Raw genomic sequence first — 72,089 nt, forward strand, 5'->3', positions numbered from 1 at the left:
CCTCTTAAACATAGATGAAAAAATCCTTAAAAGTAATTAGCAAAATAAATATAACAATATATGAAAAAGTAATGCAGCCCAACAAATTGGAGGGTTATTTCAGGAATACGAGGAGGCTTGACATTTGAAAATTGATTAATGTAAATTCTCTAAATTCAAAGAAAAAAAAGTCTTATAATCCTGATAGATTAGATGCAGCAAGATTATTCAACAAAATTCAATACCCATCCATGAGAAGATCTGTTTGTGAGCTAGAAATAGCATTTACTTAAGTTGAGAATCCATATTTCAAAAATCCTACAGATTTCGTGGGGAAATATTGTACTTTTTCTCCTGAAATCAGTAATAAGACCAGATTTATGCTAACACAACTTTTATTAAAAATTGTATCAGAGGTTCTAGCCAATGCAATGAAGAAAAAATAAGTCATAATTATGGGAAAGACAGTACAATATTTAGTCAACAAGATATGTTAAAAATCAAATGAACAAAAAAAAACCCTGTTTGAATTAATAATTAAGCAAGGATATTATCTACAAAGTCAATGTGCAGTACCAACTTCAAGTCTATGAACTGGCAACAAACTTGTAAGAAATAAAATTTTAAAGGATACCACTTATATCAGCATTAAAAAGCCTCAAATACTCAGGAACAAATTTGAAGAAATATGTACAATGTATCTACACTGGAAACAAAACACTATTGAGATAAATTGAATGAGACCTGAATAAATGGAGTTATATGCTGCTCATGGGTCAGAAGCCTCAATATAGGAAAAAATGTCAGTTCTTCACAAACTATCTCTAGATTCAAAGCCATCCCATTTAAAATCTCAGCAGGTGCACATGTGTGTGCATGCAAATTGACAAGCTGATATACACCAAAATTTGGAAATGCTAAGGGTCAGGAATAATAAAAATAAAGCTGGAAGAAATGCTGTAGGATATTAAGGCTATTATGAACCTCTCATAATTAAGACAGTGTTGTATTAGGGCACAGATAGACTAATGGAACAGAATAGAAAGGGTAGAAATAGACTTGCACACACTAGCTCCCAATATGTCACAAATATGACACATCAGTAGGGAGGAAAGAATGAATTCACCAACAAATGGTCATGGGTTAATTGGACAGCTAAATGAAGACACATGTAACTTCACTTATCAACATACACAAATACTGACCCAGGTAGGTAGGAAATCTAAATATAAGAGATATGACGATAAAGTTTTAGAAGTAAACATCGGAGTGGGTTAAGAATCCGATTGTAGTGGCTCTGGTCACTGCAGGGGTGCGGCTTCAATCCCCAGCCAGGCACAGTGGGTTAAAGGATCCAGCATTTCTGCAGCTGTGGCTTAGGTCCACAGCTGCAGCTCTGATTCAGTCCCTGGCTCGGGAATTTCCATATGCCATTGGTGCAGCCATTAAAAAGAAAAAAAAAGGAGTTCCCATCGTGGCTCAGCGGTAATGAACCTGACTAGTATCCATGAGAACATGGGTTCAATCCCTGGCCTTGCTCAGTGGGTTAAGGATCCAGCATTGCCGTGAGCTGTGGTGTAGGTTACAGATGCGGTTCGGATCAGCATTGCTGTGGCTGTGGCTGTGGCGTAGGCCAGCGACTGAAGATCTGATTAGACCCCTAACCTGGGAACTTCCATATGTGGCAGCTGCAGCCCTAAAAAGACAAGAAGGAAAATGGAGGAAAAAAAAAAAAGTAAACATAGGAGACTCTCCATACAATGAAAGATTTCTTAAATAGTTCACAAAAATAAAAATCACAAATCAAAAGAAACCACCAATTGCTCATCAATAAATTGTGCTATAATTAAATTTATCAAAAACCACTTCTGAGATGGAAAAGTCAAAGCACAGTAATATACATCTACTAAATAAAGGATGAATATCAAGAACATATAAAGAATTCCTACAAGTCAGTGGGGAAGAAAAGACAGATTTGAATAGGCATTTACGAATGAAAATATCCAAATTTCTAATAAACATATGAAAAGGAACTCCCCTTATTCACCAAAAACATAGAAATTGAAATCATTATGAGATCTATGTAACCACCAGAATAGCTAAAATAGAAAAGATGGAAAGAAAAAAATGAAATCTCGGGCAACACCAGCATTCCAAAGGAGCCAGAGAAAATGATACAGTAAAGAAGATTGACGAGCACTCTGAGAAATAAAAAAGAAATCTAGGAAAGAAAATAGTCAAAGATAGAAGTTCCCATTGTGGCTCAGGGGCAATGAATCCATGAGGATGCGGGTCAATTCCTGGCCTCACCCAGCGGTTTAAGGATCTGGCACTGCCGTGAGCTGTGGTGTAGATCGCAGATGCAGCTCGGATCCTGCGTGGCTGCGGCTTTGGTGTAGGCTAGCAGCTGTAGCTTTGATTTGACCCCTAGCCTGGGAATTTCCATATGTTGAATATGTGGCCCTAAAATGAAAAAAAAAAAAAAAAAGATAAACATTTTTAAAAGTCCTATGGAAGTGGAGCCCTGGGAATTTGCTAGTAGCCAAATAGGAATTATGTTTGGAAGACAATTTCCTAGTAATTATTTTCCATATCTTCACAATGGAGATGAGGAAACAAGTCTCCGAAGAGTTACATTGGTGTGGTACATGAGAGCATGGCAGGTTGCAAGGATCTGAAAGATTTTGAAATCTATTGACCACCTGATCAACTCACCTCTCTACACATCTATTTATTCAACTATACAAAACAGCATTTTGGTGGAAGATTAAATAAGACCATTCTACCAGGCACCCATCAAAAAGCTGTCATATATGCCCTTACAGGTTTGTTTTTTAATTCCTTCTAGATAAGTTTGAGGGCAGACATCACTTCTACTTTATCTCCTGTTGCATCGCCAGCATTTATCACACTGCCTGATAAGCACAGGCCCTCGATAACTATTTCTTGAGCAAATAAAGGTAATGTTGATATTGGAGCTGATTACTCAGAGTTGAACTGATGTTTCTCTCATTCTAGCTACTTTGTTGAAGTTATATTTGTTCTTACAGCCCATATGGACAGAGGAGCATCTGCTCCACCAGTCTAAAGAGGTTGTAGCAAAGTGGAAGTCCATCTTCTCATCTCCTAAGGCCCTGTGAGTGGCCTCATAAAAATGTAGTTTCATATATTAGCCGCCCCTCTATTCAGACCACACTGTTACCCTTCTTGCATCTGTTTGCAATCACTCAGGCCACTATTCCTTGTGAGCAAACAGAGGCTGACTGAACAAAAGGCTATGCAGTGGTATGTGGTATAAATTCAACTCCTGCTTTTCATTCAACTTAAGCAGAACCCAGCCCTTGAAACAATGCAATTTCCTGATGTTCTATCAGACTTTGAGGAGGCTGTTTTGAACTGCCTGATCATTGCTGCCTCTCCCCCGTGCAGCCCCTTGAAAACAAAACAAGTGTCTCAGTTCCAGATGGCTTGTGTGAGTTTCTTTCTTTCTTTCTTTTTTCTTTTTTTTTTTTTGCTTTATATGTATATATATATATATATATATATATAGTGAGTGAAGGCCAACGGGAGTTCTCCAACTGGACAAATCTCGTTTCAGATCTCAACCTCATTCACCTGTCATCAGCTCCATTCTCACCATGAAGGAAAGCTGAAAGAATGTCTGAACAAGACGCGTTCTGGCTCAGAAAGCCACAGACTCTCAGAGTTAGAAGGGGCATCCAAGTTTATCTAGGGTAGCCCCCTTTCCCTATAGAGTAAAACTTAAAACAAGGGAGGTGGGGCACTTGCCCATCATCTTTTGAGGCTGAACGAAATTTAGCATCTCTTTTGATCTAAGGCCTCTTCCTTTCATTTAACATGATGTGGATTTTAGGAGAAATATAATCCACTTGCTGCTGACTGAGTTATATTCACTGCATCCAAAAATCATTTTGTTCAAGCCCATCAGTATCCAAGGCACCCTCGGAGCCTCTTTGCAGGCATTTGGTATTTTTGCCATGGCAAAGGGAAAACCCTTTGAAATAGGGCTTTCGGTGTGTGTGTGTCTATGAGCCAAGAAAAAAAAAAGAACAGAAGGGAGAAAATAAGAAATAGCAGCTAAGTATTTTTTTTTCTAAATTGAATCTAAATTTTCCTGCTTGCATTGCCCCCTGATAAAGCCTGGCATGAGACAATGTGCCTTCCAGCCCAGTGTGGGGGCAGGAGAGCCCTAATCTTTGGAATGCCCACTCCCAGACACACCTGATCAGGTACAGACAACTGTCCGTTTGATTACTGAAAGCTGTCAATGTCACCACACCCTCTAGTGGAATCCTGTCCTTACCCACAGTCACACAGTCGCTTCTTCCCTCGGAGCTCATTTCTCCATCAAAACAAACACTGAGCGGGCTCTGGAGATTAGAAATTTCCTCTGTTTCTCTTTCTGGAACTTCGAAACAATCAACCAGCTGAACTGTATTTGTTCTGTTGAAAACAGAAATGATGGACAGCCCCTCACAAGAATACACAGAATCTGAAACAGAGATTAACTCTGTGAATTTTATAAGATACAGTGAAAGCAATTTAGAAGGGCTGGTCACCTGGTCATGTGGGCATAGGAAGGGACGTGTATTAAGAAAAAAAAATGAATCAGGCACCAAGGGGCACTATGGTGACACCAACACCATGCCATCTGCCCCTTTCCACTGCTGAACTACCTGATCCTGTATTGCTCAGTATGAATGTTGTCGACTGTCACCAACCCATCTAGAAATGCCTGGGATTGAGAGACCCATTTGCCATGTAGTGTATGGCCTGAAGACAAAGTGACTGGATTTCTCCGTTTCCACCGCACACTCCATAGGCACTCACCTATTTGGGCTTCTTCTCCTCTCTAAGCCCTTTAAGTCCTCCTGATGTCACGGGATACACAGCGAAGTGGGGGGAGGGGAGGAGAGAAGTAGGTGATGTGATGGGTGCCCAATATCTGCTAGGGTGGCACTTCTTGAAGGTGGTTCTGTTCAGAAAGGGAACTATGGTTCTCAGACATAAGTGGAAGAATAAGGACTGCAGCCCAGTGAGAGAGCCCACAGGTGAGGGTTTACATCACCACGGCTTTATCTCCAAGGGGATGATATCATCAGAAGAGAGTTGGCTCTAATGTGGCTTCAGCCTCCAGCTTCAAATGAGGACACCGGAAATGCCAGGCACTTGATAAAGAAGAGGGGCTACAGTTCCACAGAGGCAGTGGCAAAGGATACTCCATCTCTCATTTTTATACTTATAGACTGCCAAATGGTCCCTAGTCAAGCAGTTTTCTCAATCTGGGCACTACTGACATTTGGGGCCAGATAATTCTATGTTGTGGGGGGCGGTCCTGTGCATTGTGGGAATATCCTTGCCCTCTATCCAACAGATGTCAGTATCCAAACCCCTCACCACCGTGACAATCAAAAAATGTCTCCAAACATTACCAGATGTACCCTGGTGAGTAACACTGCCTGGTAGAGAACGAGCAGCCTAAAGAAATCACAAGGATCCACAAATGACTTGCAGTCTGAACCAAAAGTTGCAGTCTGCACCTTCAGACTCAAATCAGTCCTGGCCCCTTCCTATCATTGCTAGAAGTTCACCCAGAGTTCAGGCACATTCATGTCAGAGCATCCTCTGGGCTCCTCCTTCCAAGAAGGAAACAAACAGAGATGGGGAGACATGAACAAGAGAGGAAGCAAAGTATTTAAAAGTAAGTAGAGGCTGGGGGTAGGGAGAAAACACTGTTCCTTTCTCTCTCTCTCTCTCTCTCTCTCTCTCTCTCTCTCTCTCTCTCTCTCTCTCTCTCTCAAATAAAGCTCCTGGACTTTCTCAAGTCAGCCTCTGTCTGCATCTGGTTTTCATTTGCACGCCCCCTCAACCGTGAGCCTAGCTTCTTCTCATAGATAATTTGACTTGATTACTTTCTGAAAGGGCAGGCAGAGCTGGGGTAGCCCTGTGCTCATTTACTTGTCACTCCCAACATTGCCTTAATTTGCACAGAGCTGCACCTCCCCCTCCAGGAATAACTGTGAGATGGGATCAAACTTCCCTGGGGAAGAGCTGCTGGGCGGTCCTCTCTGCCCAGCTAGGCAGGCGGGGCCTTGCCTTAGAGTGTGGACACCATTTGACCAAAAAAAAAAAAAAAAAAAAAAAAGGAATAATAGTTCCATGAAAGGCTGAAGCAAGCAGCAAATTCCCCACAGGGAAGGATTTGGGCATTTCGCCTTGATTATCACCCACCACCAGCTGGAATATAAACTAAAACTCAAGGATAGTTAAAAATCAAATTGGCAATTTTGTGAGCATGAGAACCTTGAGTTGTACTCGTTTGTTCTCTCTCCAATATCTGGCACAGCACAGAGCACATTGAAACATTTGATGAATATTTGTTAATTTATTGTCATAATGGGTAGAACCTATTCTAACAAGACTACATTATGAGTGGTGTTATGTTTTCCCCAAAGATGATTGTATTCATTTTGAGATGATTCATAGTTTCTTGTATTGCAGTAAAATATTACAAGGACCAGGTAGTTTGAAAATACTAAAAGTTTTGTGGTCATTTCACGGTATAATTCTCTTTATTTCAATTCTGCTTTGCCCCAAATGCTCACCTCAAGATTTTGCATTTCTGCACAGCTTTCTGAAATCTGGTTGTCAGTGAGCGGCCCTTTTTTAAATTGCTAGGGAATTTTGTTTTCTACAACAGAGATTGAAGCCTAGCAATATATATTTTTTGGCCAGTAGATTAGTATATGTTTTTACTTTTATTTTTACTGTATGTGAATGTCTGTGTCAAAGCCTGTCCTCTCCAGTTCTTTTCATGGCCACAGATCTCTAAAGCCTTTGGCTAATGCTTCATTCACATGCTTATATTTCCTGTGCAGCTCACATTTAAAATATCCTGGTTAGGTGCCAAATATATAATACTTTGGATATGTAAATCTACATTCAATTGCCATTTCTGTTGTTAAAAATAGTCCTATTTCAAGTTCAACCTGTAATATAGTGTCCCTTCCTTCTTCAAGACTAAGAATGGATTCTACCAACTCTTTGCTTCATACCTAGGGAGTGGTTTAATTCAGGCTAGACAATAGGTGCTTACTAGTTATTGCTGGGTTAGGGTTTCAACATCTTGTAGCTTTAAAAAGATTTTGGTTGATTGAGATTTCATATTTGGGAATTGGTGTGAAGAATAGAGAAGAGGAGCCAAAAACTTGGGATTTGGGATCAGAAGTCCTTTGATTTGAAGACCAGCTCAAACACTGTGTGTCCTTGAGTAAGTGTTTGGTCTCTCCAGGCTTTGGTTTCTTCATCGATAAAGTTCAAACAATAATCACAATGTTGATCTCATAGAGTTTGTGGGGATAGTGTTGTGTGTAAAGAGCTTAATGCAAAGCCTTGCATATAATAAGCACTTGTTTGTGCCAGCTGTCATTACCATCACCATAAATATATATTACTCTAACTAGTTGATTAAGAAATAAGAAGACCAAAGCAAACATATAATGGAAGCAAAAATTCTGTCTCCTAAAAAACCCAAAGGGACTAGCAAAGAATAAGAAATATCTTATGTATATGTGATAAATGAATGTGTATTTTTATCTTTGCATCTATCTATGTGTGTGTGTGTGTGTGTGTGTGTGTGTGTTTTCTGTTGACAACAAATCTCATGGGAGTAGTTTCTTGCTTTCGAATTTTAGTTTTATGTGTTACCTCAATTGACAACTGAAAAGAACCACTAAGTATTGTAGGGAGAAGAAACTCATGGTTGAGAAACAGCCAGCCTTTGTCATATTCTGTTGGCTCAAGTTTGTGAAAATTAAGTATAGGAATGAAGCTTTCTTTTTTCTCTTCTGGCAAATGGAAAGGCCAAAGCTCAGAACTGTTGAAATGACAACCCAATTAATCAGGATCCATACTTCAAACTAGGTGTTGAACCTGCCTGTGACTGAGAAATTTTTAAATGACCTCTTTGTCCTCAGTAGCGCCAAACTGAAATTCTTGTGGGATCGCTTGCTTCTTGGCACCTGGTATCTGAACAGCAAGAATGTGAGCAAAATGTTCTTTTGAAAAAGAGGCCAAATGGTGTATGTGTTTCCTCTGAGAGAAAATGTAAAAGATGTAATTTTACAGAAACAAATGACACCATATGTTTCTGGCAGGTATCTCTCCAGAAACAAGTGCATCCAAGTAGACTAATAAATGTGGACTCTAGCCCTTGTAATCGAAGCAGAACAGAGAAGTTGTGATATTTGTAGATTCTTAGAATGGGGAACAGTGAGAAATCTTAGAATCCTATTTAAATCTCTTTCTCTTCCACTCCCCCCCATTTTTTTTTAACCAGATAATAAATAAGAACAAAAAGGTAAAACTAGATGTCTAAGACAACATAGGCAGATATAATTAGACTAAGAACCGTGATTTCTTACCTTCCAGCCCGAGATCCCTGTGCCTTCTGGAGCCTCCCACAGCAGATACATGTGAGTCTCCTGCCTCCATTTATATCAACATAGAGCTACATTCTGCTTGTTACTTCCCAATATTTTATCTAAATTATTCCTGAGTCTATTACTTTGAAATAAATTGAGCAAGTAGCACTGGCATTTATGCATACGGAAGCAGAGACTCAGAAATTTTCAGGGGCTTGGTCTAAAATTGCAAAAAGCTATGCCTCTTACCTGGGGCTCCTAACTCCAAATCTCTTTTGTTCTAGGATGTGATGAAGTTATTTCAAAAGATACAAGACAGAAAACAGAGCTGTTAAATCATTTTTCCGAAGTTACACAGCCATTTCAGATTAAATAGCTTTTCCCTTGGAACATGAGAGACTGATAATCAAGGTCTTTTATTACCATTTAGAGAAAATGTCAACATTGATAACCTGTAACTTGAACACCAAAGAAGGCAAAATATGCCTGGCCTGCTAATGACTTGTTGAGTGAATACTTTTTGTCACTTAGTACGTACTTGAGAACCTTGCCGGACACCTTAGGTATACTCAAAATTGACCCTATTTGAACTCTATGAGTTGAAGAACACTAATCCAAATTTTCAGATGAGGAATTAAAGCTTTGAGAGAACAGTAAAATGCCCATGCCCACGTCATATTGCTAAAGAACTAACACAGAGCATGATGCAAGAGATTTGGGATCTTGCAACCCTTTACGGTTGTGCACTGATGGCTTGACTCCAGTCCTGGCCTGGGTGCGAGGCAAAAGAGATTCAAGAAAAGCAGAATTAAAACCCAGATCCGTCTTCCTCTAAAGCCCATGCCATTTCTACTACTGCCAATTCCTCCATAGTAAAGATCCCTCCTGAGCGAAGCTTTTTCTCTGACTTGGAACTACAAGGCCTGTTTTTTTCCAACCCTTTGACGATCTGTACAAGTGATATATATTCATAAAATAATTGTCATGACCCTCTTGAAGACACATTGCCTTATTACTGCTACACTCTTGACTTCATTTATTTAACCTCTCTCTAAACTGCATCATTTGCCTTATTTCCCACATGAGTATTACAGTGTCAGAGTGAGCAGAGGTTACTTACTTCTACTAAAAACAACACAATCCTCCATAGGAGAGTGAATTGTATCATCACAGCCCAATTTAAAAAGTAACTTTCCTAAGACATGCCTTCTTTAAAACCAAGAAAGTAGCCTCCATCGTGAATGCTTTCAACTGCAAAAAGAAGTTTCTAATCCCAAAGAGATAACCCAGGAGAAATGTAGCTTCCCTGAGGCTCTGATTAGCCTATTTGCTTTGTTTATGCTTTGCAATGGGCACAAGCATCGCTGGATTGAGTCAGTGACTGCCTTGCTTTAATTCTGTGATGCTCTCTGACTCATGTCTGGTGATTTACCACCTTCTTTCTTTGACTTCCTCCAGGACAGTAGCCCCTCGTCTGCTTTTTCAGTTGATTCTTTTGATAATTCTTGAGTGCCTGATGGAACATAGGGTGTCCTGCTGCTTGCTTGGCAAAGTCGTCTTGGTAGCTCTGCCATAGCGTCTCATGACTATGCTTTGCAGCATATTTGACTGCTCCCTCCTACATCTCTAGAAACATGAGCAGAGAATCATTCCAAATGGATACAGGGGGAAATTTCCCCAAGGGTGTACTTTGGATGTGAGTTCCTTCGCCATTGTCTTCTTGGTCAGTGTTTGAGAAATGCTGCATACACTCCACTTCGTGTCTCAGAGATCAGCACGGCATAATAGCCTATGAAACCGTATGAGAAATTCTGCAGTAGAGAAATCTGTTTGATTTTATTCAACCCAACTTATTTTATCATGTAACTATGTTTAAACTAAGTTTATCATGGAACTATTTTGTTTTTTAACTTATTTTATCATGAAACTATGTTTGCCAGTGAATACTAATTAACATCTTCACCACTGGTTGCTTATGGAACATACTTTCCCCCGAAAATGCCAGATGAGGCAATTCCTTATTTTACTGAAGAGCTGTCCTTTTCCCCAAATTTCACTGACTAAATTGGAGATGGCCTCAGAGGCTATCAAGCCCCAAATTTATCCCACATTCTTACACTCTCTTTGTTGGTGCTATCTCTAATGCTAGCAATAAAATGACATTCAGGTCTTGGTTCAAATATTTAAATCCACAGAGAGATCTTGCCTGATAACTCTGGATTAAGTCACTATTGGGGGGAAAATGGCTGGAAGGATGTAATAACATACACTGAATTGGGAACAGATACTACTTTGGATTTTAAGATTGAGTAGGATTTATATTTTCTTTATTCTTTTCTATGTTTTCAGAATTTTCTATAATTACTTTTATAATAGGAGAAAAAAAAAAGGTTCAGAGGAAAAGAAGTTTCCAGAAAACACTTGCTGATCTCTTTGAAGTACTCATTTTTAACTTCTCTAGTGTCTCCATATAGCTTGCTTATTCCCTTTCAAAGCCAATCCATAAACTTTATGGGTTTCATTGCTTTTTAAAATTGTATTTGCTTTTTATTCCATATAGAAAAATCTGCAGATGTTTTAACTTTGTACACTTACTCATGCCATCTGGTGTTCTAAGACTTCACCCAAATGGTGTCTCCTGACCCATGGAATTATTATCCTATAACAAAGCCACCACTACCCTCAACATGTCTTGCCTCAACTAAAAGCATGGCCTGCTTTCTCAGGTCTCATTTGCTGTAAATGCCTGCTCCTCATCTGCTGAAAACACAATTCTGTAATTTGACTTCAGGTGGAGCTTTAAAAATTCAATTCATTGCAACATATTTGTTTAAGTGGAATATCCCTCTACCAAGTTCAGGATTAAAATAGAATGTTCCAGACCATTCACCACATAATGAAGCAACCACATGACCCTATTCGTAAGAGGTCCAAAAGTTCAAATATATCAAGGTATAAGACCCCTAAGCCCACCCACCCCCATTATGTGCTCAGAGTTCCTATAACACTTACAGATGTCTTAGCTGGGCAATAAATTAGATTCAATACACTTTTTATGATCTCTCTGCACAGCAGATGACTGGCTGGTGAGCAGACAGTGGTCATGATAACATTAGCAGCATCTTCATATCCTCTACCAGACACGTGCTACCTCATTGCCATCCCACAATACTGAGTCTTCACTTAATGAGGTACCCCACTCAGTGAAGGTGCTTTTGCTGAATGGTTAGGCTCTGAACCTAGAAGTCCAATTTCCACACCTTCAGAAAGCTCTCAGAATGGGCTAGAGCCCTTCAGGATGAACTTTCCCTCAAACCACTATTCCCCAAATTGGGGAGATCGGTGGAGTCAGATAATCATAGCTCAGCAGAGCAGCAGCCCAGAGACAGAAGTCCACCTCTGGAGCCATCACCACAATAGGAGAACTTAAACTCTTATTAGTGGATTGTTAGAGATTCAGTACGATCTTGAGAGTTAAAAATGCTAGGGGCTGGGGCTCCACTCTTAGGAGAATTGCCACACTTTGATGTGTTTTACTTCCAGCTACCCTATCAGGTTGTTAGGGTGAGGAACTGAGAAACATTCCTACATGCTTCCTTTAAGAAGAGAAACGTAATCATTTTGAAATAAGCCTGGGCATTCTGTTTTCTTTCTTTTTTCTTTTTTCTTTTTTTGCTATTTCTTTGGGCCACTCCCGCGGCATATGGGGGTTCCCAGGCTAGGGGTCGAATCGGAGCTGTAGCCACCAGCCTACACCAGAACCACAGCAACGCGGGATCCAAGCCGCGTCTGCAACCTACACCACAGCTCACGGCAACACCAGATCCTTAACCCACTGAGCAAGGGCAGGGACCGAACCCGCAACCTCATGGTTCCTATTGAATTCGTTAACCACTGCGCCACAACGGGAACTCCGGGCATTCTGTTTTCTTTAACAAAAGCCTGCCTTCTGCTTTATCAGAGCCTAATCACCTTGTGCTTTATAAGACCCTCACAAACCTAGAAAAAGGGAAATATGTAATGTAAGCCAGCTCTATCATTCCACATGGGGGCATAAGAAACACCCGGCTGCATTCCTCCCCAGATTTCCTATGTCACAGAAGGAGGAGAGGGACTGAGAAACACTGTGAGTATCACAATAGGGCCACAGCCTCATTAAAAGACTGGGACCTAATCATAGGACTATAGGAAATTTCCCATCCCCACATTTATTACCACAGTAATAGGGTTCCCATACAGTCACAGGTATTTTAAGTAAAAGAAGTACAAGTCTTAAAACATAATTAAGAAAAAGTTCCTAGGAAAGTCCAAAAATGCAAGAGAAAAAATAAATAAATAAATAAAACAAGGACAACATAGAAAATTTTGGCCTCTGACACCTCTAACTACACCTACGGTCTAACTCGTAGCCACAAAAACATAAAACCTCTGGAGCTCCCGTTGTGGCTCAGCAGTAACAAACCTAACTAATCTCCATGAGGATGTGGGTTTGATCCTTGGTCTCACTCAGTGGGTTAAGGATCTGGCGTTGCTGTGAGCTGCAGCGTAGGCTGGCAGCTGCTACTCCAATTCGACCCCTAACCTGGAAACTTCTGTGTGGCCCTAAAAGAAAAAAAACAAAAATAAATAAAATAAAACCTTAGAATGAAGGCCTACCTATATTAGTTCCTTTTACCTAATAAGTCTTGTCCACTATTCAGAAAAAAGTTATAAGGCATACTAAAAGACAAAAACAAAGTCAAAATAACACAACTTGAAGAGCTGTTAAGTATCAGAACCAGGCACAAATGTGGCAGATATTTGTGAAATAATCAGATAGAGAACTTAAAATAACTATGACTAATATGTTAAGGATTCGAAAGAAAAAAATGAGCACCATTATCAAGCATGAACTATGTGACTGGTGTTTTGGGGTGCAGGAAACTATATACATAGTAGGTGTGTATAGTTAATAATAATAATCTTAAATAATAATAATAATCTTAAAAAGTATTTACAAATAAATAAGAGAAAGATTAATCCTCTAATAACAAGATGAATAATATACATGGAAAGGCAATTAAGAGTAAACAAGTAAATGAATAAGGAAGTAAATAAATAAAAGCCCATGGTCTATAAGTTATAATGCTTATTTAACTATAAAAAATGTAAATTTTCTCAATAATGTGTTTTTTTAAAAACAAATTAGGGCAATTTGCAGAGCCATAAATTATATGAGGAATGTCTGTAAGTCTTTAGCTCCAGCGCATTTAACTGGAATCCCCCACCTCCCAGGCCTACCAATAAAAAGCAGACATTGGAACTGTGTCACTAGCAGTAGCCTCCCTCCTACTCCTACTTCTGCTTAATTCCAAGATGCTATTTTCTCAAGGTTGTCTTCTTAAATTATTTCACCAGTTTTTTAAGAAGTACCTTCCAACGGAAGTGCTTAGAAAGTTTAGTTAAAATTTCTTGATTCCTCTTGTTCTCTCTGTTAGGAACATGCATTCCTGCCTGTCAGGTGTATGTGTACAGACTTGGTGACACAGATCTGCAACTCTCACATATATGGGAATTGATTTGGTAAATGATCTGTTCTAGCACCTTGGTAAGTGGCACTTGGAGGAAAGGGGACGTGATGCCACCCCCAGCAGTGGCTGACACCAGGGTCTGTAAGCACTCTGAACAGCTACCCAGGTCTCTGAATACTCAGAGTGATTTGGAGCTGGAGGAACTTTAGAGGCAATATCCACTGGTATCTGAGATCTGGGATGGAGGAGGGGTGATCCAGAGCAGGGATTATTCTACATCACACCTCAAATAAAATACCAATCCTTTATATGCCACCATCATCCCTCTAGCTCAGCCTTCCCAGCTGAAGAGGGGTTCAATAGATAAGCTAGAAACTCTTCAGAAACATCATTTATTCTCAACAAAATGGAAAAGACCCTTAAGCTTGACCTCTAACTTGTAAAGCAAATAAGTTCTCCTCTAAGGCATCTTTATGATTATTTTATGGCACTTACGTGACCAAAGTGAGGGCTGAAGAATGATTTGAGGAATCTGGGGAAATAAAGAAAAAGGGAAATAAAAATTATTTTAAGTTTAGCATGGTAGAATTCAAGATTACTCTCAGTCATCGTAAACCCCATGCTTGCAGTTTGGTAGGGTTTGGTATGTACACTGGAGAAACTTATTTACAATCCTGGGAAAGTACTTCCACACTTTTCCAACAGGGCATTAGAACAATTATCGTTAACTGGCCAGCTTTACTTCTGTGGTTTTTAAGGTACACTCTCAGTCCCATGTATTTCCATTGGTCATTCTTCCTCCGTGCTCCACCTCCAGGGTTCTATGCCTCCAGTTTTGTTCTTATTCATCAGTCCATCCATGCATCAATTGATCTGGCACTCAACAGACAGTATAGCAAAATAGATAAGGTCTTGGACTCTGGCACCAGATTTCTTGGGTTCAAATTTTGGCTCCAGAATTTATAAGCTCTCTGACATTTCACTAATTACTTAATCTTTCTGTGCCTCAGTTTACACATTTGAAAATGTTGATAATTCGCTTACCTCATAGAAGTGTTGTGAGGATAAAATAGAATACTGCCTGGCATATGTTATTTAACATATAAGCATTCATTTCACCGTGAGTGCCTACTCTGGAAACGCCCTGTTGACAGAGACAGGGAGGACAGGTAGATAACCAACTTGATCATGTTCTCAGGGAGCCGTTGTGGAGCGCAGACGTGAACACAAATAAATGTAACCTTAAGTAGAAAGTGCATACATATCCCAAGAGAGGTGCAAAAAGGGTGATTAAGAGAAGGATGGGGGTACTTTCAGCTGGGACACAGAGCAGGCTCCATGACCGAAAGCAAAGTGACACAGAAAAGCACAATGTGGGCTCCACAGTCTCAAAGCCCAGCTGTCTAGGTGGGTTACAGAGTCCTCCATTGCCCATTGCCCAGTGCACTTGTCCAGTGAACAATTGTTACCTTTTGTGATGGGAATGGTAGAAAGCAAGGTTTTCCATCTTCTAAACTCAGATGTCTGGCACACATACACCTAGAAAGGTCCACTGAAGAGCTGGACTGAGCCTGCACTCAAGGATTTTAGTGAAGACCCTATTGACTTCAGGAGGAGGTGGGCAGATGGAGGTGTCCTGGAGAAGAAGGGCAACCCTCCTGGGGTCAACCATTCTGAGCCTTTTGTTGTTCATTCTCTCTTCAGTGTTCAGTAAATATTTGTTAAATAAATACATGAACAAACGAGGCTTGTTTTTTTCTCCTCCTTTTCGGCATTCCCACAGGTGCCAAATGCTCTTTCCCTTCCTCTGCACCAGGTCAGCTAAAACTGACTTTGCTTCATCCCAGTACTGGGATCCATCTCTTCCCTGAGTCGGGCACTCCTGGGGCACCCAAACTTTTCCTCCCACTGCACTTACCTCACCTATTGTTAGGCATTATTTAATCACCCCTCCTCCCACCTTGAATACAAGGTCCATAAGGGTAATAACCATCTTTCTTGTTCATTCTCTCTTAAGTGTTCAGTAAATATTTGTTAAATAAATACATGATGAGTGAGCACAAGAGCAGCAATCTAACAATATTCATTGCTTAACCTTTCCATGCCTGCTGTCTTAAGATTGTCGAACAGTGGCCATTCTAAACAAAGCAGGCAAGAGTGAGAGTGGAGGGTACATGGGACCCAGACTATGCTAATTATAATACCCCATACTCCTGTTTGTATCAGAATTCTTCTTAAGTAGAGCTAGTGGAGAAAATTCTTTTCTTATTTGATTGTGGAGTATTAAAAATATAATCTCAGAACTCAAAAAAAAAAAAAAAACAGGCAGAGAATACATCTGTCACTTGGGAAGGTAGAAAAAGAGGTAGGGAGGCAGTGAGAGGAGGATGGTTTAGAATTTAGTTTTTAAGATCTCTGAAAGCTGTTCTGGTTTTTAATTCGTCTCTAACATCCGTTGTTTTTTTTTTCCCCTCAAGTTAGTTTGTGTTGAGTTTCTACAAAACTTATCTGAAAGAACCCTACTAGTAAATACATTCAGCCTGACTGTCTCGGGTAAAGAAAAATGCATGTCAATTATTTGTTTAGCTACAAAGACCATATCCATGATGGAGAAAATAAAATCTTTAAAAACAAATTCAGGTTAGTCGGGCTGAATTCAATTTGGGGGCTGTTTCATTCACCTAGGTTTTCTGTTTTGTTTTATTCTTTTTGTTTTTCAAAACTAATATCTAATTATTTCAAAAGAGACTCCCTTTACCAAATACCAGCTGGCCAGCACCATCTGCAGTGGCCCTGTTTTCAGGGAGACAGCAGTGAGTGATGGCTTGAAGCAAGATCTTAATTCTCTGCTCAGGAATTGAACCTGGGAAGCCCTGGATGACAACCAGAAATCCTAGCCACTAAGACTAGCTAGAGGTGAAAGCAGAATTGCTCTGATTCTTGCCCCCTGCTGAAAGCAAGAATGTTTCAAGGAGGGAAAGACTGTAAAAGATAGGTATAAAATTTATTGTTAGAAACACAGTATAGCATGAGGGAAAGTACAGAAATACAGAGAACTATTCTGTTTATCCAAGGCAGAAGTAAAGCAGTAATACACACCCAAAGAAGTGCGGGTGCCTGAATGAGGATCGTGCCAGAGAGGTGATTTAAATGACTACATAGGACAGTTCTTCTGGGTCTTTGTCTTCCTTTGGCCAGTTATTTTGTTTTCTCTTTCACACATGACCAGATCTAGGGCCCTCCCTTGATCCGTGTGTGCATTTTTGGCCAAGATGGATTCCAAAACAGAGCATGCTGGGAAAGTTGTCCACCCTTATTATGGCCTGGACACCCCTCCCTTTCTGACCCAGAATGGTGTCTCTGCGCATGGGTAGTTGGGGTCTCCCTGACCCTGAGGATGGGGGGCACATGACCTCTTCATTCTCTCCAAGCAGGGCTCTTTTGATTCTGTCATTACAACCATTTAACAAGTTCACAGAAGACAAGTACCAGTTATTTGCCTTGTGCCTGTTATTTCTATATTGAAGCATAGATAGGTGGCTGGTTATAAATATTTATCCTGGAGCCCACCTATCTCCTTCCTCAGGAAGTGCAAAGAAGAGGCTGGTTGTACCTCTCTCCTGCCTCAAGAAGGGCAAATAAGAGGCTAGTGGCAAATGTCTATTCTGGAGCCCATCTACCTCCTGCCTCAGCCAGAGTAAGAGTACAGACCCAGACTCGTGATGTGGGACAGAAAAACAAGCTCCATCCAGTTTCTTTAGGGGTATCTAACACAAGATTTTATACTCTTTATTACCCTGTTATTTATTAAGATAGAATTCTCCAACTTTTTTGAGCAGCGATACTGGCATGGCTTCAAACCAGGTGCACTGAGAAACTTAAAGAAATGTGAGACCCCTGCTCCGTACAATTTAGTTGAGGGAGAATAGGTCATAAACATGAGCAAAATTAAACAGCTATAAAATAAAAATACTGCTTCAATAATATAATTAAAGGGAAAGGGCAGTGTGTATCATTGCCAAGAGACTAGGGCAGGTAGCATTTCAGGAACTCAAGAGATGCTGTCAGGTCAAGCATCAGAAGAAGAAGCTCAGCTTAAAGTTGGGGGAGGCTGACACAGGGAACTCTAATTCTGATTGAATGTCAAGGAGCATGATGTGTGGGGATGAGTGGCTCCTAGGAAGACACAGTAATAGTAACAATAGTAACAACTAATACTAGCTAACATCTTCAGAGTGCTCCACGGGTGCTATAAACTCTGTGATTTCACATGCATTCTTTTATTCTCACAAGAGTTGCATAGGGCATATAGAAAGATTATCTCATTTTACAGACATGAAAATGGAGTGTCTCTGGGTTACCCAATTTGTGAGTAAAACAGCCTCTAGCCCAGGTCTGCATGACTCCAGGACACACACCATAAGCTATGTTGCTTCAGAGCTCAGGTTTGAGGTCGGGCAGATCCATGTGTGAATCCAGACCCACCATCTCTAAGATGGAGCAGCAATCTTTGGGCAAGCAGCTTGACATCCATATGTTCCTACCAGCCTCCCAAAGAAGTCAGGTCAGTAGAGTCAGGGATGCTCACCAACGCATCTGGCGTGCAATGGGTGCATAATACATGCAAGGCTTCTTCATGTTTGCACGTTGCCAGATCTCTTGCTGATTCTGTTTTAACCAAATTAATGATGTTTCTTTTTAATTTTTAATTAAAACATAGTTGATTTACCATGTTGTGCCAATTTCTGCTGTACAGCAAAGTGACTTTTTAATATTCTTTTCCATCTTGGAGATCAGATAGAGTTCCCTGTGCTATACAGTAGGACCTTGCTGTCCATCCATTCTAAATGTAATAGTTTGCCTCTACTAACTCCAAACTCCCAGTCCATCCCACTCCCTCCCCCCTCCTCCTTGGACTTTAATCTCTTCTGGGAGGCCAGCCTGAGTTTTCTCTCAGCACTCCTTCTAGCCTGTGGTGGGCAGGCTGTGCGTGGTCATCTAGATGAGGTGGAGAAAAACCTCAGGAGACTAATTTCGGGACTGGCTGGCCTCACCCAGACGACCCTTCCAAGGGCAACTTGGGAAATCCTCACAACGCCTTTCCTTTTCCTCCTCCCCATCAACATGCCAGCACAGCCTTTAAGAAGCCCTCAGATCCCACTCCCGCCAGACAACCCAACAGTTGAGCTAATTGATGATCTGGCTGCCCCCTTCACAGTCTAAGTGTGCACTCCCAGTGGTTTAAAGGAATGGGGAGTTGGGAGCAGGGAGGGAGGACTCAGGACTTCTGGGACTTGACCCCGAAGTTGTCTGAATGTCAAGCGTCAAAGCAAATCCAGGGAAAAAATGGCAGGTTCTGTTCTCACATCAGCCCCCAATCAATATGGTACAGTTTCATAGCTCATTATTTCTGTGCTTGGGCACAACAGCGAGGGGGTAGGGACAGTGATGGAGGCGGGGAGGAGGGGCCGTGGGAGAGTCATATGGAAGCAATTAGTGGAGCCTTCATTCAAAAAAGCATTAAGGTGTTTGTAGCATTGAAGCCCAAGTGACCCCTAGGCTGGGACCATAATTCACCAACACTTAATACCATTTACCCTGCAGATGTGCATTTTATACAGAAATATCAGCTTACCACTTTGAAAAATTAACCTATTGAAGGCTGTCAAATTCTGACGCCCTCGTGGGGGTATTATATATTGTCTGCACAGTGCTCAGTTTCGCCTTTTACCCCCAGAATCAAGGATGCCTGGGTTAATTGGGAAATGAGGTGGCTAACAGCGGGTGGAGAATGGTAGAGAAATGAACACAAGTAGAAATGCGGGTTTTCCTAAGGAAAAAAAAAATATATGCTTTTTTTTTTAGTTCCAAAACACAGGGTTTGGGGAGGAAATAACACTCCCATCCAGACATACATTATATATGCACTCTCTATGTAGGAATTCTAAGTCAGAAAGTCCAGAGTTGATGAAGATGAAGGTAGAATAAGAGCATAAAAGAAAGTGTGATTAAGTGTATCAATGTATCTAAATTATGATTTAAGCAAACATTTTTGATTACAAGGAAGTTGATAAACCCATGACTAGTGTAGAAATTCTAGTTGGTTAAATAATTTTTTTTTAGGAAAATGTGATGACAATAAAAAATTCAATGAGCACCAAATTTTCACCTATCCAATTGGAAATTAAAAGTATTAATATGCAGGAGTTCCCCTGTTGCACCGCAAGTTAAGGCTCTGCTGGGTCATAGTGGCACAGGTTCAGCCCCCAGCTTGAGAATTTCCACATGCCATGGGTGTGGTCCCAAAAAATAAAGAATAAAAAAGTATCAATACCCAGTGTTTGCAAGGCTGCCAGAAATGGGGATCCTCTGATAATGAGGGTTGAAAACTAGTTTAACAAAACAAAAACTTCCTGTAAAGGAATTTGGTAATAGGTATAGAAGACCATAAAAATATGCATAGGCAGGATCCAACAGTTCACGTTCTAGGAATTGTTTATTAGGAATAAGGAAAGATGCAAAATTTGATAAAACCTTCATTGTAACTTTGTTTTATAAGGAGGACAACTGGATAAAAGCAAAAGCCTTACAATAGAGAACAGGTTAAATACAAGACACTCATACAGTATAATAAAATACACTCCTTAAAGTCATACTTTAGAAAAATATCAACATCAACAAAATTTTCAGGTTGAATTATGAATAGATTAAAATACAAACAAACAAACAAACAAAAAACCCAAAGCCAAAAACAAACAAACAAAAAAACAAGCTGCAAGTCAGCATTTATGACATGTCTCGGAGTTTGCAACTCTATTATGGATGTGTACACACAAATGACTAAATCACGTTAACAATGTCTTTGGCAAGTGAGAATAAAGTTTTCAAGCTTGTGTTGTTTTTGTGTTTGTTCATTGACCAAGTACTGTCCTAGAGCAGGAAGGAGGTCTCAAGCCAAATTATGAATCTGGTTTCATAGTCTTCAGAACCATCCCCTTTCCTCCCAAATTAGCCTCCTTCTCAAGCCTCTGTAGCAGTTCTCCTACTCATAGTGGTTCCAGTCTCTGTACTTGACTGGCCTTAGCTCTCTGTTGATGCCCAGTCTCCCATCCTGATCTGTCCAAAGGACAGAAAACTCTAGCTCTCACTGCTCTACTAGGTCTGACTTAAGTAGGAATCCTGGCTTTACCACCTTTGGTGAACTATATTACCTCTCTGAACCTTAATGTCCCCTCTCTAATATAGAAATCTAATGGCTGTTTCATAAGGTTGCTGTGATCAAATTAAGAAAATGCATGAAATGAGCATGATCATAGAACAGATCAATAGTAATTGTTAGCTCTCTTAAGTGATGACTGAATATCAGGTGTATATCTGCTGCCTCCATTTCAGCAAGTGTCTTTCCACTGACTTCAGTGGTAAGAAGCTGTTACATCCTTCCTGCCAAGTTTCCCCAGAACAGAGATGCTGTTTTCTTGAGTGTGACCAGGACTACAGATAACCATGTAAGGAGAAGATACTAACCTCAGCATTTCACAGTTACTGTGTCTTTTATACTTTTCTTTCAGCTGGAAATGTCTCCAGGCTACAGGGATGGGATGGGAACACGTGTCAGTCTCTCACTTCACTCCTTCCAGCATCCCTCAGGAATTCAGGCTGGACTTTCCAGGGTCTGGGAGCACAGGGAGTAAGCATGGGTAACTTGTAAAGCTCAGGTAACTAATTAATGGAGGGAGAAGGGATGAAAGAAGCATAAGAAGGGATATTTTAGCACAGCACATTCATTTTTTTAAATGTCTTTTCAGGGCCGCATGTTCGGCATATGGAAATTCCCAGGCTAGGGGTTGAATTGGAGCTGCAGGTGCCAGCCTATGCCACAGCCACAGCAACGAGGGATCCAAGCCACATCCGTGACCTATACCACAGCTTATGCCAACGCCAGATCCCTGACCCACTGAGTGAGGCCAGGGATCAAACCCGAATCTTCACAGATACTAGTTGGATTCATTTCCACCGCACCACATTCTTAATGTCCTTCCAATTGAGTAGCACATACCAAAGAAGTAGATGCCTCCCCATCAGATCATCAGAAGGACACACTCTCCAGAGAAAATTCAGGACGGTGTCCCCTTGGGAAGATTCGAAGCATGAATGGGCCACCATAGTTCTTGTTCTGGTGTTTGCATTGCCCTCTATTCCGGGTATGCCTATCTATACCCAAGCTTGGCTCCACATTGGCATCACCCAGGCAGTTTTAAAAAAGTATAGATATTTGGATCCTATCCCCAGAAATTTTGATGTAATTGGTCTAGGGACATGTTTCTCAAAATGAGGTCCCTGGACCAGCAAGACACTCTTATCCAGGAGTGTGTTAGAACTGAAAACCCTCAGACCCCACAAGCAACACACTGAATCAGAAACTCTGAGGGTGGAGCCCAGCAATCTGTTTTAACAAGCCCCGCAATGTTTCTGATCCATGATAAGGTTGGCCAGTCACCACCCTAGGCTGCAGCTTGGGCATCTAAACATTTTACGAGCTCCACCAATGACGCTAATTGGCATCTAAGTTGGTGAAGCATGGCTTCAGACCCTTTTTTTCCTGAGAATTGCTGGGTCTTGTATCTCCAGCCTCACTGGCATAGGAATCAATGGCTTTCCCCTACGTTCTTATGGTTTCCACGGAAATAGTTTTATTTCCAGGTGGTGGGAGAAGGTTTGCCATTGCACTAAGGGAGGTCAAATTCTCTGAACCTGATAAGCAGACCAGAGTACTGCCCTCCAGTGCAACTTCTGGTAAGTTAGCCAGCCAAGGGGCTCAATCAGGGCCAAGAGAGGGGTAAGTCAGCGAAGCCAACAGAACAGGAAGACAGATTAGAAGACAATGAACTCAGAAGATCCCTACGGCCTTGAGATACATGGGCTGTAACTATGCATCTAAGCCCTTTGCTTTCATGCTAGGGAACCCACAGTCAATGCATGGCTTATTCCATTTACATCCAAGATGTCTTTATTTATTTATTTATTTATTTATTTATTTATTTATTTATTTACTTGTCTTTCTTAGGGTCGCACCTGTGGCATACGGAGGTTCCCAGGCTAAGGGTCAAATTGGAGCTGTAACCGCTGGGCCATGCCACAGCCACAGCCATGCCATATCTGAGCCACATCTGCCACCTGCACCACAGCTCATGGCAACTCCAGATCCTTTTCACCCATTGAGGGAGGCCAGGGACGAACCTGCATCCTCATGGATACTAGTCAGATTCGTTTCCACTGAGCCACAACAGGAACTCCTATCCAATGTGTCTTTAAAGGACAATCTACAGCAGTCCCATTCCCAGTGGGAGAAATCATGTGCTGGACTGGACAGAACAGGCTCACGTATCTCAAATCCTGACTGGATTCTAGTGCTGGCTTTGTTGTGAAAAGATGCACCAACTCGAATGATTCTCATGTTCTTTGAGGGCCTCAGTTTTGTCACCTATGCAATGAAGGCGAAGGACCATTTTCCATATGGTAGGGCTTGAACAGATCTCTACGGCATTTTATCCAGATCCCTGAGATCCAGTGCAGAGCTGGATAGAAAGAGGAAGATGATGCCTGACTTTCTAAAACCCTTTATGGGCCCTGTATCCTAGAATTCATGCATCTCACCTTAGTCACAGTTGCATATTTAGGTCATCAAACTACCTTATATTTATACTTATATTTCCCACTTACACAGAATGACTGACAGGCTATGTCACTAACCCTCACGAGAACCCCGCGGAGACGAACAGCCCCATTTCACAAATGCGGAAGCTGAGGTTAGTAGGAAGGAACTCACCCGCAAACCATATGTGAACAACTAAGCACAGTAGCGAAGTTCACTTTGGGCCTCACATCTTCGGACTCCCCTTTCCAGCTGAACTATTCACTCCAGCTTGTAAAAGGCAATTGCTTTCCCTGTAGCCAAAACAAAACGGCATTTGGAAACCAGCCTCACCAGCTCGGTGATAGTCTTGTCAAATGTTTTGTAAGTGATTAAAGGAGAATCGGGCCTCCCCCACCCCACCCCCCGGGCCCCCCATTCCCTCTCAGATCCCTCAACACTTAGTATAAATTATCTGGTGTTGGGATAGGGATCTTTTCATTAGTGGGCCTTTGAAAACCATTAACGTACAGGAAAGAAAAATTCCTCTTCATAAGGACAAATGTAATCTTATCAGAAAGGAGCAGGACAATAACAGGAAGAGGGAGGGGATTCTGGAATGTAGAGGAGGGTGGGGCAGAGGGAAAGAGGACAGGCTACCAGCGAAGGCCCCAGGGAGGCCTTTAATCAGAGGCTGGCAGCCACGATGCTATTGTGAGCCGGGAACACGGGCAGGGAGCCATCTCTCCCAGAGCTGGGCCGAGGAAAAGCACATCCCCAAATAAGCAAACCCCTGGTGTCCCTGTGCACTGGGTCCTAGGACGGTACATGGATGGGGGAGTATTTAAGCCAAACCCGTTTTCCTAACTAACGACCTCCAGGGGAAGTTCATAGCCAGTAAGATGATGAAGGCCCAACTCCCAGGCCTCCAGCCAGAGAGAAGTGACCTTCCAAGAAACGGAGTCCACCTCCCACTCTGTGCCTGAACCACCCCCCCCCCCCCCGCCACACACACACCCGCCAATAGTGCCCATCCCTGGAGGTCTCCAGGGGCGCAGTGGGTTAAGGATCCAGCATTGTCACTGAGGTCATAGGGTTGAGGCTGTTGGGGGATCGGTCCTGGCTGGAGAACTTCTGCATGCCAGTAGGCATGGCACAAAAAAAAAAAAAAACACACACACACAAAAAAAACAAAACATGCATGCCAGTCTCAGGATCCAGAGACTGGCTCCACGAACTGGACCTCCACCATGGACTGGCTAAACCGTAGGAAGCGCTACCCTGTCCCTCTTGTTTCCTAACCCTCTCCTCCTTCACCCACCCCTGCCCACCTGGAGGCTCCTGACCAGGCTACCCCCACCCCATCCCACACCAGAACCAGCTGTTCACAACGAGGAATTCCCATTCCCTTTCACTGTCTGATCTCAAAACCTCCACCGTCCCCAACTGCTCTCTCATTCCCATTTAGCTTTTCACACAGTTTAAGCTTGTTCACTTTATCGTGTCCTCAAAAGAGAGAGGGAACAGCTGGCCAACCTCCTGGACAAAATAACACTTTAGACACTTGACAGAAACAACGGAGCCCACAGAGAGGACCACCCAGCCATGCAGCTCCGTCTCCAAAGACAAGTTGAGGGCAGAGCAAATATTCCAGGATTTGGCGGTCTTCTGCTTCCCTAATTATGCCCTATACAAAACTATAAAAACACTCGGCTTAGAAATTGGAGTTTTGGCTTGAATACCCTATTTAACTTGGTATACTTGTTCTGACATATAGCCACACACACACATTTGTTTCTAGAATTCTTGCAGAATAGCTTGCCTTCCTTGCAACTTTACTTTGTCTTTAATAGTCACGAATGTAGCCTTGCCTGCTCCTTCCTGTCATGCTCCTCTACATTCTGAAAAGCCTTTCATCTTCTTTCACCCTTAGACCTTCTGAAGTTAGATGATAAAATGAATTGGGACGTCTGTCCAAAAAGCCCAGTGCTGTGAAAATGCAGACATACTGCCTGGGAGATGGGTCTTAGGGGGCAATTAAAAGATAATGTCAATAGGGCCAGACAACGTGACAAGCTAATGGTCTCCTGCTGCCAAAGAAGAGGCCTCAGAGAAACTGAGACGTTATTTTCAAAGCCGGAGACCATTAGCCTGTCACAGCACCATCCTCCGATGACTTGGCTGCTATTATGCCCAGTGATTAGAACAATAAATAAAAAAGAGGCGGTGAGAAATAAGTGCATATTTCTGTAGCGAACAAGCAGCCCTACTGAGCTCACTGGCTTCATGTAAGAGGGGCCATGAGCATGTGTATCTGAACCACTGAGTCTGTCCAGATGGCCTTTTTCTTCCCATCTATGACTTTTCTTGCACCCCAGATTTTATTTTTTCTGTTAGGGACCACAACTGGTCTTATTTCTGCCCCCCCCACTCCTACCCATCCTTCAATACCCAACTCAGAATTCTCCATTGAGAAGTCTTCTCAACCCCTCTAGCCATATGTAGCCTCCTCTAAGCCCCTGTGTTTTCCACCTGTGGTGCTCCTTTGTTATTATCATAACCAACTTGACTTAACCAACTTGGCCTTCTTTTCTAGTGCTGCTTAAATTCTCAGGAACTGCTATTTCTCTCAAGTGGATCATAAAGTCCTGGTCCATAGAGACTACATATCATACATATTTGTATACCTTAAAGCCTCAATACAGGCTCACAATAAGTATCGATGAAGGGGTCAAGCTTTTGTGAATATTTTTCTTTACATTAGCCGTGCCTGGGAAGGTAGAGTCTGTGTTAGGGCATGATTTCTATCTTCCCAGCAGGTGAAGAGGAGGAAATTCATGTTACCTGGCTGGTGGTTACTAGAATGTAAGACAGAAAGTAAAACAATCCTTTGTGGTCAGCTGGCTCAGCCCCCAGCCTTGTGTATCATGGCCACACATTCTATCCATTGTTATTCCAATGCTGTGAGCCCATAAGCAGCGCTGGGCTTGGTGTCCAGGTGGTTTTCTGACTGACCCATTGATTTCTGACCTACCACTTTTATTTGTTTTTCTGTGAATTGAAGCAAAGAGGATGGTGTTTCCCAATAGCTCCTCCCCATAGAATTCTTTGCACGACTTATTTGCATTTAACTTTCTGGGGCCGTTTCCATTTTATTTATAAGTGTAATTAGTTAGCTAGTTAGTTAAACATCGCTTTGTCACACCACACGAAGATAAGCATGTAGAAAGCTGGGGGAGAATTGGCTAGCATATGTTTATTGTTATCTCTAAACTTTAACCCAATTTTGGTTTTCCTCTAGCAGTTTGAATTACTTGAAAATGGTTGAATTTTATTGCCAAGAAAGACTGTGCAGGACAAAGTTCATCCTAAGATCAGTAGACTAGGAATCAGAATACTTTCCTTTACTACTGATCTACTATACCATCTAGCTGTACAACAGTTTGGCTCATGTTCTTACTCCAAAACTTCTAAAAAAGAATACGCAATCAAGGTCGTGGGCTCTCTTTGAGCACCTGGAAAAGAAGGCATTTTTGTGCAAATGATTCACCACCTTACAATTATCCTTTCCCAAGAGTAGGTATGTCAAGGCAGAGAAATGGAGCAACTGGCCCAGGCTACCTGGAAGGATTGACAAAACCAAGTTTCATGCTTTCATCCTGTGCAGCCCAGTGTTTTGCCCACTTATGGTCACTATCAGTGACTTATGAGGTGGTACGAAGGCTAATGGAACAATACTCAGGCCAACAGCCTTTAACTCATTATTACTTACCTTCCTTTCTCTGCCATCATTTCTCAAGCATTTTGAGAAAATGCTTTAAACTTAAGTCATATGATGTAAAAGTTTAATAAATAATTACTTACATTTTAATTCAATTTGTCCTCAAATGCCAGGACCAAAAACAGTGAACAACTGGCCCTAGTACTTGAATGGGCCACCAAATAGCTGCAGTGAACCACACACTGCTACTGGGATTCTTGGCTCAAGGAAAGACCCAAAAACCTATGCATGATAGGTTGAAACTTCATAGATGTCTCCTGACCCCAAAATGGATTGCAGGTGTTTGTCTCAAAGATGAGAACAGATAATGAATAAAACATGCTTGGAGCTTTGTGCCCAGAAAATGTGACAAGCTTAAATCAGATGACTTCAGGAATAAGATGAAAAATGAGTTTGAGCTCATCTGCAAAGCTCTTAACGAATCCAAGATGCTGTGGCTGGTGTGGCTGCTCGTGGACTACAGCTTGCACCAAGTTTATAGGGGGACTGGGAAAGCTGTGGGGTGCAGAAGAATCTGGAAGAGAGAGGAAGAGGGCAAAAGGACCAAAAATAGCACAAAGTGAGTTCAGTCTGGGGGTGGTATGTGGAGCTTCAAAATGAGAGTTCTCCCTTCAATCTCATTGATGATTAAATCTGACCTTTCTTTTAGAACCAGAAGAAAAGAGACACAGGTTACTCTGCAGATAAATGTATTTTAGAAATAGATTTATAGACTCTAATGTTATTGCATTTCTATATCATCAATGATTTCGCATTCGTTTTGGGTAGAATAGAAACATTCCCCTTACTGTATTTTGGTCTACAATTGAACATTTAATGTCATCTCTCTACTACCTAAAAAGCTATCCTTATGCATATGGAAACTAAGATAACCTTTTGTGTCTATTTCTTCCCACAGGAAGTTATCTTATTTCCCACATGTGTAAGTGCAGGTCATTAAAGACAAAGATGGATTGGCATGAAATTTTTAAATTTTCTTAGATTGTCACACCAAGGATATTTCTACTGAACCTCCTACTGTGGTTTAGGGAAAGTCCAGTAGGTGTAGCTGCAACACAGCTCTGTGCCAGCATAGCTTGCTTGCTGGCAAGCAGGTCTGGAACCAACGTGGCTCCACACTGCTTTGTGAGTCCTGCTCTGCAGGCTCAGTGAAGGACTCCGTCTCATTCAGGACTGTTGCTATAGTCAAAGGAATAGCCAGGAGGTTTGGCCCCTGATTCAATTCCTCCTATTTTGGAAACTCCAGGGAAGAATATAATCAAATTACTAGTTAGCACACCTACTGAAAATAGCAAGCTGATGCCCACCTAGGGATCTTAATCGGTACATGTGGCTTTGTAAAATGCCAACCCATCCCTTCATTAAGACTCTTATTTCCTCCACACTCACAAAGTGATAAGCTCTGAGGAGATCATTCGTATCCCCTGGCCCTGTCATTGGGTCTCTTGACTTCCACACACTAAGAAGTATAAAGCTTGAAGGAATCTAAGAAAGTAATAGACATGAATCAATTTGTTGCAATAGTGGAACAACTCCAACCTTAGCCATTCACTCATTGAACACAGTCTTTGGAAATTCACTTTACTTCTCTGAGCTATGGTTTCTTTCTTTCTTTTCTTTTTTTTTTTTTTTTTTTTTTTGTCTTTTTGCTATTTCTTTGGGCCCCTCCCGCGGCATATGGAGGTTCCCAGGCTACGGGTCCAATCGGAGCTGTAGCCACTGGCCTACGCCAGAACCACAGCAATGCGGGATCCAAGCCGCGTCTGCAACCTACACCACAGCTCACGGCAACGCCGAATCATTAACCCACTGAGCAAGGGCAGGGACCGACCGCAACCTCATGGTTCCTAGTCGGATTCGTTGACCACTGCGCCACAACGGGAACTCCTGAGCTATGGTTTCTTAATCTTCCCAAGGGATTATAATGGGGGGGGGGGGAACCACATAATAGACATGAGAGTGTTTGATATTGTGCTATGTCAATCTCATTTTTTTATTAGTAACATTGAGGATAATGGTTTCTATCTAGAGTGCATCTCAACAGATCAAACTGTTAAAGAAGGAGAGTCTCTCCCTCTGGGGTCTGTTCGTCGACTGCATTCCATTCTGTACATATATCTGTATGGCTCTGTCCATCTATACATTCATAACTGACTTTTTCTCATTGGTCTTACTGGTAAACTCTCATGGTCAGGAACTCCAAGACATTTATTTCCTTTGCCAAAACATCTGGCATAATATTTGGCACATTGCAGTTGCTCCATAAATGTTTGTGAAATAATTTTTTTTTCTTCTTAGGGCCGCACCTGTAACATATGGAGGTTCACAGGCTAGGGGTTCAATCAAACTGCAGCTGCCACAGCAACTCGGAATCTGAGCCACATCTGTGACCTGCATCACAGCTTGCAGCAATGCCAGATCCTTTAACCCACTGAATGAGGCCAAGGATCGAACTCACATCCTCATGGATATTAGTCAGTTTCTTAACCCACTGAGCTGCAGTGGAAACTCCCTAAATATCATTGAATAAAGCATAATATCATTTGGGGGGGGGTTCCCTGCAGCATATGGAGTACCCTGGTCAGAGATTAGATCCTATGCAACTGTGTCAACGCCAGATCCTTAACCAATTGTGCCAGGCCAGGATTAAGCCTGCATCCCACACCTCAGAGATGCTGCTGTTCCTATTACATCATAACAGGAATTCCCACAATACCATATTTTTAAAGATAATATTTCCATTGCTTCCTAGGTGGCATAGGCCGGCAGCTGTAGCTCTGATTAGACTCCTGGCCTGAGAACATCTGTCTGCCGTGGGTGTGGCCCTAAAAATACAAAAGACAAAAAAAAAAAAAAAAAAAAAGAATATAAGGCCTGAAATGAGAAATATTGCTTATAGTGAGGACGTTAAGTGCAAGAAATGTGTGGAGAAGACAGCTAACCAACCACCCACCAACATGCAAGCTTCTACTTCTATAGTTTAGAGTTGAATTCCGAAGGCTGTTTCCAGCCAGAAACTACATTTCTCAACATACTTACGGGTGAGGCTATGTGACTAGTTCTTTTCTAATAGAATATAAAGAAAATGCAAGTTTGTCACTTCTAGGCTGAGGTGCTTTGGTGTCTCTGATCTGTTGGAAGGATACAGAAGACGCTAATGTCTTGGGGCATATGTGGTAGGAGAGTGTGATGGAAGGAATCTGGGTTACTGGATCAACTCTTGGAGGAAAAATGTCAGATGGCTGGAAACCTGCACTATGCCATGAATAAGAAGTAAGTTTCAGAGTTCCCATCGTGCTCAGTGGTTAACGAATCGACCAGGAACCATGGGGCTGCGGGTTCGATCCTGGCCTCGTTCAATGGGTTAAGGATCCGGCGTTGCCATGAGCTGTGGTGTAGGTTGCAGACGTGGCTCGGATTCTGCATTGCTGTGGCTCTGGCATAGGCTGGTGGCTACAACTCCAATTAGACCCCTAGCCTGGGAACCTCCATATGCTGTGGGAGCAGCCCCAGAAAAGGCAAAAAGACAAAAAGACAAAAATAAATAAATAAATAAATAAAGGCTAAGTTTTCTCTTGGGTTTAGCCACTGAATTTATTTGTTAGAATACATAGCATCATGCTTAGAAGGCACCACGTGATTTTCAAATGAATAATGCTAACCTCACACACTTTGAATTTAGAGGAAGAGACAGTCACTGTGTGATCAAGCAAGCTAAACTTTCTTCCAACAGATAAAGTTGGAATTGAGACTAGGAGAACAGGAACCATGCCCATATAGGAGAAACTACACAAGCAAAGATGCCAAGGCAGGAGATTGAAAATGGACAGAAAAGAAACTGAGGAGATAAATCACACCAGAGGATCCGGATTCAAAGGGCTATTACTAGGCCTTTGGTTACCGTTTCCGGTGTATAGTTTGGTTGTGGTCCTTGAGCTCTGATGGCTACTGCCCTTAGGTGCCTATGGACGATAAGCAAAGAGATCCACCTCAGGCAGTCCCCTTCTGACAACAATCAGCAACTTTAGATCTGAAGGAGTCACATCTTGCCAACTGCATAGCATCTGAAGCACTTGCTTAAACGGTATTTTTCATTTGCAATTTCTAATAATACTGGAGGGACAATCAGACCCAAGTATGAGAAATCAGAATCACTTAGTAAAGCTGGGATGGAACAGGCACATCCTGCTCTAGTTTCTTCTAAAGCTGGCACCAGGAGCTATTTTGTATTTGTCTGTGGGGATGTCCTACCATTCTTCCACTAAGTCAGGAATAATGTACTTTGTATCCCTCTCTAGCCACAACCAAAACTTTGACCCTAATAGAAACAAAACTATAGTTAGAACAGGATGGGATGACAGAGCTCGTATCATTTAGGATGTTGATTTTGCATAGAGTCATTTATTTTCTTTATTGAGAACCAAAGATTTATAAGTGATACATCTAATTAAAGATAGGAGCAAATCAGATACCAAATGCCTACAAAATATGAAATAAGTTTTCACTTTGTTACAAGTGACAAACTAATTTAAGAAAAACAAAAGAAATGAATAGATATGAATGTTTGAATTTCTCCCAAAATCCAGAGGAAAAAGGTAAAGCTTGACTTTAAGAACTAATGAACCATCTGAGTATCTTTTCATAGCCTCTTTGTTTTGTTCTTATCTTTGGTCCAGAATCATATTCTTAGTTTCCTTGTACGTATGATGGGAAATGGTTGCTGCCAAGATATCTCAAATTTATGGAAATTTGAGAGAATAGACAGACAATTCTGAGTTGGAATCTCTTAGCCCCTATTCTAATCACAAGGGAAAGAATGTGATTGGAGCAATGGTTAAAATGTGGTGATACATATAGGAACACCTCGGAGACACTGCAGGTTCAGTTCTAGACCATTAAGATAAAGCAAATATCTCAATAAGGGGAGCCATATGGATATTCTGGTTTCCTAGTGCATTTAAAAATTATTTTACATCATACTGTAGTTTATTTTTTTTTCTTTTTAGGGCCATGCCCATGACATGTAGAAGTTCCCAGGCTAGGACGTGATTCAGAGCTGCAGCTGCCTGCCTACACCACAGCCTCAGCAACCCAGGATCCGAGCTGCATACACCACAGCTTACCAGATCCTTTAACTCAATGAGTGAGGCCAGGGATCAAAACTCCTCATGGATACTAGTTGGGTTCTTAACCAGCTGAGCCATAACAGGAACTCCAGATACTATAGTCTATTATAGGATCACGTCTAAAATAACAATGTACATAGATTAATTAAAAATATTTTATTGCTAAAAAAAAATGTTAACCATCATCTGAAAATGCAGGCTTGTCAGACACCTTCAATTTGTAAAAACCACAATATCAGTGAAGCACAGCAAAGCAAGGTATGTTTGTACCACGGAATATTATTCAGCCATTAGAAGCAATGAAGCTGTGATATATGCTACAACATGGGTGAACCCTGAAAACATTATAAGTGAAAAGAGACAAACACAAAACGAAAAAACGTGTATGGTTCCACTCACGCAAAATATCTAGAAGACGGATGTTCCCAGAGCTAGAAAGTGGAGTAGAGATGACCAGAGACCAAGCACAGGGAAGCATGGGCATCGTTGGTTAAGGTTACAGAGTTTTTGTCTGAGGTGACAAAAAACTTTTGGGAATAGATAGTGGTGATGGTTGCATTGTGAGTGTAATTAATGCCACTGACTCATACTCTTAAAAATGCTTAAAATGGTAAATTTGCTATATAAATTTTACCACAATTAAAAAGAAAGTAAATGAATAATGTAAAAAAAAATGATTGGAGCAATGAATTTTGGCAGAGGTGGGAGGGGACAGGCTCATTGTTTGGAATGGTGCTGGGGCAATTCATGGAAAAGAAGGACGACAATTCCCAGAAATAATGAAGTTTATTATATAGACAAACCAATGTGAAGTGACTTATGCAAGGAAACATATAACTAGTTCATGCAGAAAAAAGAACAAAATACCGAGAAGTCAAGTGGCTTACCGCAGGAAACAGAGTGAGTTAATGGAAGAGAACAGATTAGAGCCAACTTCTTAATCCAGTGCTGGTAGCTATTTATTAAATATTTCTTTCTCGCCATTTCAGTCCTCAAGAGAGAGTCTTTGTCCCTGAAGCCGTTCTGGAAAAGAATTTTCTCAAATCTTCAACTCTTGGCATACGTCCCCCCCTCCCCCGAGACTCCAAATACCAACCTCCAGGGTCATTCCAGACAATTATTTGTTCCTAGGGACTGTTCTTTCCCTTTCTGTTTTGTGTCGGCACTGTGTATATTGTTCAACACAGATGGTTTCCTGTCAAAATGATTGCTTGCTAGAGTTGTCAAGGCAGATGCCAAATTGTACAATTTGGTACAGATGATGCTTTGGGAGAGGAAAGACACAGTCATTGCTAGGTTGAAATCACACTGCCTTAATTTGCTAAAAACAAACAAACAAACAAAAGAGTGAATCATCCCAAGTGCTGGTCATAGTTTACCATCTTCTGAAGTTTGAATTTCAAGGCCAGTGGAAAGCCGATGAAACAGCCACCACTTAATTAGCAAACCTGACATCTTCCTCTCAGCCCCAGTCATGATGCGTGACACTTTACAAGTGACATCATTAACTTAAATTTTAAAACTTCTTCTCACAATGATTTCATTGGATGTGATCTATTGAATTCCACATAACATATATTTAAAGGATGATCAAATAATTCTTATATAACTGTAAGCCAGGGTTGTCCATGGCAGGATGGGGGGTTGCTGTCACTCAGAACCCAATCTTTTGAACCTCTAAGAGAGACTCAGTATTAACTAGTAACATAATAACACAATTGCCTCTCCAAAAGTGTTGGCTTACATAACTGGAATCTGAATTGTCCTGTGGGGTTTATGTTGATCCTAAAGGCATATCCCTCCTGACCAAATTTCTTGACAAATCTAGTTTGTTATTACTCAGTTATAACAATAAAAAAATGAATCAAGAGAAAATATCTTATCCATATCTAATTTAGAAGCTAATATTGAGTACTCTATTAAACAATTTCTCTCTGGGATGGATATTTTTATGTTCTATTTTTATTTTAATTGCTAGTTACTAAATGTTTTTGTGTCTGTAACTGGACTAAAAGAGTTAGGTATGCAAAAATTGAAGTAGATTGGAGATTAATGGTATCAATATTTTGCAGTTTGAACATGTATATATTCTCTTTCAAATGACTTTTTTCAAAGGAAAAATTCCTTTAGGATATATATATTCATTTTTAGAAAATCCTGAAGATAAAGGAAAAATAAAACTAAAAATTAAAGTCATCCAGAATCCACAAACCCAAGAGTAATCATTCAGAATATTTTGAATACTGTTTTTCCAATAATTTGTGTGTCTAGAATTTCTTTCTCCTCTTCTCTCTTATCCATGCATCCCCCACCCAGATGAGAAGAGCTTTGAGTATAATAGCTAGAAGTGGCTAATACTGGCTAAAAGAAATGCTTGTTTTGCTTGTTTGTCTTGTTGATAATTTATTCTTTAAAAAAAAAAAAAGCACAAAACTGAAACCTGAAAAATCTAAAACCCTCATAAGCAATGCACTGCGCCCCCTTCAGGATTAGAAATGTAAAACATCCAGAAAATCAAACCTGCATCCCATTTCTCTGGGATGGAGCAGGACTTCCATCTCAAGAAAAGAAAGATTCGAAGAAGAGATTCTCAGATGTAAAAGAAATATTAACTGTCCTCCAAAGTAGACTCCCTATTAACTGGAAAGTGAACTTTATAGGAAAGAAAGTATGATTTGTATCATCTTTTGGGCTCTGATGCATGTGTACTTGTGTACAAGTAAATTTATTTTTCCTGGTCACAGACTGGACTTGTAGTTGGGCTTTCCTCTACTATTACTGTAACAAAGACATATGATGCACCTACTCCAAAATCAGAGTTACATTCAGAAGACCTTTCCATCTGGCTTTTTAAAACTTAAGATTATATTCTGAGGATTGTCACATCAGTAGATATTTTGAAATATGACTCCTTTGAAGTGTGCATAATAGTCCATTAAGCAATGCACCATTGTTTATTCAACTAATCTTTTTATGTTAATTGTTTCAATGTCAATGTTTATTTTTCAGTTGAAAATATACCTATAAAATAAACTAATTTTGGATGCTTTCATGATTGTCATTTTTACAGCAACTTCCTATAAAGGAATTTGGAGAGCAAAGGTTAAGGATATTTTTAAAGTTATCAATAAATATTACTTGATAAAAAAAATCCCTTTCCAGAAAAGTATAAAAAGTTTTTATTTTCAGTCTCATTTACTTGTTAGTCTGAAAGGTGATTTCAATTAGATCATTGAAATACTTTTTAAAAATAGAAACATATCAAAATTATCAATATCTTTTAGCTCCAGTAATTTTAGAAGTACAGTTGCCTGTTGAAAAGTTATATTATTATCCAAAGGATATGGAAGCAGAAGCATAGTTAATGATATACATTGGGCAAGAAATTGTGATTTCTAATTAGTCAGGAATTCACTACTTCAGAATACATTTATTCAAACGCGGGAGCCTTCTGACATCCGCTATGTGGGATCTAACCTCTGAGGCCACCCCAAAGATCTTCCGTCATTGATTCAGTTCGTGCTTGCACAGGGCTCTTTCCCGTGAAACCTGAAAGCGCACATGCTCCATATTTGCACTGCATTTCCATACAATCAAAATTCCTTTGCGTTACTCCAGGAAACGCATATTTGAATAGAAAAGTCTCCAGTTGTTCATTTACTGTTATCACCCCTAGCCAGATAGATTAAATAATTTTTTCAGAGGGTTCTGAATGTATAATTGGGAATAGGTAAATAAAACAAAGGAAAGGGCTTTAGACTTGAATGTCAGAAAATAATTCCTTGAGTGTAGAAAGAGTTATTTATGAAACTTGTTTCCCAAACAGAGCAAAGGAAATCTTACTGCTTAGGACAATTGAAATGAGATTGCAAGAACAATTCCTTACTGTCAGAGGCTAAGACTTAGATGACAAATACTGTATTTCTTTCTTCCTCTTTCACAAAAGAAATCTCCCAAAAGAAACTAGCCTAATAAATCTGCTACTCATTTTGAACCCCAAAGTTGCTTTAAAGTGCATAAAGTATTCCATAGTTAAAATTCTGTGTAGACACACACACACACACACGCGTGTGCACAATACATATTTTCATCAGTCCCACCGTCAAGCAAGCATGACAAACATTCCCATATACTAACAGACCCACTGATTCACATTAGCGCCTCAAAATCTCCCTTCCTTTAGAAGCAGCTTTGTGTGTGTGTGTGTGTGTGTGTGTGTGTGTGTGTGTGTGTGTGTGTGCCGTTAGTAAAGTGTGTGTGTGGTTCTTAGCAAAAAAATAAAAATACATAGCTTCCCTTCATCCTGATTTATTACGATGTGGCATCCTTTAATGCTGCTAGCTTTTTACTTATTTTTCTGAAAATGACATTTTAAGTTGCAAATTATGAAGTTGGTTACTTCACAGTTTAGGACTGGGAACTAAAGGCTTTTTCAATATACATGTTAAATCATTCAGATGTTCAATGTCTTTTGGCATTTTTTTTCTTTTAATGATGCATTTGTCAAAATAAATTTGGGTTTCCCTTGCTGAACTAAATTTCCAAGAGGAAACAAAACAAACAAAAACTTTAAAAATCACCTACTGAAAATTGTTTGTGCCTGGAAAAAGTAAGATCTGTACGGCCTTTCTGCCTTCTAAGCCGGCTGGTTTCCTGTGTGGTTTTGACTCTCTTCACTCCATTTTCCTTTCTTCCCTTCCCTACCCCTCCTCTCCCTTTCTCTCCTTTCTTTCTCTTATCCTAGGCTTTCCCCCATCTTTCTACTCTTTGTAACTTCTCTCCATGTCTCTTATACTTTCTTCCTTCTTCCTTTCACCTGTAGGACTCTCTCGCTGTGATCTACAGACAACCCCATGGTCGAGGATTCCTAGTTCAAGGTCAGAGTCTGAGACAGATCTTGGGGAATGTTGCTTCCATCACGCAGTTCCCAGTTCTTTCAAGCCCATTTGATTTCCCTCCCAACTTGTTTGGCTATTCTTTCCAACTCTTCTCTTCTATGTCTGCATTCATAGAAGTTGTGTGAAATATTCTGAAATCTTCATCCCCAAATATCTTTGGGTCAAATAAATACAGCAATAAAGATTCAAGAAAAAAAAAAGCAGAAATTAAGAAAATGTTTATGTTTTGCTTTTGCTCTCTTATGGAGGGTTTTTGGGGCTAAGAAAGAAAAGGAAGGAAGGAAGGAAGGAAGGACCTATGTATAATCTTTCTGGCGCCTCTGTTTATCATGAAGAAAATACCACTTACAGCTTTCTGAGCAGCTATGATTTCTCTCTCTCTCTCTCTCTTTTTTTTTTTTTTTGTCTTTTTTTTAGGTCCGCATGTGCGGCATATGGAGGTTCCCCAGGCTAGGAATCTAATCGGAGCTATTGCTGCTGGCCTACACCACAGCCACAGCAACACCAGATCCGAGCTGTGTCTGCAACATACAGCACAGCTCACAGCAACGCCGGATCCTTAACACTCTGTACGAGGCCGGGGATTGAACCTGAAAACTCATGGTTCCTAATTGGATTCGTTTCCCCTGCACCATGAAAGAACTCTGGATTTCTCTTAAAAATTACCTGGGAGGGAGTTGCTATGAGCTGCGGTGTAGATTGCAGATGCTTCTCAGATCCAGCATTGCTGTGGCTGTGGCCAAGGCTGGCAACTGAACCTCCAATTCAACCCTTAGCCTTGGAACTTCCATATGCCGCTGACAGTGTGAAAAAAAAAAAATAAATGGGAAAGTTGTTAAAAAATCAGATTCATTATTGTGATCATATGATTGCTTTTTAAATGAATGCCTGGAAGGCCACAGGTTAGTAAAATCTAACATAATTCCTTTGCCTTGCATGTTTCTCTAGTTTAGATTCAAAAAGTTTTTATATTTTTCTATTTTTATTTTTATTTTTTGTTTTTTTTAGGGCTGCACCCATGGCATATGTAGGTTCCCAGGTTAGGGGTTGCATTGGAGCTGTAGTCATTGGCCTACACACAACCACAGCAATGCCAGGTCCAAGCCATGTCTGTGACCTACAGTACAGCTCATGGCAATGCCAGATCCTTAACCCACTGAGCAAGGCCAGGGATCGAACCCAAGTCCTCATGGATCCTAGTCAGATTCATTTCGGCTGAGCCATGATGGGAACTCTCAGCAACTTTTTAAAATCTATTTTTTTTTCTTTCAGGTGAATTTCTATTAAAAACATAGGCTTCTGAGGACCACAAAACTTGGCATTGAGAGCTGTGGCATTAGGCCAACCTTGTTCCTGCTAGGTAGTTTCTTGCATTTCTGAGATTGAGTCAACGTCACTATCTTAGGCTCATGAAAGGTAGATATAAAGAAAGAAAGAGAAAGTACTACATTTGGGCACTCTGCCTAATCATTTTTTTTCTTTTTTCTTTTTCTTTTTTTTTTCTTTTTTGGTGAATCACTATCAAGTATCTTCTTTCCTTCCCTCCTAGAAGAGAAGACAATGGATCTGAACCTTGGCAGAAAACTTAGGTTTATCAGGCCCTGCTTGAATCCTAGATTATGATTCTGTGTCTACTTTGCCAGATGACTTTTCTGATGGGGCCATAGTTTATAGTTTTCTGTAAATTTCTCTGAATTGCTAAAGGTCTTCCGTTTGCTCCTTCAGAACCATTCTTGTACATGCTCTGCCTTTTCTGTGCCCTGCAAGGTTGAGGCAGGTACACAGCATCCTGGGGCCCCAGGCCTCTGGTGGAGAGCTCTGCTAGGAGACTCCACCCCAGGAGACCCAGCAGGCAGAAGGACAGTGCAGTTGGGATAGTCGTTTCCCTAACCCATTTCTGGCAGGTTGTACTGAGTTAGCTCCATCCTTTCATCAAAGCCTGCAGCTGCCATCAGGAGGCTTTTCTCTATGTACCTCTCTCTGGGTTCAGGTAATTGCTTCTTCACCCTTCGAGACTGGGGGTGATAATAGCCCCTGCTGTTACTAGCCCTGGGACCCCTCCTTAATACTTTCCTAAACTTTGCTCACATCCTTGTAAATTATCTGTTTATTAAACTTTCCTCAAATAACTCCGTTTTAGTAGACTGCCTATTTCCTTTTGGGCTGTTAATGTTACCATATTACCAAATGCAAGTCCCTGTGCCTGATACACAGTGAGGTCAAACAATACCAAAACATCAGAGTTTGGAGCAGGGAACGGTTTATTGCAGGGCCGTGCAAGGAAACAGGTGGCTCGTTCCTTAAAAACTCAAAACTCCTTGAAGGCTTCAGCAAAGCTTTTTTTTATAGGCAAGATGAAGGAGGGGTGTGGTTGGTTGTTGTAAATTTCAGTGTCTGGTCCTTTGTTCTTACTGTCCATGTTGATCAGGTCATGGTCAGGTCACAATGTCCCTGTAAAACTCCATCAAAACAAGTGTTATGCTCTGTTCTGCAACTCTCTGAAGGTGTGATATCCAAGAAAGGGAAAGGAAGGCATTAAATTCCATCTCCGTGCCTTCTTGTGGCTTTTAACACAACAAATTCCATGATCGAAGCAACACCGTTATCCCCTTATCTTACTTGTTCAAAGTACCAAGCATCACCTTTCACCCTCCTAAGTGTTGGGGTGCAGGCTGGTCACCCTGCCTAGGAGCGTGCACCCAGCACCCAATATGGGTCCTTGTGCCAGTGCCCAGGCCTAGCTGAAGAGGCAGCTAGCAGCTAGCAGCGCCCTCCAGGCCAGGCCTCCAGGCTCTGCCCAGCCATCACTGAGGGAGCAAGGTGTCCAGGTCCCAGTCAGCCCTCAGGCTCCTTAGGCGGAACAAACATTGGCTGGGTCCCAACCCATCAGATTGTGGAGGTGGGGTGTCGTGAGACATGTTTCTACAATATTTTCTTAGCCTCTTTGCTGAAAACTCCATCTTGTCCTGCTTTACTTTATCCCATCTTCCTGCTTGAAAAACAGTCACGGTGATGGTAAATGACTTAAGCTTAAGAACAAAGACCTAAAGGCGTAAGCTATTCATAGGGTCAGATGAATGAGGACATAATGCATTGGTCTAGGCACGCTGGACCTGTGCAGATTGGCATACCATTTGCACAAGCATAATCTGTCCTCAAAGAATAAGAGAAAGAGGAACCTCATGGCCAAGTGGTTTATGAGTGGTCTCATTAGCAGAAGATGCATTAGCAAAGAGAACCAAGGTGCAAACCTAGGCACGCTGGGTTGCCGCAAGTATGTGGAAGCATAGTGAGAATTCTCTGAAATGCATTGCATAGATAGCGAACTCAAATGCCAATTTTGTTAAATGCCTAAAGGTAAGAGTAAAAGCTTAATCATCTACCAGCTAAGTGACTTTTAAAATAATAAAAGAATTTATAAAATAATAAAAAAGAAAAAACCCTATGTCCTCCACCCATAGCCCCCTGCTCATTTGACCTAATCCTAAAGAGCACAATAAAAGCAGTGTGATTTCTTGAGGCGGTGCTCTTGGTCCCTGAGACCTTGAGTCCCCGGTTCCCACCTTTACTTAAGATAAATGTCTCTGTGTCTTGTTTTATGTTAACTTTTTTCCTTAAGTTTCACAGCACCCATTCTTCAGCCCCATCCTGCTGAGCTGGTCTCAGCAGTGGGGCCTGAGCCCAGCAAGTGGCTGGCATAGCAAGGGCTCTGGAGCTCTGTAGGACACAGCCCACAGTCTCTCCTCACTGCCCTCTGCTGTGTGGACCACTGTTTGCAGAACAGGGCCTCTAATGGTCCTGTGCTAAGTCACCAGCACTGATCTTGTGCTAAAGGCCATGCGTGCTATGGGCTATGTGCCCGCCCCACCTTGGCCCTATTACAATAACTCTGGGTGATTATTTGGTTCTATCTATCTATCTATCTATCTAATACATAAGGAAATGTGTGTAAATATATATTGTACATGAGGTACTCTGATAAATATCTGTTTAAACCTTTGTCAAAGAGAAAAAAGGAGACAATGTAAAAAAAGCTTTGTGCATATTTAGTTGAGATCTATGTATTGTGAGTTTCCTTTCTAAATCAAAGGATTTTGTATTGTTTGCGGGGCTACCCATTGTTAATCAGCTCTTTGTTTTCTGTTTCCCTAAAGCTCACATATAAAAAGAGGAAAGCTTGGTTGGTCAGCCAGATAATGAACATGTGTTGAGGGTCTCTGATGTGCTCATCATGTTCTAAGAGTGTGGAACACAACATATCATAAGACAGGCAGAATCTCCACCTAATAGGACGGCAATATATACATAGATAAACCAATAAATAAGGTAATTAAATTCTGGTAAGTGCCATGAAGAAGACACAACCAAGTGATTTTGGAGAGTGATTATAACAGGAGAGGTTGTTTTGTGTAGAGGGATCAGAGAAGGTCTTTAGGTCATGAATTCAGACCTAAATGGTGCAAATAAGGCAGCCATATGGGAAGAGCATTCAGTGTAGAAGGAACCCTAAGTACGAAAGCCGAGATATGAGAAGATTGGGGGGGGCACTCTTACAACACCCGAAGAGAAGATGGGTGAGTCCAAGTTGACCAAATGAGGAAGAAAAGGAGATGAGGTTAGAGGCATTGCGAGCCCAGGGAAGTAGATCCTGAAAAAGTTCATTTTTATTCAAAGTATATTTGGAAGCCACGAGCAACTGTGAAGTGTGTGTATTGGGGAGGGGGTAACAATCTGATTTATGCTTCAAAAAGACCACTCTGGCTGCTATATGTAGGAGAGACTCTGTGTAAGGGAGCAATGTGGAGGCAGAAAAACTACGTCAGAGCTGATTGCACAGATCTAGAAAGAGATAACAGTATCCCTGGAAAGAGTGGTTGCAGTGACAGTGATGAGAAGAGGTTGGATTCAGAACACGGGTTAAAATGATATCAGATTGGTGAACTGGACAATGGGTTTGAGGGAAAGAGGAATCTGGAATGACTTCTAAGTTTTTGTCGTAACCCATTAAGTGAATGAGGATGGCATTTCTTTAAATTGGTACTACTTAGGGAAATGAATTGGGACATTGGGGCCAATCAAGGGTTCTCTTTTCATCTGGTTAAGTTTGACATGCCAGCTAGACAGCATTAGATATGGAGCAGAAAGCTGAATATGTAGAGAACCACGATCTTCTGTTGCCTAGATTTCCGATCTCTTTAAAACTGAGGCAGAGAAGGTGAAAACAACGTAAACTATGACACGAATGGAAACTGGCATCTCAGCCAACTGTCCTGTGCACCTCTGCTTAGAATGGCTAAGAAAATGCTAATTCCACCCTCTGGAAAGAGTGTGTGAATTTTACTTTTTTGGAATTCAATGTGACACGGAATGTGGTTAGAGCTTATTAAAGAATGGTCACTTAGATGTTAGCATGATATGTCCCTTTATTCTTTGATGTCCACTAATTAACCTCAAGTGGTTCACTAAGCTATTTAGCCACTAGTATTTTATTCCTTCAAAACTGACTAGGAGCTCCAGAATTTAACCATTTCTTGCCAGATAGTCCCATCTTTTCCTTACTAACTTCATATTTACCTTCAGATATACTGAGTGACCAAATATGGAAGCGTATTTCATGACGAATGACTTTAAGACCTATTGAATTTGAACACTCCCTGAGAGCCTGCCTTGATGAGCTTCACTCAGGAACCAAAATTTCACAGGTCCTGTATCACCAGGGAGGCCACCGCATCTGAAACACTCCGTGTGCGTGTTAGTAATCTGAGATGAGTGAGGTTAAATTGCTGGAGATCGCATAGAAAAAAATAGCAGCTGAGTCTAAAACCCAGATCCACCAAGTCCAGTATTATTATCATTACCCTTCAGGGTTATTGATTTATTCGTCGATCACACATTTGTGGAAGCGCAGTACGTATTACACGCTGGACCAGCTGCTTATAAGATTTAAATAAATGAACATTGTCCCTATCTTCAGGTCACTTAAATTTAGTAAGTGGTTTAATGTAAGTAGAAAGTTTTGATATAGGACATTGCAGTGGCTATAATGAAAAATGAACAAAATTAAAGTAAAACCCCAGAGAAAGTAGAGTCTTACTCTGCCTTGGAGATTTGGAAAATCCTAAACAGAGGCTAAAAACATTTATATTGAGTCTTGAATGATGGCAAAAAAAGTTGTCCAGGCAGAAAATTGAGGGAAGAACATTTCATAAAGGGCTAACAATAGAGAAATTCAGTGCAAGAAGACCAACATACACATAGAGTGGAATGGTGAGAAGTGAGAATGTATAACTGGATTGGAGACAGGCAGTGCAAGCTTGGAAGACCCACCTAAGGTGTTTGGAGTGTATGGGGGCGAGGGGAGCAGAAAAAGGCAGAGAGAGTTTAAGGTAGGGAAAAAGGTATTCAGATTTGTTTTTAGTCAGCCTTGGCAGCAGAATGTGGATTGAGCAGAAGACACTTCTAAAGGAGGTGGGTGTCTTTCTATTGACAGAGATGTTTGTACCACATGGAGCTAGGCTGCTGCATTTTTGGAAATGTCTTGTGCTTCTGCCACATGTATTTTCATAATTTTATTCAAAATCATCTATTGAGAGCTAACTAGGCATAAAGCACCAAAGTAGGTAAGACATGGTCTGAGAGCTCTAGGAATTTTCCATATTCCTTGCCCAGCACACTGTCAAGGTAAAAGAGCTAGAGAGATTCAGAGTAGAGAGAAACTGCTATTGAAGGGGTTAGAGTGGCTTTTTTTTTTTTTTTGTCTTTTTTTGTCTTTTTGCTATTTCTTGGGCCGCTCCCGCGGCATAGGGAGGTTCCCAGGCTAGGGGTCGAATCGGAGCTGTAGCCTCCGGCCTATGTCAGAGCCACAGCAACGCGGGATCCGAGCCGCGTCTGCAACCTACACCACAGCTCACGGCAACGCCGGATCGTTAACCCACTGAGCGAGGGCAGGGACCGAACCTGCAACCTCATGGTTCCTAGTCGGATTCGTTAACCACTGCGCCACGACGGGAACTCCCTAGAGTGGCTCTTTAAGTAAATAAAATTTGACCTCAAAGGTGATGGATGGATAGGGCTTCGTGAAGTCGAGGAGCTGAAATATTCTCACCAAAATGTCCTGCCGACCTTGTCTAGGAAACTGCAAACTAAAAGTAGAGACCAGAGCGTCTATCTATAACAATTCTCCACTATTTTCCTCTTGGAACTCAGAATAGAACAAGTGCTTTGCAATGATGCCAACCTAGACTATGTCTCTCACAAGCCAAAATTTCTGATGGCAAATCCAAGGAGGAAAAATACAACTGTTTCTGTTTGGATACATAACAGCAAACAACATGAGTTGTATTTTCGTTGAGTTCACTAGTTGTTGGGACAGCACTAGAAATTCAGCCAAAATGGTTAACTTGGGATTCTAAGGCCTTGGCAAGCACTAAACCTGACTTTAGAGAATTCAGCTTGTTTTTCCTTCAAGGTTTCTGACTAGCAGCCAAAAGCATAAAACACAAAAATCTCATTATCTCTAACTATTTTGAAGTTCCTTCCAACAGGTTGGCCAGGATAACTTTGTTTTATATTTGTAACTCGAGTCTAACTTCAGTTAATGCCAAAAAGGCAACCCGAGTCCTAATTAACTAATTAATTAACATAACAAAGCCTGCCCCATCTATAAATAATTCATTACAACTCACTCTATACTGTGGGTAAGTATTCCAGAGAAGCAATTTTGAAAATACTGTAAAGTTCTTGCTGTTGCTCTCTTGGTTTTATTTCTCTGAAAAGACATTTTGTCACCTGTTATATATGGCCATAACCAAGCTCCCAACAACATAGCTGGAAGGCAAAGAAAGAAATTAACTAAGCCTTTCTGCAAAAGTAAGGAAAGTGCTGATAGATAACAGCCAAGCCAAGCCATTTAGGGATGGACTTAGGACAAGAGGGCCTTCTCTCTTAGTTACAAATGCATCTGGCCTGTGTCCATGGGTAGATCGTATATCTGACAATATCCTCCCTTTTAATGCTTTGCAGATCCAAGGTATATTATCATACCCTAAGCCTGAACTCTCCAGGGAAATTATGTCAAGCCATAACCAAGGAAGTTGTATTGTAAAAATCACGGGAGGAACCAGCTGTGTGAAATTCACCGTTAGGAAACAAAAAACCGTGTACCGAAAGGTGGCGCTGTGACACTGCAGAATGATGCTAACCAGTGTGTTTATTCTCAAATCTCCGGAAGATTCAGGCTCAGCATTTACTGGGGCGGGGGGAGGTGGGGGAGCCGAACTCAGCTTTATTTTAGAACTTATCTCTGTGCACTCGAGGTGGACCTAAAGTTCTCATAAACTAATCTTCCAGCTTATTTTGCACACACAACACATTCCTGATGTGGGCAGGAAATAAACTAATTTTTATAAAGCCTCTCTGTCTGATGTATTCATTATTTGGATTTGCTGAGTTGTGTGATAGTGCTATTTTAGAAAAATAGATCAAATCAAGATGACTTACCCTAAAAAAAAAAAAGTTTTCTGCAAAATACTGAGAAATAGCTTAGCAGGCAGTTGAGCATATTAATCTGTGCTAATATGGACATAAAACTGAAACCATCATACAACTCTCACCTAGCATGCTTGCGATTGCACCTTTTTAAAAGTGAGATCCCATTGCTAATGGTTGCTTAAAATGCCAGTAGGCACGTTTTGTCCACAACGAAGCTCACAACCACATTTTAGAAGTTCTGCAGAGGGGCCGAAAGGCAAACAAGCCTCATTGTGTCTTTGGGACTAAATTACTTTCTTGTTCATTTCTAACCAAGGGTTTCATGGAATAAACATTCAAGCTCCTACTCTCATTTAGGGCAGAAAAGAACACATGCTCCATGAAACATTATTTCCTGAGCACCAAATATGTATTTTATGTTGTGCCAGGTGCTGGAGAGAGAAATAAGAAAAGTAGAACCCAAATTCATTCTCCTTGAGCAAATTCCAAAAACATACACCAACTAAGAGACGTGTGATATATTTTCAGTCATTGCCATAGTAAGATCTCATTCTAGAACTAAGTCAGTCTTGTTTACAAACACACAAATTCCTGGTCTATTTAAATCCTCATTGTTGGAGTTCCCTTTGTGGCTCAGCGGAAAAGAATCTGACTAGAATCCATGAGGATGAAACTTCCATCCCTGGCCTCACTCAGTGGGTTAAAGGATCTGGCGTAGCCAAGCTGTGATATAGGTCATAGATGTGGCGCGGATCTTGCTATGGTTGTGGTGTAGGCCAGTAGCTGTAGCTCAGATTCGACCTCTAGCCTGGAAACTTCCATATGCTGCAGGTATGGCCCTAAGAAGCAAAAAAACAAAAAAACAAAAAAAAACAAAAACAAAAATTCATCATTGTTAATTTTGGGGGCTGAAGTTCATCAAATGTATAATCTCAGAACCTCAGACTGTGAAGGGCATTGGACAATAGCTAACATTTATCTCACAATGATTTGCTATATCTGTAACAGGGCTATGCACTTTGTACACATTATCTTTTTAATGTTTATAACAATTCAGTAGACACCTCCACATTTTACAAATAGAGGCTCAGAAAAATTCAGTCATAAAAGGCCAACTCATGAATTTGAAACTGAATCTACTTAATTCTAGAGCCTGTGCAATGCCACACCAGTTTCAGGACCTGAAAAACCGTCGTGTCCTCAAAGTTCAACACTCAAAAATGCATTCACCCAAACATGTGTCATCGCCATAACACACCCACTAAAACATTCACCAAGTCTCCAAACACAAGGGGCTCACTCTAAAGCAGATTTTTTATTTTTCCACAATTTCCCCTAGTGTAAACCTCTGTCACACTTTCAAAGAAGGGCAAACTCTTCAAGTAGAACGGAGAGGTTCCAGAACATGTCCAGACATGTAAGGAGGGAGAGCTCACAGGGTCTCCACCCACACTGAATTGAACCTGTGAGCGACTGCAGCTAATCTATGAAGCCATGAAAGTTGCAACAGGTGGTCCTTTGGAAGATATTCCTTTGTGAACTGCCTGGCCCTCTGCTAGAAAGCCTCTGAGGCTCCCGGCAAAGGAATGATCCTTGGCGTGTGGGCTGAGCGTAAGGGCAGCACACAGAAGACTGGGCAGAGCAGGTGTCCTTCAGTTGCTTTGGCAAATACCTGTTTTTTTTCTCAAGGAGGGACTGGGTCATGAAACCAAGGGTAGCTTTAGAGTGTGTAGGAAGGTAATTCTACCAACCTCTCAGGGAGACTTCAAACCTTCCCGTTGCCAGAAGGGAATCAAACATAGTTGACTCTACTCAATATTCTGTGATAACCCATATGGGAAAAGAATCTGAAAAAGAATGGATACATGTCTACATATAACTGAATCACTTTACCGTGCACCTGAAATTAACACAACGCTGTAAATCAACTCTACGCCAATAAAATTTTTTTAAAAAATAGGAGTTTCTACTGTGGTGCAGTGGGTTAATGATCCGGCTTGTCTCTGTGGAAGTGCCAGGTCGATCCCCTGCCTGGTGCAGTGGATTAAGGATCTGGTGTTGCTGTAGCTGTGGCACAGGTCATAGCTCTGACTCGGATTCAATCCCTGGCCCAGAAACTTCCATATGTTGCAAGTGTGGCTGAAAAAATAAATAAATATATAAAATAAATAATAAATTAAAAATACAGTACGTTGTATAGTTATAAAATTATCGTCTTTGTTCTCACTTTCTTTCATATTTGTATGGCTCTAAAATCAGGAATAGCATATTGTACCCCAGGTAGGGTTGCCAAATAAACCACCAGACACATGCATAAGTTCGAATTGCTGATAGATAACAAATGAGACCCCATACTTATACTGAAAATTGTGTTTTCTGTCAGCAATTCTGACATCCTTTATTAACTGGATGTTAACTGGACATCCTTTATTTTCATTTCCTAAATCTAATAATTCTAATCTAATACAACCACAGACCCATATTTGACAAAGGCACGAATGAACACAAAAACCTATAGGAGGGAGTTTTGAAAGTAAAAAGCTGTGTTAAACTGTTTTTGGACCAAGAAAACCAGACTATGTTCAACATTTGTTTTAAAAGCCGGTTATAAAGGGAGTTCCCACTGTGGCACATTCTTTCACTGAACTCAGAGGCAGATTTTTTTTTTTTTCTTTTTTCTTTTTAGAGCAGCACCTGCAGCACATGGAAGTTTCCAGGCTAGGGGTCAAAGTGGAGCAGCAGCTGCTGGCCTACACCACAGCCACAGCAACCCCAGATCTGAGTCATGTCTGCAACCTACACCACAACTCATGGCAACGCCAGGTCCTTAACCCATTGAGCCAGGCCAGGGATCAAAGCCGCATCCTCATTGATACTAGTCAGCTTCTTAACCCGCTGAGCCATAACGGGAACTTCCAAAGCAGATTTGTTTTTTATGGGACCTGCAGTATAGACAGTTTGGGGAGGATGCTCTTTAAGAAAAAAAAATGCAAAATAAAAAATACAAAATATAATACGAAATTAGTTTCCAAAGTGAATAATTTCTGAGAAGAAGAAATATTTATTTGGAAAATTTTAGAAGTTGATGAATACCACAAATTTTACATAACCCAAATGCATCAGCAAACAGCCTGACACAGGTCTGTAATACATTTTTTGACTCTATTCTGTTTGCTCACCTCTTCAGAGGACAGTTTTGTAGTATCTTTTACTATCGAGAGAGGAGACAGAGCACCCAGTCATCTCTCTACCATGAATAATGGATTTAAAAAAAAAATGGTAGTCGGAGATTGCTGTCAAGTTTGAAGAAAACTCTATTAGGTTTTCTTCATATAAGACAATAAAATTGCAAGGACTTTTAAGTGTTCTTATGCACTGTCTAGTCAGAAATTGTAAAAAAAAAAAAAAAAAAAAAAAAGGAATTCTCTTTGTGGTACAGCGGAAACAAATCCAACTAGTAACCATGAGGTTGCAGGTTCCATCCCTGGCATCACTCAGTGGATGAAGGATCTGGCATTACCATGAACTGTGGTGTAGGTCGCAGAGGCGGCTTGGATCCTGTGTTGCTGTGGCTGTGGTGTAGGCTGGCAGCTGTAGCTCCGATTGGACCCCTAGCCTGGGAACATCAATATGCTGCAGGTGTGGCCCTAAAAAAGGCAAAAAATAAAAATAAATTGTATGTGAATTGAGACACTCACTGACAATTACTCACAGAGGTGCTTCTCATGGCCGGCACCCTTGGACATGACTGTGGGGGGAAGGACTTCTGGCCCAGAACCCTTGTACTGATGCTGATGAGTTGGCAGAGTAGGCAATAGAAGTGTTGCTGAAGGTCAGTCCTGCATCAGGATCGCTCACTGTGATCTAACAATACACAGGAGTGACTGTGAGACCTCTGAACATATCCCACTAAACAAGAAATAAACACATCCCCAGCTCCAGTTCCCTTGAGCCAGATCCCTAAGTGTCCAAGGCACTCACTCCCCCACAAAGAAGCATGAGGAGACACGTGATGCAACTGAAGCCAAAGCAGAGACAGTTGAAATATCTTACAATTAAATTGTTCTATTTCTGTACATTTTACCAAAACATACGAGCATGTGAACACACTGGCAGGGTCCATTCCAGGACTTTGTATGTACAAGTGGAGGGCCTGGAGTTGAACTTCATAAGGTACTTTAAATTCACTTACATCCAATCTTTGGCAGCCAATATGATCCATAGCTCTCATTTTGCATTCAGCCTGGCAACCTTGTGTTGTAAGTTATCCAGGCAGCTTAGAAATAGATGCGACATCTTGGCATTGAGAGTACAGGCTCTGTTGAGGACAGAAATCGTGGTATTTCTATGTGTTTTTCTTTCTGTGCTTGATATAGAACCAGTCATTTTAAAAATGTGTGCATATACATGGACATGTATTTCTGTATCAAGGTATAGATTATATTACAGGTCACCAGGCTGATTGTCCCCTCTTACATCTGCATCTCAATTATCAGTAGGGTGAACAGCTCCCAATCAAACCATGAACTTGCAAAGAAACTTCTAGATTGAAGTCCCCACTTTACGTAGTGCCTGTGAATTTAACCTTTCTGGCTCAGTTTCCTCATCTGAAACATGGAGTTGAAGCGTTCCCAACGTAGCATGAGAAAAGGCTACAATTCCCCATTCCAGTACTTTTTAGTTTCTTCATTTCTTCCATGTTATATTCTGAGCAGCCAGAGGATTTAGGAAAATGAAAAGGGGGGGGTTGCTTTTTGTTTGTTTGTTTGTTTTAGGGCTGCTCCTGTGGCATATGGAAGTTCTCAGGCTGGAGGTCAAATCAGAGCTGTCGGCCACAGCCACAGCAACACAGAATCTGAGCCGCATCTGCGACCTCCACCACAGCTCAAGGCAACGCTGGATCCTTAACCCACTGAGCGAGGCCAGGGATCGAACCTGTATCTTCATGGATACTAGTTGGGTTCGTAACCCACTGAACCACAACAGGGAACTTCAAAAATAATTTTTTAAAGTTTCGACATGCAGGCAAAGTCTCTACTCACCTACCCATTTAAATCACCCCATTGTCCTCTTCGGAACTCACAGAGAAAAAGAATTCTTTAGCATACGGGTGCCCTTTACATAACTTCTTAGGTGCCAATCTCCTTTTGAGATTGAGTCTTTGAAAATATGCCATGCATCCACCAAAACTGATCTTCTCTCGGCCATAAGTGTTGCCCGAGCTTCTAAACCCAGCTGACATTGTTCAGTTCTCATTGTATCTGATAAGTCCAAGGCATCCAGCAGAGCATCTTCCCCTTCCTAATATTCTTCTTCTTGGGCTTCTGGGGGTCCCACATTCTCCTGGTTATCTTTCTTCTCCAGATACACTTCTTCCTTACCAGGTCCTTCTCCAATTTTGACCTCCAAAGTTGGAATTCTTCAAGCTTCAGACTTGAGCCTTCTTCTCCGCTGAGTGTACACTTTTCCTCAACTTGATTTATGGTACTCTCTTGTTTTCAATTCCATCTCCATGACAAGGAGTCAAAATTAATATCTCCCACTCTGCCTGTTCCCAGCTCAGTAAATGTCATCTACATGCACACAGTTGCTTAAGAAAGAAAACAGAACATTCTTCTTACCATTTTCTCTTCCTCCTCACTTTTAATCTGCCACCACATCTTATGGAGCTTTGCTTCTTAGATAATCTCTCTAAACTGTCTCTTTCACTTATTTCCTTGGTCTTCACCAAAAACTAAGTCACAACCATCCATCACCTGGATTCCAACGACTCTTCTTGCTTCCTCTCCTTGGCCTCCCAGTCTTGTCTCCATTCTCCATGGAGCACATAAAAGAACTATCTTAAATTTTATTTATTTATTTATTTATGTTTAACTTTTTAGGGACACCCTTCGGCATAGGGAATTTCCCAGGCTAGGGGTCAAATTGGAAAAGTGGCTGCTGGCCTATGCCACAGACACAGCAACACCAGATCCAAGCCACATCTGCAACATACACCGCAGCTCACAGCAACACCATGTCCTTAACCTACTGAGCGAGGCCAGGGATTGATCCTGCATCCTCATGGATACTGCCATTCCACCACTATAGGAACTCCCTAGCTTAAATTTTAAATCATATTATCTCTTCTACTTAAAAAGCTTAATTTTAAAAATTTGTTTTAACTTAACATATAATATTTTCAGTTTTGCCGAGATATACTTGACAAAACTGTGGGATATTGAGAGATAACTTCTTGATGATTTGGCAGAGGTATACATTTTGAAAAGATTCCTCCCACCCCGAGTTAATTAGCACATCTATCCCATATATATGAACCTTTGACATCGACTTAGCAAATTTCAGTGTTATAATACACTGTTATCAAGTCATCATGTTATATGTTAAATCCTCATTTTATGCCTGTTTACCACCCTATCCCTTTTTCCTCCACCTTCCAACACCTGGAAGCCATTTTTCTACCATTTCTGAGTTTGACTATGTTTTAAAATTTTTAATTTAAAAAATGTTTTGGCCATACCTGAAGCATGCAGAAGTAAGTTCCCAGGCCAGGGATTGAACCCAAAACACAGCAGTGACAATGCCAAAACCTTGACCATTGGGCCACCAGGGAAATCCCTTGACTTTTTTTTTTCTTTTACATTTCATATGTAAAATTCTTTTTTTTTTTTTTTTTTTTTTTTTTGCTTTTTAGGGCATATGTAAGTTCCCAGGCTAGGGGTGCAATCAGAACCGTAGCTCCCAGCCTACGCCAAAGCCACAGCAACACTGTATCTGGGCCGCATCTGAGACCTACACCGCAGCTCACAGCAAAGCTGGATCCTTAACCCATTGAGCAAGGCCAGGGATTAAACCTGCATCCTTATGGCTCCTAGTTGCGTTTGGTAACTGCTGAGCCGCCAAGGGTAAAAAATTCATAATAGAAGCCTCAAAGCCTTCACTTATCTAGCTCCTTCCTAGTTCCAGACTTAGCTACACCTCCCGGGGCTATGTTAGCCACACCAGCTTTCCTACAGTTCTGGGAAATTCACCAAGATCTTTCCTCTAAGCTAGAGTGCCTTTCTGCCTCTCTGGAGCTAACCTGTATTCATTTTTCCATCTCAGATTTAACACCTTGTCTTCAGGGAAGCCTCCCCTGATTCAGAACGCTGTACTTCCCTCTTAACCCATATCCATCACTTCCACATTCATGTTTCTATGGGTATGATTATTTATTTAATATGTGTCCCTCCCACTTGACTGTGGATTCCCTAAAAGCATGGAACATATATGTTTGCTTTCCACCATCTAATCAAAGAAAACTGGCACCTCCAAAGTCTTCAGTGAATATGAATGAGTATGAATGAACTAACACGTGAATCGAATGGGGGAAAGAAGATCCCTTCAGCATTTGTGACTTTCTCAAAACATTGTGTGTTTGGCTTGCATTTTGAGATGGTGCTGTGTTTTCCTTCCACCTGGGGTAGTTCTCCCAGGTCCAATTATACCTGAGCTCCCTGGGCTTCTTTTGCAGCTCTGGCCATGTCTCTAGGTTTCCCTGAATGTTAATGAAGCCATCTGGAAAATAGGGCATGAAATTGGATGTCCCTGACCAGCAGCAGATGTGGCAAGTGAGCTGAGCTGCATTTCCTTTCAGTAACTAATTGCACACATGGTACAATATGGAGGAAAACATTATAAATCAATTACGCTATTACAGCAACACTGTGCTCTGTAAATAGAGAGCTAGGCCTTGCGTTGGGAAGTGGGCGGTGGGCACGCCTCACTCTCCTTGCAGTGGCCTTGGATAATGACTTGCATCTTTAGATGGCATTTGTCTCATGCCCCCATCCAGGTGTCCAGGAAGATGAATTTACTGATATTCGTTAAGGGTGTTGAGTCCCTAGCTTGGAAGCTGGGCTTTTACTGGAGGAGGAGGAGGCTTCCGTCAGTAAGATACTCACGTCAATGTTTGATGTTCATGCTCTCGCCAATACCCAAGGGCAAAGCTGATTGGTGTTTTGGGCCAGGGTGACGGGAGGAAGAGGAAGGGAAGGGACCAACATAAGCTGTGGAGTTGACAATGTCTCCAAGTGCCCAAGGCTCGGGAGACATTAACATGGGCATAATAGGAATCCAGTGAGCCTGGGTTGGAGGAGGGTGGGAGGAAGAGAGAAGTGGAGGAGGTCGGAAAAGGCCCTACATGTTCTCTCTTGCTTCTTCCTGTTCTCCCTGTGTTGGCTTTCATGGGAATTGGGCTTGCAACAAAAATATCTTAATGAGATAAAAGTCTCAAGCTTTTTTTAGCCCAGAGAGGAGGGAAGACAAAAGAAACCAAGACTTTTACTAGAGAGAAGGAAAATTTTTTGAAAGTGGGTAAATATGCATTCTAGAAGCAGTCTCTGGAAACAATGGTCAAATGTTCGGTGAGTTTGTAGGAAACTTGCAAGACTCATCTGGCTAATTTCGATGAGAATATTGCCATTGAGACTAAAGTCGTCTGAAGATTGTTTTAGGCATTTGGTGATACAGGTTTCTGTAATTCAGCCAGTGTTAATTGTATTTTGTCCAAGAGTCCTCCTCCATCCTGGTTGTGCCTTAGAATGACAAGGGGAACTTTTAATCCTTAGCAATATCCTCAGCATCTCTGGAGGTAAGACCTGGGCTTTAGCACTTTTAAAAAGTTCCCCCAGGTAATTCTATTAGGCAGCAAAGTTAAGAGCAGTGAACTAGGAGCTCCCTTCTGAGCCTCCCTGGCTCAGAGGCTAAAGAACCTGACTGAGATCCATGAGGATGTGGGTTCGATCCCTGGCCTCGCTCAGCAGGTTAAGGATCTGGTGTTGCCGTGAGCTGCAGTGTAGGTCACAGACAGGGCTCAGATCTGGCATTGCTGTCACTGTGGCGTAGGCTGGCAGCTGCAGCTCGGATTTGACCCCTAGCCTGGGAAGTCCATATGTCACAAGAGCGGCCCTAAAAAACAAAACAAAACAAACAAACAAACAAACAAAAAAGCAGTGAGCTATACCATAGTTCTTAAAGGCGGGAACTGTGTCTTATATGTAAACGTAAGTATATATTATACTATTGAATCCCCAGGTGTTAATACCCATTATGTCATTGTATTTGGTCACAATTTGTCTCCTCCACGAGGATGGACAGGCTATCTGAGGTTGCTCAGAGAGGGAGGGGTGAGCCTGCACCTAGAGCAAGCTCATCTGGCCTGAAGGCTCAGGTGATAACATGATGTCAGCCTCAGCCCCTCAGCCCAGTGCCTGGCCCCTCAATACGTAGCACGTCGCTGATTAAGTGATTGGGGGGATGACCCGTGGAATCTTTTGAACTCACATTGTTTAGGCAAACATAACCCCAGAGAGAAATGGAGCCCCAGAAACCTCCGTCACCATCCATATACACACACAGCATCTCGTTTCCTTCGAATCCACTGTCCTTTATTCAGTGTTTATCTGGGTGTCAGAACCACAGCTGCTGTCTCTTTATAGACCCAGGCCTGGGTCACAGGGCGGGGAGAAAACAATGACTGTTTTGCTTGTCTGGTGACAGATATCCTGTGCCACTTTGCACTGCTTGTTGCAAACTCAGCCCCATATCCTGTGACTGTCCCTCTGGACTTGCATCTCCAGCACCGCACAGGGACTTCGGGGATGTCTGCAAAACAATCTGTGTTCTGACCTCGGCATCACTGGGCCCATAAATCACATAAGGCAGCTCGCACTTCCAGCAGTGGCCTAGGGACAAGATGGGGTCGGGGGGCAGCGCCTGGAAAAGAGCAGGGGTGGAGGCCAGGGGTGGGGAGAGGAAGGTTAGGCTGAGAAACAATGAGAAACAGAGGGAGCTTTTTATTCTCTAAAGAAATGGGCTGTTTCCTAGACGTCATAATCCTATCATGAGGTGAAGATTGCGGGAGGCAGTTTGGGGGACAAGGGGGTGTCAAGTCAATATTTTATCATGAGCGATGCGTCTCCCCAGCATCATCCCCTGCTAACAACTGTTGAATAATAGAAGGATCCTCTCCAGACAGCAGATTAACTAGCTAAGTCTCACGAAATGGAAAAAACTCAAGGAACAACTCCTTATACTTTAAAAATTCTTGACAAAGCACGATCCAATGCATTCATTCACTCATCATTTATTCATTCATTTGGTAAATAGTTGTCCAGTTACGTCTCTCTACCAGGCACTATCTCTCTGGGTTCATTGTTGGAAACAGAGCAGCCTGCAAGACCAACCTTATCCCTGGCCCCCTGAGCTTACAGTGTAGTGAAGGAGGTAGACATTGAACAGAAAGCAGAGTGTGATGAATACTGTGGGAGGAAAAGAACAGGACCATATACCGTGTCAGTTACTTTTGTTTTCTTTTTATGGCTGCACCTGTGGCATATGGAAGTTCCTGGGCTAGGGGCTGAATCGTAGCTGTAGCTGCAGCCTAAGCCACTGCCAAGGCAACACTGGATCCATAGCCAACACTGCCACCTATGCCACAGCTTGTGGCAACGCCAGATCTATTGATCACGGCCCGGGATGTAACCTACATCCTCAAGGAGACGATGTCAGGTCCTTAACCCACTGAACCACAACAGGAACTCCCTCAATTACTTTACATCTTTTTTATTATAAACTATATAATATACATTATATATATATTATATAATATATAAACATTTTGATTATAAAATGAAGTTCATTATAAACTTCATTATCAACTCCACTTCATATTGAAGATCATTTCAGTTTTTTAATTTTATTTTTATTATAGTCGATTCATAGTGTTGGGTCAACTTCTGCTGTATAGCATAGTGATGCAGTAATACATATACACACATTCTTTTTCTCATACTGTCTTCCATCATGTTCTTTCCCAAGAGATTGGATATGGATCCCTGGGCTGTGCAGTAGGATCTTAGAGAGTTAAAGTGGTCACGTAAGAATTAAAGGATGGAGCCAGGACTTCAACCAGCATATTGTGGCATCCTGGTGTCTTTTTCATTCTGTAATCATTACCTCAAAATACCATCAGTTTGGGTGCTTCCCAAGTTTCTGGCCTGAGGCCCAAGACTGCTTCCATCAGAGTGAACACTACTCTGTGGCGAGTCGGCCTTCTGACCTGACTGAATACACAAGCAATACACTCTGCAACAAGGTGGCCCTTGGATTCTCAGCCCAGCATCTAAGGTGATCCAATAAACAACCACAATTTTGTGCAATGAAAACAGCTACCTACAGAGAAAACCATAACCAATGAAACCAAGCCCCTGTGGGGCTTCTGGGCACAAACACCTTTCTGTGTCCCCATTTCATATTTTCAGGGAATAGGCCTCCTTCAGCCTCCCTGAATTCCAAAAGGCAAGTTCAAACAGTTGCTAATCAGGGAAGGAAGGGGATGCAGAGACCAGGGAGGAGCCACCAAGGAATAATAGTACAGCCTGGGGGCAGGGTCCTGGTTCCTCCTCTAGGAATATATATAACATTATCTTTGAGCTCCTCTGTAGAAATAAACCCTGAACAAATGAAAGATATTAACAACTTGATGAAGCATTCTTCAATCCAGAAAGAAGGTCATGAATGATAATCTCAAGGACCACCAGAACCAGTCCCGGCACCACTGAACACCAGCTTTGAAGAAGAATACAAGCTTGCATCTACTCTGATCCTTGTCTGTGGCCCTGTTTTCCACTCTAAAACTGTAAGAGCACTTCATATTCTCTCCCAAAGGAGGGCACAGTCTTTGGGGCATTCGCCTGCTGTGGCCTCCTTTGCCTGGCAAAGCTATTCTTTTCTACTTTGCTCAAAACTCTGTCTCTGTGTTTCTATTCCGGACCAGGGGACAGAGGCCAAGTTTTGGTAACACCATGAAAGTGGGTCAGGTCCAAACCAGTTTTGTACCATGTGGTTCAATGAAACCCTAAACTTGCTTCTTGCTAATATCTAACTCCCTCTTGGATACGAGTTGTTTGTTTGTGTATCCATTTTATCCATTTTTTATAGGAGAAAAACAGACATAAAATTTATCATCCTAACAATTTTCAGGTAACTAGTACAGTGGTGTTAACTGTATGTAAATTGTCACATAACAGATCTCTAGTAGTCACCTTGCAAAACTGAAACTCTATACTCATTGGACAAAAACTCCCCTTTTCCCCCACCCCCAGCTCCGGAAACCACCATTCTACTTTCTGTTTCTAAGAGTTCAACTATTTCAGATACAGCGTTTGTCTTTTTGTGACTGACTTATTTCACTTAGCATTAGGTCCTCAAGGTTCATCCATGTTGTATCATATGTCAGAATTTCATCCTTTTTAAAGGCTGAATAATCTTCCATTGTATGTATACACCACATTTTCTTTACCCATTTATCCACTGATGGACATCTAGGTTGCTTCTACCTCTTGGCTACTGAGAAATGTTGTTGCAATGTACATGGATGTGTAAATATCTCTTTGAGATCCTGCTTTCAATTCTTTTGGATATTTACCTAGAAGTGGATGATCAATTGATAATTCTATTTTTAATTTTTTAAGTAACTTTCATAACTGTTTTACATAGTGGCTGCACTACTTTCCATTCTTTCCAACAGTGTGCAAAGATTCTAACTTCACATCTTTGCCAACACTTGTAATTTCCTGGTGATTTTGTGAGTTTTTTTTTTTTAGTGGCCCTCCTAATGGGTGTGCGGCAAGATCTTACTGTGGTTTTGATTTCCATTTCCTTGATGATTTTTATTGTTGAGCATTTTTTGATATGTCTGTCTACTGTTTATATACCTTCTTTGGGGAAATTCTATTTCAAGTGTCCAATTTTTAGTCAGATTATTTGTGGTGTTTTATTGATGTTGTTGTTGACATGTGGAGTTCTTTGTATGTTCTGGATATTAGCCCCTTATCAGATATACAGTTTGCAAATATTTTCTCCAATTCTATAGATTGCTGTTTTCCTCTGCTGATTATTTTCTTTGTTGTGCTGAATTGTTTAAGCTCAGTGTAGTCCCATTTGTCTCATTCTGCTTTTGTTTCTTGTGCTTTTGGTGTCATATCCAAAAAAAAAATCATTGCCAAATACAGTGTCATGAAGCTTTTCCTCTAGGTTTACAAGTCATCTTTTTAGGAGTTCCCGTCGTGGCGCAGTGGTTAACGAATCCGACTAGGAACCATGAGGTTGCGGGTTCGGTCCCTGCCCTTGCTCAGTGGGTTAACGATCCGGCGTTGCCGTGAACTGTGGTGTAGGTTGCAGACGCGGCTCGGATCCCGCGTTGCTGTGGCTCTGGCGTAGGCTAGTGGCTGCAGCTCCGATTCGACCCCTAGCCTGGGAATCTCCATGTGCTGCGGGAGTGGCCCAAAGAAATAGCAAAAAGACAAAAAAAAAAAAAAAACAAGTCATCTTTTTAGCAGGAAAGCATTTATTCTTAGACAAGCAGTTGGCAATTTTGAAGTCAAAGCCATTGTATTTTGCACCCTGATTTAATAAAAAGAATTGTATCTATTTTTTTTTTATTATTTGTTTACTGTCATACAAAGATTATCTCCTTCCTGTTCTCCCCATTTTAGTTAAGTCAGCGTCCCTGTTTCAGGTGGGATTTTGTGATGTATATAATTAACCCTGTGCCCAGTTTTCCTTATTTATGCTTCATGTAAAAAAGGACTAAGCTTTCTTTTTATCCCTTGCAAAAGTCATGATTCATATCTGTTCAAAGTCCTAGATTGAGAGGTATTACACTGGCATTCCCAGACAAATATGACCTAGCAACTGTTTGTGATTAACGGCTTTCAAACTTCTTAAATCAATGGAATATTTTTTTCAAAAGACGCCTTACAGAGAAGTCTCCTTACACTGAACCAAACTTATCTGAGTGGAGGATCTCTGGTTGAGATGGAACTAGAAGCATCTGATTCCAGGCTGCCATCACTTCACAGAATTCTGGAACCCACCAACTGTGCTTTATAAACCCTTACTCCAAATGAGGATCAAGACAGAACAGACTGGAAGGCAGAAGAGAGAAAGGGGTGAACATTGGCTATTGGAATTAGAGATACCTGTGTGTTAACCCTAGACCTAAGAGCCACAGAGTCTTGGATAAGTGGTTTAAATGTTTTAAATCTCAATTTCCTCCTCTATGTCTGTGTCATCCAGTTTTAAAGAAATTAAATCATATAAAATGTATTCACACTTCCATATCAAGGGCTTGGGGCACAGTATGCATTAGATACATGCTACTTTCCTTATTTCTCATCTCTATTCCTACACAAATCTGTTAATCCAATATTGCATCCTGCAGGGCCCATGGAGGTTATGTACTCACATTTACAGATGGAATCCTACTCCTGTACTGAATGTTATCTTTCTGCATATGCCTTAATTTCATTTCATTTATTCTTTAATTGAATGTGACCGTAAGACTTCAACTTTTAGCATTTGTACATCCTTCAGGTTAAGTATCTAACACCCTCATAAATAGTTTTGAAAAAAAAATCTTTTGTAATTTGTATTTCCTAATGCAGAACACAATAGAGTAACTGAAAAATAGTCTACTTTTATGGTTTCATCTCAGGACAGCAAATGGTAGAGACTTAAAGAATATAAATTTCACTTTAGCAGACAAAATAATGTACATAGTAGACATATTTGTCAAGTACTCATGTGATGCCAACTGACTCACCCACTTAAGAGGGGGATGCCTAGAAGCAGACATTGGGATGGAGGCAAAATTGAAAAAAGAATTGAATTATTTGAACACTTGGTTGCACATCAACAGAAATACATTCGAATTAAGCCAAAAGGAATGATAGGCAAGGGTGACCCAGAAAAACCAAGGGCAGCAATGCAACTAAGGTTTGGAATCAAACAAAACATTGGCTTAAATGCTGTCAGAGGTCCTTTTCTTTTCCTCCATTTTCCTCCTCTCTCCACTCTCTCCCTCCCTTTTCCCCTCCCTTCCCCCACCTCCTTATCTCTATCTCTCATGAATCTCTCTCCCCCTCTCTTCCCCACCCTGCACTCCTCTGCCGCTTTCCTCTGATTCTTCAAATCTAAGTGTTGAACACATGACCTCTCCCAAATTTACGTCTTATGGATCCATACTTCTGGAACGACAACAACTTCAGCAACAAGGGAGAAATCTCTCCAGTTTTTCGTTTAAATTGGGGAGGTGAAAGACATCACTGGGCTCAGCTTGGCTAAGTGTCACCTCCTTAAACAGATGACAGAGGCCCGAGGAACGCGGTCATGTTGTATACACACAGCTTCCAGGAGCCAAGGACTACATCAAATGAGGAGGGGAAGGGGGAATGGGCCAGGACATTTTTCAGTATGGCCAGAAAAACACAAAGATATTCATGGATAAGTATTCCTCATGTCCCTGAATACTCCCCTGCTCTGAGTTACTTGCTCTTGGATCTTTGGGTGTGCTGACCAGAGAAATGTGTTCAGAACTGTGGGAAGGGGTATACGTTTATATTTTGGAGGCAGAGAGCAGTGCTTTGGGGAATGGAACTAGGTTTAAGGAAATAATTGGTGATGTAAAGAATCAGCTGGATAAATGGCCAGTGATCTGAATGAGCCCTGATGAGGGTCCTTCAGAGTAGCAGTGGGTGACCAGAAAGAAAGGATGACTGAGAGAAAATTGACTAACCATGGCGACCAATTTCATGGACGAGGTCAAAGCACAAAGAAAACAGAGATATTTGTTTTGATATTCTTAGGTATAATGATGACTGAAATGGTTGTTGTTACAGATATTTTTTTCCTTATTATAACATCTGCTCTATGTTATCCTGGAATATACTTCACTTTGCCCTAAACATGCCTTATACTTTTTTCTGACTCTATGTCTTGACGAAATCAATTCCTTTTTTCTTATTGGCCCTCAATAGGAGTTAAATAAATGTTCAAGGGCTCATTCTGACCTTGTTTCTGGAATCCTCAAACCCACCAAGCATGCGCCTACCTCAGGACCTTTGCACTTGCTCTTTGGTTTATACTGAAATGCCCTTTCCTCAGATACCAGTATACCTCTTACCCGTTTCCTTGAGACTCTCTCTTCCTTTCTTTGACCAGCCAGTCGTATCATTCCCAGTAACTTTCCATCTCTTTACCAAGCACTAATTTTTTCATTACCTGAATCTTATTATGAGGGGATAAATGTAAACAAGTATAAATATAAATGAATGAAATCAGCTTTGCTTACGTGTTTATTGACTGTCTCTTCATACCAGAGAGTAAACTCCATGGGGGCAGGGATAGGTCTTGTTCACTTCAGCGCTTTTTACCTCTTAGAATATCATGAGGCACATCACAGACTCAATGAATATTTAGAGAGTAAATGTGTGGAATAGATTTTTGGCTGGCAGCCGTAGCCTCCACCTTAGTTTGAAATACAATTTTAATTAGGAACAAACTAGTAAAAGAGAAAAATTTCTCAATGGGTATCAGTGGCTAATAACTTCTCCCATCTTTATGTATCTTTCATTTGGCTTTGCCATTTTTGTGAATGGACAGAGTTCTTTGCAGAACACCCTTCTCTCTCTCTTTCTTAGAGCATGAAATAATGGAAAAGGCAGAAGATCAGAATCAAACAGACTGGGTTTCAGATCAATGTAACACCACAAATGTGCTACCTTCTCTGTGTTTCAGTTCAGTTTTACCTTAAAATGGCCTGAAATAATTTCACATATGATATGGATTGAACTGTGTTTCTCAAAAAAAAGATGTTGCAATCCTAGAATCCTAACCCCCAGTATCTGTGAATGTGACCTTGTTTGAAAATGGAGTCTTTGCGGATAATCAGGTTGAGATGAGGTCATTAGGTGAGCCTGGATCCATTATGACTGTGTCCTTCTTAAAGGGGGACATTTGGACACAGAGGTGGAAACATATGAGGGAAAGTGATCTGAAGACGTAGGGAGGGAAAAAACCCTCTGCAAGCCAGTGAATTCCCATAACTACCAGAAGCAAGGAGAGAAGCTTGGAACAGATTCTCCCTTACAGGCCTCAGGAGGAACCAACCCTGCCAACTCCTTAGTTTGGACTTCCAGCCTCTGAAACAGTGAGATAAGAAATGTCTGTTGTGTAAGCCTATTAGTTTGTTACGGTAGCCCTAACAAACTAATAGTATTTCTCCCTCTCTCTCTCTCATAAACACACACACACACACACACACACTGTGCCCAACACATATAGTCTTATTAGTGATGCCCACCTGCCCATTCGTTCTTGCTCCTTCCAGAAGCCACGGTGAGGAAAAGGATTTGGTGCAATGGAAAGGATACCAACTGAGGGTTTTTGAGAAGATCATCCTATTTTCTCAAGGCTGATAAGAGAAGAGCAAAGAACACATTTTTGTGAATGAGGAGAAGCTGGCCAGGGAGCCTTTGCAACATCTGTTGGAGTTCCCCACTCATGCAGGGCCAGATGCTAATGGTGTGTGCGTTTGCACATGGAGGAAAGTTTCACTGACACTAATGAGCCATTCATTGTCCTGCATTCCAGGGCCCCTCCTACACAAGCCTGTTTTCAGATGTTCTACATTAAGTGAAACGCAGCACCCTGTTGCCATAGGAACCCGAGGCAAGGGTTCCCTGAAGGCCTCACGTTCTAATACAGATGGGCCTCTGGAAGACCTGCTGGGCACTGATTCATCTGCTGGTGAACTAGCGTTATTGAGGGGGTCCTATTGCCAGACATTGTGCTTTGCCTTAGAAACACAATCCAAACATACCCCCAGAGGAAAAATTCAGAGGTTGAGGCAGTCAAGCAGAAAATACGCAGTGTGAAAAATGCCATTACACAGTGCATGTGCAGTGCTGTTTGAGTTCAGAGGCTGGGCATCTGACACAGCTTTGAGTCATGAAAAAAATTTTCTACAGTAGGTGACCTCTGAGGCTTCAAGGGCAAGGCGGCAGGCCAGGCAGGAGGGCAGGAGGAAGGCGAGAGAGCTGTTGTTCCAGACAGAAGGCAAATGTGCTATATTTCTAGGGCCACAGATGAAGCAAATCTGTCTTAGAATTTCTGACTCCAAAACTCAGCTGGCCTCTGGGCTGCACTCTGTGATTTGAGGCTTTCATAAAGCCCAGAATGCCACTGGCCAGGATGTCCCAAAACATTTTGAAACCTCACCTTGCCCTTGGAAGAGTGAAAGCTGTGGGTTAAACTTCCAGCTCTGGAGAAAATGAGTGCTTATACTGTAATGTGAGCTCTGTCTCTCAGCAGCCACATCTGTCATTTTCTTGCCCTAAACGTCACGTCACACATTCCTGACTTCTTGCACCATCCTGAAAAATGTGCGTTATCAAGGATTGATGTTCCCTATCTTTGAACTTACCCTAGTCTTCTTTATATATTATTAAGGACAGACCTAGAGCCCAGGGCCTGCTGTGAAAGTCATTCCAGTTGTCTGCATGGTCCATTTTCCCAGCAGGGTCATGCTGGTACATGCAGAAGACGAATGCCTGGGAAAAAACTTGCAAGCAATAATTAGAAAAGGATTTGACTGAGATATTTCACTTGCTTTTCACAGTTTCCATTGTCCCTGCCCATGTTTCAAAATGATAATCTCATCTCAACTGATACTCTGCACAGTGCTTTTTATATAATAGGAACTAAATGTATATAATGATATAATAATTTATATAATATATAGTATACATTATGCTATAGTATATACATGTACATATTGTAATTATATATGGTATATGCCCACATATTCTCCGTATGTGTATATATATAAATATATTAAAATAAGTTCAATTGACCTTCTTCTTATCTGAACTTTACCTAACAGAAGGCCTTTCCACATGATAGGATCTTCATAAATATTTGTTGGTTGGCTAGCTCACTGTCCAACTGGTGGACAAAAAAAGCAGTGGATTTTCCCATCAGAAGGCCAAAACTATAAAAGAAAATATTGAATCAAATTCCACCAAACTTTCCTTCTAAACTGAAAGAAAAAAAATCTGAAACATAAGATTAAGGCAAAAAAAGGAAAGAACCCAGTAATATCATCTAGGCTCTAAATTTTTTTCCCCTTCTTTTTAGATTCATTTCTTTATTTCTTTGGTTCCAAGCCTGTGGATCAGAACTTGTCTGCATGACTGACTGGGAATAATAATAAAAAGTATTATGACACATTGGGAAAATCCACACAAATACCAAGCTAGCATTTCATCCCCAGCCTTTGTGACAGAATGGGTGCTAGCTGGAGTTTTTACATCCAACTTGGAAAGTAGGCTGTGCAGTAAGAAGATGTGAGTTGAAGGGCAGCCAAGATTTGGGACAACGTGTTAGTTCTACACTGGGACAACTAGAGAATGATCTCAAAACTTGCTCTTGGACAGACATCAGTTGTCTCTTAAGAAAGGTTTTAAAGTTAGTCTCCTGCAATTCTCTTACACACACATGTGCACACAATCACATGCATACACATACCTATTATGGGGAATGTCAGAAAATCACATGCTATGAGAGGATTTTCCCATCTTGCAGTAAGAAGAGATCATGGCCATGTTAATGTACGTTACAATGAGGTCTGGCCATAGATACTTCTGAGAAAAGGCAGGCTGTGGTTTTCTCACTAGCACAGAGCAGGTGAGGACACAGTCTCTGAACCACACACTCTCCCAACCACCCACCATCCTCGAAGGGCCAGTGCAGTGCTTACAACCGGTATCCCATTAGAGATGGCTCCAGGCATTCCAAAGAACAAATATCTAGACTGCAGAGTGACAGGGTGAGTCCAGGCCATGTGAAGATGGAAAAGAACTATAAAAACCTGCTTGAATCTTGGCTTGACTCAACCCTACTCCATCCCCTGGAGCTGGCACAAATTCAAACACCCACATCCTAATTCTGTCTCTCCTCAACGTCTGCCTCCAATGTTGGCCCCAAACAGAAACAGTACAAAGACCTCTAAGCCTCACTCACTGCTTGGCTCAGAGTCAATGTCATCTGTATCACTGTGCTTCCCCACAGGTGGGCTCCTGGCCCTGGACCTCATTCTCCACATGAGTCCATCCCAGGCAGCAGATGCTCATTCTCCCAGATACCTATGACTCTTTATTTTGGCTCCAATTTGATAATTGATTGGATCATGTTGAAAGATTAGTTATCTGTGCTCTCCTAGATATAATCCGCATATTTCCGTCTGAAATTTAAAAATAATCTTGAAATTGTTTTTCTTAAAGATTACCTTTAGCAGAATATCCCTTGGCTCCTGTGACAGGTAATCCTACCCATTTTCCTCCCTTTGCTCTTAATCGGGACCCAGTGACTGAGTTCTGGCTAAGGGAAGGAGGGTGGAAGTTACATCTACCATTTTCTGGATTGGCCTCTAGAATTTTCCACATGATTCTCGATTCTCTCTTTGCTCTCCACTCAGGACGTTGGAATGGATCTTGTAGAGAATTCTAACACTCTGAGTCTTGGAGCTACCAGCTGGAGGAATCTTGGGCTCCCAGAGGACTAAATGTGGGGCAGTAGACAGAACAGTCCCTCCACCCCGTGGACCACACTGTCCACTGACAGGACAAGAGGTAGACTTACGAAGTGTTAGCATTGTTTGCTGGTCTCTGTTGAATCATTCCTGCCCATCTGCAGAATATTCTCTCCCCAACACTGATCCTTTGCATAGATCTTAAGCCTGTCCCTAAGGCTAGTTCTAGCCTTGTGGGCTGACCTTCCCCAGTTTCCCTCAGCAATTACCTGAATCCTGGTTTTAAGAAGTCATTGTCTGCTCTATGCACCGCTATGTTCATTGCAGCGCTATTCACAATAGCCAAGACACGGAAACAACCTAAATGTCCATCGACAGAGGAATGGATAAAGAAGATGTGGTACATATACACAATGGAATATTACTCAGCCATAAAAAAACCAAAATAATGCCATTTGTAGCAACATGGATGCAGCTAGAGATTCTCATATTAAGTAAAGTAAGTCAGAACGAGAAAGACAAATATCATAAGATATTATTTATATGTGGAATCTAAAATACGGCACAAATGAAGCTATCCACAAAACAGAAACAGACTCACAGACATAAAGATCAGACTTGTGGTTGCCAAGGGAGAGTGGGGAGGGGTTGGGATGGACTGGGAGTTTGGGGTTAGTAGATGGAAACTATTACTTTTAGAAAGGATAACCAATGAGGTCCTACAGTATAGCACAGGGAACCATATCCAATATCTTGGGGCAGATCATGATATAAAAGAATATAAAAAAGAATGTGTGTGTGTGTGTGTGTGTGTGTGTGTAACTGAGTCGCTTTGCTGTACAAAAGAAATTGGAACAACATTGTACATCAATTATACTTTAATAAAAGAATAAAAAATAAAAGTGGTAATTATCTGCAATGTCTTTTTTTATATTACTCAATGAATTTATTACATTTGTAGTTGTACAATGATCATCACACCAATTTTATAGCATCGATGCACTGGGGGTTTGGGATGCAATGTCTTTTTAAACAGCTTGGGCCAAAGGGAGGCTATGAGAAAATGGGAAATCCTCCTCCCACTTCAAGCCCTTCCTTACACCCCTTGTTTAAAATAGCTGTATGTTCTAGGTCTGAAAGTGCTATATCTCTCTTTATAGAAACTTGACCATTTTTTTAGTTATTTTTTCCTTTTTTGTTTTTGCTTTTTAGAGCCACACCTGTGGTATAAGGAAGTTCCCAGGCTAGGGTCGAATCAGAGCTATAGCTGCCAGTCTACATCACAGCCACAGCCACTTAGGATCCAAGCCTCATCTGCAACCTACACCACAGTTCATGGCAATGCCAGATCCTTAACCCACTGAGTGAGGCCAGGGATCAAATCCTCATGGATACTAGTCATGTTTGTAACCCACTGAGCCACAGTGGGAACTCCTGCTTAGTTATTTTTCAACATTCCTTCTCTTTCATAAAAATTTGAGCTGGTCCATATAGATATTGAAGTATTAGTGAAAAATTAATTATAAGCTGAGTGTTCAAGTACTATATTTTTAATTTACTTTTTAAAATTAAACAGCTTAAAGTAGATACACACAATTTTTTTAAAGAAAATAAGGAAATATGGGTAAAAGAAGAAACCAGGAGGTTTACCCTCAAAATACATACATGATGACCTGATGAACTTGTGAGCAGTAGACAGAAAATTTACACAGAGAAATATACTTATTTATATATTTATTAAGAAATATATTTCTTTAAAATAGTGTAATTCAAAGTTAAAATATTTCTGGATTTTTTCACCTTTCATCCTTGCAGCTATTGGAGTTAAATGTGTTTCTTCATCTTGAACAGATATTAAAAAGTTTTAAAAAGTAGTACAGACACTTGGGTCCCAACGAAATCCTTAAGTCAGTATCTCTAAGGACAAACAGTATGCTTTAAAAGTCTCTTGGTAGTTTTGTGTGTATTTAGGGTTGAAAAATCATTGTTTCCCTAGGCATCTCCAATTACCATAGCAATCGCCATAAAAATCTCAAAATGCTCTCTTAAAACATTTCAAAACAACTAAATTTATTTGTCAAGTATACCCCTACATGTGTGTTGGATCAACTGCCATAAAAATTTCATAAAGCCTCAACTAGAAATTACACAAAGGACTTAATGATGAAAGTCATCACATACGTTGTAAAAGTTAACATAATAATGAGTGTAAAATAGCATTCCAAGAAATGTCTATTTGTATGATGTGGAGTCATTATTAGCTATTAAGTCTTAATTGGCTTTATTTTGACCCCTGCTTTCACATTTTTAAGTGTGTGGAGCATTTTTAAAATAGCTGCTAGAGTGACCCTCTAAAAATGATATTCTGCTCAAAACTGTCCAAAGCTTCTCATCTCACTCAAGATAACATCGTTCTTCCGATGGCTTACAAGGGACAACAGAACCTTTCTGGACCACTTTCTGACCACATCGTCTACCCAGTCTCTTTCTCTCACACACTTTGTCCGTGTTGGACCAGGTCTCCTGTGTTTCCTTGAACATAGACAACCAACCTCAGACCCTCTGCAACTGACTGCCTAGTATTCCCATCCCACTGAATCCATTGGATCATTCCCTTACCTTCTTTAAGTCTTGCTCTAAATGTCACCTACAGAGGGAGTTTCCCTCACCACTCCAGCTCTATCTAACCTCCTTCCCTGCTTTATTGTTCTCCTTCAGCAAATAACATGGTCAGATAAACTATAAATGCATTTAGTTATGTATGTATGTACGTACATATATATGTATGTGTGTATAATGCTATCCTCTATTGCTCTTTTTTTCTACAGTCCTTGTAACCCTCTGATAAACTGTGCATCTTATCTATTTATTTTATTTAGAACGTAAGTCCTATGTGAATAGGAACTTCACCTGCTCTGCTTACGACTGTGTCCCCAGCACTAAAATGTTACTAGGCACATAACAGTTCCTGGTTAATGAATTACCTGTTCATCACAGAAGTAAATAAAATGTTCTCCATGAAGAGCCAAGCTGGTCCAGTGGCTGTTAGGTATTTGTTTAGTGCTTCAAAATATAGTTTTTGAGAAAAATGGAACCACCACAGGTCTCCACATCCATCCCAGAATGACACGCTGTGATTCCAGCCATGAAAACCTCTGGGAACTTAAATAAGTTAATTATTCACTAATCCTCTTTTCCTCATTTTGAACTGGTGATAAACTTCTCTTAAGGGGATGCGAACTAAATGAGGTTGATTGAATTTCCAGAATGCCTGATCTGTGAGTGGTACTCAAAGAATCTGGTTTTGCGATTTCCATTGTTCCTCCAGGATGGGGAGGTGTTGTGTTTCCTTCTCTGGAAGAGGTGCATTAGGCCTCTGCATCTAAAAATCAGTTTGGAGTTCCTGCTTCAAGAAGTTTCTTTTTTTCTTTTTTTTTTTTTTTTTTTTTTTTTTTTTTTTTTTTTTTTTTTTTTTTTTTTTTTTTTTTTTTTTTTTTTTTTTTTTTTTTTTTTTTTTTTTTTTTTTCTTTCTTTTTTTTTTTTTGGTCTTTTTAGGTCTGCACCCAGGGCATATAAGGTTTCCAGGCTAGGGGTCAAATCGGAGCTACAGCTGCTGACCTATACCACAGCCACAGCAATGCCAGATCCGAGCCACATCTTCAACCTATACCAGCAACGCTGGATCCTTAATCCACTGATTGAGGCCAGGGATCAAACCCGCAACCTCATGGTTCCACAGTGGCATTCGTTTCCTCTGAGCCACGGGAACTCCAAGAAGGTTCCTTCTTACCCAGAAAGCCTACAGGCTTTCATTCACACACTGGTTTCATTCACACACAAAGTTTGATCAGAACATCAGTGGCCACGTCAGTAGATAGACACTTTTGGAACTGAAAAATAAATGTAAACATGAAAGGTAAATTTCCTTTTACCATATCCCTGTCTCCCAAGACTTGAGGATTCTTGATTTATGAATAGAGCTTAAAAACCTCCAGTTAATGCACAACTTAATAACTCTTCTGTGTTCTCTTGGCCACGGGATGGATAAAGAGCATTAAATGACAACCATCTTCTAGTACTTGAAGGCTATAAAATCCAAAGTATAAAAATGAGGCATAGTGAAACAGTATAAATAATGACATGACATTTACAAAAAAAAAGTAACTTGGGGAATAATAACTGGAAGAACTTCCTTATGTCTCAGATCAGCTGGCTGATGAAATAGTCTCTGAGGGAAATGGTGGGAGCCTTCAAGCTTGGAATATTTTGAAATCTGAATGGACTGAGCCCCAGAGGCCAGTACTGTGGGATCGATTTCTTTCTTTCTTTCTTTTTTTTTTTTTTTTTTTAATGAGAAAGCAAGAGCAAGACTTAATGTGTCTTTTCCACAGTAACACCAAATCACTGAATCAGAACTTGATACTGTGTCTCTTACTCAGGTAACATGTTCATTTTGGAACCAAATGACAATAGGCCTGCAGTGGTAGTTAATTCTGAAAGCTTCTTCCAAAAGTAATTCTAGTCAGTGGATAGTGGTATTGACGTTTTTCCTTCCGTCTTTCCTCCACTCTTCCATCCTCTCTCCCTCCTTTCTATTCCTCCTTTCTTCCCTCCTTCCTTCCTTTCATCCTTTATTCCTTCTTTTCTCCCTTATTATTTTCCTTTCTCCTTTCTTTTCTTCCCTTCTGATCCTCTTTCTCCCACATCCTTTTTATTTTTATTTTCATTTTTTCAGACATGCATGGCAGCTCGAACAAACACCTTTTCCCTCATTCATCATCAATTTTTAAAGTTAAATCTCACTCAACTATACGTGACTACATTCAGAGATGCTTGGGAGTGGCCTATATGGTAAAAGAATATACAAAAAAAAAAAAAACCAAACAAATAAAAAAAAAAAAGAGAGAAGATACTGTCAAACAGCTAATGGAAATGGGGCATTAATCCAAGGAATTGATGACAGTCTTTTCTGTTCAAAAACTCATTTAAAAATGTCACAGATATCTAAAACAAAAACAAAAACAAAACACTTGAAGTGAATGCGATGAGACCAGAGTATCTTTTCTGTAAAAAATAGTCTTCCTTAGTCCAGAGTTATCCATACCTCAACATATTTCAAACTTAGTATGTAATGTCTAAATTTTCCGCTTGGCTTTGCTGTACATCAGTTCACAAAGCCATGCCTTTTTCCTGCTTCTTCTATTGTACTCCTTTGCCCTGAAATGCATTTGGAGACAACTGAACCACAACGGTTCCTCCGTAAAGGAGTAAGCAAGGCAATGGTGATCTTATGTAACAGTTACCTCGGAAACAGCTGGAGGAAATGAGAGCTTGGTATAACCCAAACATGCCACAGGCGAGATATGCCCAGCATCAATCATCGTGCTTAGAGAGTGATAGTATTTAATTTTGTCCGGAGAGAGAGAAAGAGAGAAAGGGGAAGGAGAGACGGAGCGATAGACAATGGGCAAGCTCCTGCCAGGGCTGTTCGAGAAACATATACCCTGGACTTATTTTGAATTTGGGTGAATAATCCCTGTGTACTCATCAGGAATGTTATTCTGGGAAGTTTGCATTTCTGTTTACATGTCTGCTCTGTTCTCACAGTGGGGAAGCAGGCAAATGTTAAGTGGCTGGTTTAACGTTTACTGGAAGGCTGGAAAGTCCTTTATCAACATTCAGCCACCCAAAAATGCAACTTATATATTACCCTGGAATTTTCATCTCTGGTATCCTTTAGATAGATGCATAGATAGATAGATATATAAATAGATAGATAGATGGATAGATAGTAGATGAATAGAAAGATAGATGATT

General features: G+C 41.0%; 1 long non-coding RNA gene across 6 annotated transcripts; it reads right to left on the bottom strand.

The window, feature by feature from the left end:
- On the bottom strand, nt 14,729–33,671 carry LOC110255457. Of its 6 annotated transcripts, none has more exons than XR_002335731.1 (4): nt 32,871–33,671; nt 23,760–23,878; nt 21,458–21,605; nt 14,729–15,077 (listed from the first exon to the last, which is right to left on the bottom strand). It is a non-coding gene; the product is annotated as an uncharacterized LOC110255457 (long non-coding RNA). The 6 variants fall into 6 exon arrangements; XR_002335732.1 differs by having other exon boundaries at nt 33,359–33,668; XR_002335734.1 differs by lacking the exon at nt 32,871–33,671 and adding an exon at nt 24,096–24,523.

The sequence above is a fragment of the Sus scrofa genome, chromosome 9 (assembly GCF_000003025.6).
Source record: "Sus scrofa isolate TJ Tabasco breed Duroc chromosome 9, Sscrofa11.1, whole genome shotgun sequence".
Lineage (NCBI taxonomy): Eukaryota > Metazoa > Chordata > Mammalia > Artiodactyla > Suidae > Sus > Sus scrofa.